Genomic DNA, 72,089 nt, shown 5'->3' with positions numbered 1-72,089 from the left:
GGAGAGGATGAGCAACATAACAGAATTCATTCTCCTGGGCCTGACCCAGAATCCAGGACTGCAGACACTCTTATCTGCTCTGTTTTTAATCGTCTACTTGATCACACTGGCAGGGAACCTGCTCATCTCAGTCACCGTCTTCACCAGCCCAGCCCTCGGCTCTCCCATGTACTATTTTCTGTCCTATTTGTCCATGATAGACAGCTTCTACTCTTCCTCCATAGCACCCAAGTTGGTCTTTGACTTGGTCTCTGGAAAGAACACCATATCCTTCAGTGGCTGCATGACTCAGGTCTTTGCTGAGCACTTCTTTGCTGGAGCTGAGATTGTCTTGTTGATTGTCATGGCCTACGACCGCTATGTGGCCATCTGTAAGCCCCTGCGCTACATGGCCATCATGAGTTGACCTGTGTGTGCTTCCCTGGTTGGAATGGCTGGGGCTTTAGGCTTTCTCCATGGAGGGATCCAGATTTGGTTCCTGGCTCAGTTGCCATTCTGTGGCCCCAATGTCATTGACCATTTCATGTGTGATTTAATGCCTCTCCTGGAGCTAGCCTGCAGGGACACGCACACTCTGGGGCCCCTGATTTCGGCCAACAGTGGGTCCCTGTGTTTACTGACTTTCTCAATGCTGGTGGCTTCCTACGCTGCCATCCTGCGCTCCCTGAGGACCCACAGCTCTGAAGGGCGCCGCAAGGCCCTGTCCACCTGTGCCTCTCATGTCACAGTTGTCGTCTTATTCTTTGTACCCTGTTCATTCCTCTACCTCAGACCCACGACCTCCTTCCCCACTGACAAAGCTGTGACTGTGTTTTGCACCATAGTGACTCCTATGCTGAACCCTTTAATCTACACCCTGAGAAATGCAGAAGTGAAAAATGTCATGAAGAATCTCTGGGTACAAATAATGAAAACTGGTGATGAATAAACCTTGTGTGGAATATTCAGGTTAAAAAAAAAATCACGAGTGATATTTCATAGAAATTGATCTCCTGTTTTAGTCTGGATCAGTTTTTTTTCAGGGGCTCATATATTGTAAGCCAGGGTTGGTATCCATTAAGGCATAGTTGACACAGTGCCTACAGCCCACAATAGTTTTAAGAGCCCCTGAAATGTTTTAATTTTAAAGCAGCAAGAAAAAATTAATATAATTTAAATTCAACTCGGATTATAGTCCTCTATATAACAATGCAGTCAGAAATATGATTTTTAATATTTTATGGAGGAAATAGCCCATGAGGATGAAAGTGCCACGGGCTCACAAAGGTCATAACGTTGCCCTGACTGTGGGTATGAAAGAGACCAACAGCAATATTGTTGAACGCTCACTATACCCAGCACGACAGCTAGAGTGAAGCTTTATTTTAAAAGAGGGAAAGCAACTGCACTTGAAAAAAATGTTAAACAGTAAAGGAAATCCTCCAAAAGTACATTTATCAAAGTATACTTTTTCTGATCACCCTAGGTTTGCAAGGTTTATAAATGTTCTCCCACTGCAGTAATTAAAAAAAACAACTTTTTACTTATTACTTTCCCAAGAAGAGAGGATTTGCACACAGAAGTAGTTTTCAAAAATTAAATTTCCATCATTCCCTGCAGTATACCATAGTTCACAAAGAGAATTGGAAAATGAATATTGGCGAGCATAAAAGAAACATCATTTATAAAGTCTGTACAGTTAAGGCAGAAAGTACCTGTACGTTAAAGTAGTTTTAGACTCCAACAAAAGAAAAGAAGACTCGGAAAATGAAGCGGCTCTTTTGGGAAATTACCAGTGATTTAAGAACAAGTGTGTGTCATAGAGGGTTTTGCTGGTGGCGGAGTGGTAAAGAATCCATCTACCAAGCCGGGAACGTGGATTCAGTTCTTGGTTTAGAAAGATCCCTTGGAGAAGGAAAGGCAACCCACTGCAGTACTCATGTCTGGGAAAGCCTACGGACAGAGGAGCCTGGCGGGCTACGGTCCATGGCGTCACAAAGAGTGGGACAGGACCAAGTGACCAAGAGCAAGAATGTGTGCCCCAGAACTTGGCAGCAATCACAAATCTGCGTTGCAGCAAAGAGTCCGTACCATAAATGGAGTGAAATTTCAAGAGATTTAGAAACAGGCAGTTGTTTTGAAATCAGAGATTAAGAGCTTTGGCTTAAAAAGTCTTGATTTCGCATCTTGTCTACAGCGTGAATGAGCTTTGTCAGTGTTAGCAAGTTGCTTCACCTCTCTGCTTTTTTGTTGTTGTTTTTTCATCTGTAAAAGGGAATTAACATTATGCACTTGCTTAAGTTGTGAGGATTAAATGACTGAATTGGGAAAGTGAGTCTGCTGAAAATCGAAAATAGCTCAGACGTTGTAGCCTTCAGAGATGCCACCAGAGCACAAGGGATGCTGGGAACAGTGGTTCCTGACGGAGGAGCCCAGAAACCACCACTGTTATTCACTCCCCACAACCGCAGGGAGACCAAACGTCCATCCCAGCCTCACTTCATTGCAAAATGCGGCATGTCAGCCCGTGAGCAGGTCTCTGAATGTGAGAGCTAGTCCTCACCGACTCCCTATTCTGGGATTAAAATGTCCTTAAATATCTGTACAGTGACAAGTGGGAGAGCCGGTGGAATCAGCTGTGAGATACTTGAGCAGCACTTATTTCAGAAGCTCTCACTGATGGTGGATCCTGTCCTGGTTCCATCCTCTGGAAGAAAGAGAAGGGACAGCTCAGTTCCAGAGACCAAAAGGCCGATCTCTGTACAGAGCTTGGGATTTCTGAGGGAGAGCTCAGAAACTTGTTTTCATGAGATTTCTCAACCAAGGATTTGAATATCAGGCAATGCTGGCTTTGCATTTCTCATATTCTTTGGACTTTATTATCAGGTTAGATCTCACTGTATATATAAAGGCTTTAAAAAATAGATATTTTATTTTGCCATAACCTCCTATGAGTGACCATTTTGTAAATATATGTAAGCAACTGTGTGTTTAAAAAAAATCACATATATCTTTTAAACATCTAGTCGTAGTCCCCAAGAAAGCTGGAGTAAAACAGGATGATGTAAAAGCAAAGATAATAGTGATGATAATGATAGCTGTTTACTGAGCCCTTTCTGTGAATAAAGTCTTCATCTGAGTACTCATTCATTTTATATGTTTTGGAGGAAACAGATTTGTGACCTTAATTTATGTCTTTCTTTAATTTGTCTCAAACTGTAGAACTTATTTCTGTCTTAAATATTTCTTCACCTGAACATAATGGTGAACCTATGCTAAGGATGGTGTGAATGTAAATAAATCAATGCTACTGTAAAGAATTATGACAGCTTTTCTTACTTGTGTTTTCACCCTGTGCAAAGTGGTTTATATTCGTTTTACTTAATTTTCACTACAGCCCAATAATTGAGTCATATTAATGTTCCCATTTCATAAATTAGGAAATGAAGTGTCAGAGAGGTTAATTATATGACTAGAGATCAGTAATCTAAAGTTGGACTGAACAAGAATTTAAATCTAAGCCTATGTGACCCACAGCCTTAGTGCTTTACCAAAACCATTTTGCACCCCTCTAACATAAACAGCCAATAAACTAAATCTCTCATGTTTCCCTTGAATCTTTAGAATTCTCTTCTTGAAACCTTTTGGCCTTCATATGTTAACCAATTGGAAAGTGGACTTTCTTTCACAGACCTGAAATGTATGAGTCTGAGAAGACCCAGCTAGTGACTGGGTGGTGATTCCAAAAATCTTTGATTCCCATGTAACAGGAAATTCCTTTGAAATTATTTTCTTCTCCATCTGCACTAGTTTGTACATAACGATTGGCTTATACTGTAGTACTTTCTGTTGTTAATTTTTTAAAATTAGCAAATGTATTTGATATGAATATGTATTCATCCTGCTGTTGTCCATTAAAATATATAAAAATAAATAAAATAATGCTCTGCCTGAGGTAGGGGAGTTCCAGAGAGATGGTGAGCTTTTTATTAAGTAGCTGGGCAATAGCCGTGTAGCCATGACCAGTGGGATAATAACGCCAGATACAGTTTGTTTTATTCCACAAGTATATTTTCAACAATTTGTTAGACTCCTATCACCTATTAGATACAATGCTCTTCATAGTCAATCTCCTTTCATAAGGTCATAAGGATGAGATTGCCCTGCTTTTTAAATTTTTAAATTAAAAATTTTAATCTTTTTAAATTAAAAATTAAATTTAATTAAAAAAATAAAATTTAAGAAATATTTGTTTCGGCAAAAGAGGAGAGTGAAAAATTTGGCTTAAAACTCAACATTCAGAAAGCTAAGATTATGGCATACGGTCCCATCCCTTCATGGCAAATAGATGGGGAAACAATGGAAACAGTGACAGACTTTATTTTTTTTGGGCTCTAAATTCACTGCAGATGGTGATTGCAGCCATGAAATTAAAAGACTCTTACTCCTTGGAAGAAAAACTATGACCAACCAAGACAGCATATTTAAAAGCAAAGATATTACTTTGCCAACAAAGGTCCATCTGGTCAAAGCTATGCTTCTTCCAGTAGTCGTGTATGGGTGTGAGAGTTGGACTGTAACGAAAGCTGAGTGTAGAAGTATTGATGCTTTTAAATTGTGGTTTTGGAGAAGACTTGTGAGAGTTTCTTGGACTGCAAGGAGATCCAACCAGTCAATCCTAAAGAAAATCAGTCCTGAATATTCATTGGAAGGACTGATGCTGAAGCTGAAGCTCCAATACTTTGGCCACTTGATGCAAAGAACTGATTCATTGAAAAGACCGTGATGCTGGGAAAGGTTGAAGGTAGGAGGAGAAGGGGACAACAGAGGATAAGATGGTTGGATGGCATCACCAACTTTATGAGCATGAGTTTGGGTAAGCTCCGGGAGTTGGTGATGGACAGGGAAGCCTGAAGTGCTGCGATCCATGGGGTCGCAAAGAGTTGTACACGACTGAGCGACTGAACCCAACTGAACTGGGCCTTGCTTCAGGCTCGTGGGCTTCTCTAGTCCTGGTCTGTGGGCACCAGAGCCCTAGGGCTCAGTAGCTGTGCTCTCAGGCTTCGTTGTGGTATCTTAGTTCCCTGAGCAGGGACTGAATCTGGGCCCCCTGCAGTAGGAACGTGGAGTCTTAGCTGCTGGACCCTAAGGGAGGTCCCTAAACTGCCCATTGTTGGGTGTGCAAACTGAGGATCAGAAATGTTTGTTTGCTTAAGATGCCTTGTAAACTAAACAAAGAAATAATTTAGCCCCAGAGAGTGACTTTTAGAATGGTAGAAGCTTAACCAAGTTTGTAGAAATAGCTGAAGGAATAAGTGGAAGAGAAGAAAAAGATGGTGATGATTCAAAGGATATTTATCAAATTGTTGATGGTGATTACGTCTAGGTAGTGGGCTTATAAGTGGATTTACACTCACTCACACATGCACACACACACACACACGTGTCTTATTTTCTAAATTCTAAAAGACATATGTGTTTAGGAGGAAAAAATATCTTACATGGTCTTGGAGATAACACTTCCTTTGTAAACAAGATCAGCAATAATTTATAAATCATCTAGAAAAGTTCTGGTGGTGTTTACTGATGTGTTTATTCCAACAGGTTGAAATTTTTCAAAAATGAGCAGTATTCATAAGATAATTGAGCCACTCTTAATCACGACTTGAACAACAAAATAATAGCCTTTTGGCTATTTGCTATTTTAACTGTAATAAGAATAAAAGTGCTTTTTGAATTTCAAAAGTATTCTTTTCTATAAAGCTTCCTGAGATTTAACTGTGGGAAGCTGGCTTGGCTACTTTTTAGTAACCCTCCCAATGATTTCATTTTTTGTAGTTAATTGGGAAATTAACTCAATTATATTTTTATAATCTAACAGCAAAAATGAATTGGTAAAGGCTCAAGATATGCTATACTTAGCTATTATTAACTATTAACTAATGTGGTAAAGTTAAGAAAGACAATTATTTTGCCTAAGAATTCTGCAACTGTTGTTTTTGTTATGCATAGAAGTTCAGGGTAAAGCAATAAATATTTCCTAATTATCTCTTGAACTTAATGGTTCTTGGAGACTGATTTTGAATACTTGTAGGAGGAAAATTATTTTTCCATACTAATTTCTAGTTTTTTGTTTTTTTTTTTAATGTAAAAAAATGATACTTGTGGCACAGTGAATTACAAGTTATTTGTCAAACAAGGTATAAGCTTATTGTAAATTATAGGAGTCCACACTTCTAAAGGGTGCAGCTTGGGATGGATATGGTCAGAGTTTCATTCCTCTCATTCCAGGAAAGGGATGAAATGAACATGGGTGCATGTTTTAAACTTCAGAACACTAGGATCCTTTAGAGTTTGAAACAGAAAGAGTCAGTAAATATATAAGAAAATGTCACTTTCCATCTCTGGTCGAAAAATAAACCATTCTGTTCTAAATGAAGTATGTATTTCAAACTTTAAATAGATACAGAAAAGTGAAAGAAAGCAGCCTCTTCATGGAAGGTTACAGAAGGTCGAAATAGAAATAGCAGCTAAATTTAGGGGGCCATATGTGCCATAAATTGAATTAAAAGCTTTACATAGATTGTCTAATTTAATTCTTATGATAATGCTTTGGACATGTTTATTTTATGTCTATTTTCAAGACAAGCACCAGAGGCTTATAAAGGTTTTGTCACTTGCTCTAGTTTGTGCCGTGAAGAAGTATGGGAAATGAGACTCAAACTCAGGTGGATCTGTCTCCAGAACCGAGATCTCACCCTCTGCTGTATTGTAGTAACTGTACTGCTGATGCTGTAAACGGTGATGAGAAGGAAGAGAAGCCAGACTTGTATGCACACAGACTACTACATATCGCTGGAGTGAAGGTATTTGCTTTAAGGGTTTTGCCTCTCATTTCTGTAATTCAATTGATTATCACACAAACTCCAATGATGTCAGCGTAGATTGCCATTTAAAGATCGGTAAGACGGATCAAAAATAACTGATTCTGAGTTTTGTTTCAGGCAGTTCAAAGCTAGATTTAATGAGTCAGTTAACCACATCAATAGATATGGTTTCTTAATTTCTAAAACAGGAATAATAATCATTCATGCCATATGCATTTCATATAGTTGTTTTATTATCAAATTAGGCAATTCATATGAAAGTCTAAGTAAATCATAAAGTCTGTTAAGATGAAAAGATGGATAAGATGGATTAAGATGTATATGGCAATGAGGAAAAGGTTTTGGTTTGTTCCTCTTTCCAAAATAAAGTCATTTTATTTCCTACTTTCCAACTTATTAGCTACATTTAAGATCTTACTCTATGAAGAACTTTGTCAAGGCATTCTTTACCTCTTCATTTCTGAGTGTAAATGAGTGGATTCAACATAGGAGTCAGGATACCATAAAACACTGCCATGGTTTTGTCTATAGACAAAGTAGGTGATGGACGCATGTAGGTAAACATACAGGGCACGAAGAACAAGGCAACAACCGTGAAGTGGGCCCCGCAGGTGGAGAGGGCTCTGCGCCTCCCCTCTGCACTGTGGGACCTCAAGGAGCGCAGGATGACGAGGTAGGAGGCAGCCAGCAGGAGGAAGTTCAGCAGGCAGATCACGCCGCTGTTGGCCACCACCAGCAGGCCGATGACAGAGGTGTCGGTGCAGGCAAGTTCCAGCAGGTGATACAAGTCACAGACAAAGTGATTGATGACATGAGGCCCGCAGAAGGGCAACTGCAGGACCAGCAGGAGCTGCACCAGGGAATGCAGGAAGCCCCCCAGCCAAGCCAGCCCCACCAGCAGGGCACAGAGATGCCGGGTCATGTAGTGCAGGGGCTTGCAGATGGCCACGTAGCGGTCATAGGCCATCACCGTGAGCAGGATGATCTCAGTCCCTCCAAAAACATGAGCTCCAAAGAGCTGAGCCATGCAGCCCTCATAGGAGATGGCTCTCCCCTCCTGCAAGAAGTCAGCTATGAGTCTAGGGGCCGTAGAAGAGGAATAACAGGTATCAGTAAAGGACAGGTTGGCCAGGAAAAAATACACAGGGGAAGCCAGGGTGGGCCTAAAGGTGATGCTGATCATGATGAGAATATTGCCACAAGCTGTGATCCCATATATGGTCAAAAAGGCCACAAAGAGAACTCTTTGTACTTCTGGGTTCTGTGAGAGTCCCAGCATGAAAAATTCTGACATTGTATGGTGTTTCCATAGAGTCCAAGGACACTGAGGATGCAAGTCCAGTATTGGCTATAAAGTCAAGAGAGAAACAAAATGTTACAAGATTTCCTTTGACCAAACCCAGTTCTCTTTACCCCTCTTAACCCTTTCTGTTCCAAAATTTGTGTACCAGTTCATCCTGTTAACTACAAAATGTAAGCATGTCTGTTAACTTTAGCATCACTGGGTAATAGATACCTAAGTTATTGTATGAAAATAATTATTTAATTATCTAGAATTCATTTTGTTAAGTGGAACATTTGGTGGACATCAATTTTCTAACTTGACCAGAGAACATCTCTTGACAGTTTTCAGTGGGGTTCCACATAGATACAAGGGCTCTCAAGAAACCCATGAATACTTAGGATCTTCTGAAATCTCTGCATGCATAGTTCATACCCTTTGAAGTAACTCTTTCTTCTCTGCAGTGAGGTTTGCTACATTTTCTGTTGTGCTTCCAATAGTAACAGAAATTGATGCAAAGCAAACTGAAGTAGGGTAGGGAGAAGCCCAAGTTCTCTGTTTCTCTGCTTGTTCATTTACTCCCACTTCTGCCTCTGCTGCGGGCAGTATCATGTATAAGTTAAATTACTCTTCCCCCTTGATTCACACATTATATGTATGTCTGGGCTTTACTTTCTCTGGACCTGGTGAAATCCTTCTAGTTAAAGGCTTCCAGTCCTTCTACAGTCTACAGGGATGAGTCAAAGTTAAAAAAAAGTGACCAGCAGTGAAAGATTCTATGATTATCCACCTATTCACTACATAAAGGAAGCTACAGGAGGAGGGAGAAGAGATACTCTGTCTTAACCAATGTCCTTGTAAATTATAATCTCATCTGACAAAATATTCCTACTCGTGCTTTATTCTCCTAATTATATTAAGGAAATGTCTGTGCTAGTCTAAGTTTTGATTAAACAACAACTGTCACTCATCCCACCCACCAACCATCTATTATTTTCCTGGAAACATAAATCTTCTTAAAGTAACTAAATCTCCCAACTTGCTGAGAATTTGATGCTCAGCATGATATGAATGAAAGGAGAATCATTGATTGTCAGAGGAAGAGACGCGCAAATCTAAGAATGCTGGAGAGAAGGTTCTTGTGTTGATCAGGAAGCTGCACACTCTCTTTCTAAGCTTGGTTACAAAGGCAAATACAGTTTCTGCGGGAAACACATCTGACTGCGACCTTTTCAGAGGAGGACATTGTGGCCAAGAGTGTATGGCCACCTGTGTAACAGTCTTTGCAGGCACTGTCCTAAGTGTCTTAAATATATAAGCTCATTTAATCCTCATAACATCCCCATACGACAGATTATGATTTTTCTCCTCATTTCTTCAGAGGAAGAAAGTGAGAGGCACATTTAGAAACTTACAGAAGCACACTCAGCTAATAAGTTGCAGAGTTAAGACTTGCACCCAGGCAGTTCTGCTACAGAACTGTGGGCTTCACCATAGTATCCTGACACGTAAACTCACTTAAGCTTGAAAATTTCCAGTACCATTTATTTTCCATGTAATCATGGACAATTTCTCAAAGCCTCAATGTTCTCATCTATAAAATGAAAATAAGAGTACTGCTACGCCCTGAGTCTGCAAAGATCGGCCAATGAAAACAGTGCATGTAAGTGTTTGTACAGAGCCTGGATATGATAACCACTCAAGCAATGGTATCGCTGAGGTCACCATCATCAATGCCATGGACAACAACTTACATTTACTGGATCTGAGAGCACAAGTATGTCATCAGGTGTTTTGTCTTCGTTTTTGTTCTTTTACATCCTAACATCGTGAAATGGTGGACCTGGGCGAGTTATTAAAGGGTCACCTAGACCAGCTCCAAGCATATCAGCGCAAATATCTCTGCTTCATGTGCTTAAACTCCTATATGAGATTAAAACTGCTTTTCTCATTTAGGCACATCTCAGACTGGGGAAGTACTGTTGATTGCAGGAATGCATCTGAGCTGAAAGTTTCTTAGACTAGCATTAGGAGAAAACCCCAAACGGCATCATTCATTCATAAGCAGCTGAGAATTTGTTCCATTATCCATTTCCCTTATTTCCTGAAAAACTCTATGGCATTTAAAACCACCCTTTCCAGTTGTCTCTGTTTTAAAGGTAGTGGATTTAAGGCTCAGAAAGATGCGGTGCAGACTGCCCAAAGCTGAACTGATGGTTCCTGGTGGAGGTGCAGCTGGAACCCAGGTCACTCGACACTCCAGGCTCTGTGCTTTCCAACATCATCACCCGCTTCCAATGTCTACATTCTCTATCATTGACAAGCCATGCTGTGGCTCACGTTAGGGAGAAAAGCCTTGAAATGAAATAGCTGGCTTGTCGTCCCTGCTTTCTACTAACAATGCTCATCAACATGGTCTCAGAAACTCTTTCTCTTGCCACTGAGAAGGGTGACTTATACGGTGGGTGTGATGACACGGTGATTATCACTGCTAGGTTTCTCTGAAGACTAATGCTCTCCCCGCAGCATCACTTGCCGAAACAGTTCTGGGGCTTGGTTTTGCCTCATTCACAGGTTAGAACGCAATGTGGTGCCGTTGTTAATTAGACCCTTTGAGTGCAGTTTTGGTCTCACAAGTAAGAGACTTTCACCTTACTTCCTAAAAGTGCCCAGTGTCCTTCTAGTGTCTAGAGAGAGTCCACAAGTTGTCAGGAGGAAAGGGGAGTTAGAATATTTCAGGAGCAGATATTGGAGGGTTAGTGTCTTTAGGAAAATTGCTGACTGGACAGCAAGGACAAAAGTTAATAGCATTTACTGATCATCTTCGAGTTCTAAGTGCAGGTCCTAGGCGCTTTCACATACAGTATCCTTGGTCGTTTACTCCCTAAGTTGTGTCTGATTCTTTGCGACCCCATGGACTGTAATCCACAGGCTCCTCTGTCCATGGAATTCTCCAGGCAGGAATACTGGAGTGGTTTGCCATTTCCTTCTCCAGGGGATTTTCCCAACCCAGGGATCGAACCCAGGTCTCCTGCATTGCATGTGACTCCTTACCACTGAGCCGCTGGGGAGGCCATATATTACACACAACAATGTTGAGTAAATGTCAATATTACTGCACTTACTGGGCTTTAACAAGAATTAAAGAGCAAAAGAAAAGCTCTTTGCACAGATTAAACACTCAAATAAGAAAAACCGCCATAATTAATTTTTTTACACTAGCATTGATTTTTTGATGTTTACCCCATCCTAAGGGTAGGGTCACCATTATGTTCAAATAAAGAAATATTTTAGACAGAGGTTTTCTCAGCTTGAGGCTTAAAGAAAGTCATAAATTAAGGTCAGAAATCTGTTGCCTCCCAAACACATAGAATGAGTGCTCAGGTCAAGACTTTATTCACAGAAAGGTCTCAGTAAATAGCTGTTGTCATCAGCGTTACCAGTATCATCGTCACCCTCATCACCTTTTTTTCTACATCATCCTGTGACTTTCCATGTTTCTTGGGAACTACAACTAGGTGTTTAAAAGATAACTTTGAGTTTTTAAATACACAGTTGCTTATATATATATTGTTTTCAAAATAATCACTCATTATGGCAAAATATCTATTCTTTAAAGCCTTTATAACTGCAGCGAGAGCTAAGCTGGTAATAAAAGCTTAAGAACATTAGAAATGCAATGCTGGCATCACCTTATGTTCAAATTCCTGGTTGGGAACTCTCCTGAAAACAAGTTTCTGAAGTCCTCCATAAATCACAAACTCTGTGCAGAGATTGATCTCTTGGTCTCTCCAACTGAGCTCTCCCTTTTTCTCTTTCTTCCAGAGGATGGAAACAGGATAAAAGGATTCATTACCAGTGAGAGCTTCTGAAATAAGTGCTGCTCATGCTTCCCTGGTAGCTCAGCTGATAAAGAATCTGCCAGCAATGCAGGAGACCCTGGTTTGATTCCTGGGTTGGAAAGACCCACTGGAGAATGGATAGGCTCTCCACTCTGGTATTCTTGGGCTTCCCTGGTGGTATAAAGAAGCCACCTGAAATGTGGGACACAGTAAACTCTTGTATACTACAGGGAATGAAGAAATGTAATTTTCAAAAAGTACTTTTGTGTGCAAATGTTATCTTTGTGGGATTGTGATAAGTAAAAATTTCTTTTTATTGCTGTGTTTATTTTATTTATAAACCTCTCAAACCTGGAAAGATCAGAAAAAGTGTATAAATGTACTTTTTGAAAATTTATTTCCTACTGTTCTGTCTCTTTTTCATGCATAGTTGTTTTCCCTCTTTTAAAATAAAGCTTCACTCTAGCCATGTTGCTGGGTATAACGAGTGTTCAAGAATATTGCTGTTGATCTGTCTCATACCCACAGTCAGGGCAACATTATGACTTTTGTGAACCCTGGTACTTTTATCCTCTTGGGTCTTCTCCTCCATCAAAATGTTAAAAATTATCTTTCCTGACTGCATTGCTATATAGATGACTATAATCTAAGCTGCATTTGGATTATATTAATTTCTTTCTTTCTGTTGTAAAAGAAATGAAAACACTTCATGGCCTCCTAAGACTAGCGTGGGCTCTTGGCACTCTCTCTACTATGGCTTCTGAATATCAACCCTGGCTTTCAATGCGTGAGCCCCCAGAGAAGACTGATCCAGACATGAGAATCTTCCCAGTTCAGTCAATTAAGAAGGGGAGAAAATCTCTGTAAAACATCACTAGATTTTTATTTTTTTGCCTAAATACGCCACACAAGGTTTATTCATCACCACTTTTCATTATTTGTCCCCAGAGCTTCTTCATGACATTTTTCACTTCTGCATTTCTCAGGGTGTAGATTAAAGGGTTCAGCATAGGAGTCACTATGGTGCAAAACACAGTCACAGCTTTGTCAATGGGGAAGGCGGTCGTGGGTCTGAGGTAGAGGAATGAACAGGGTACAAAGAATAAGACGACAACTGTGACATGAGAGGCACAGGTGGACAGGGCCTTGCGGCGCCCTTCAGAGCTGTGGGTCCTCAGGGAGCGCAGGATGACAGCCTAGGAAGCCACCAGCATTGAGAAAGTCAGCAAACACAGTGACCCACTGTTGGCAGAAATCAGGGGCCCCAGAGTTTGCGTGTCCATGCAGGCTAGCTCCAGGAGAGGTATTAAATCACACACGAAATGGTCAATGACATTGGGGCCACAGAATGGCAACTGAGCCAGGAACCAAATCTGGACCCCTCCGTGGAGAAAGCCTAAAGCCCCAGCCATTCCAACCAGGGAAGCACACACAGGTCGACTCATGGTGGTCATGTAGCGCAGGGGCTTACAGATGGCTACATAGCGGTCGTAGGCCATGACAATCAACAAGGCAATCTCGGCTCCAGCAAAGAAGTGCTCAGCAAAGACCTGAGTCATACAGCCACTGAAGGAATGGTGTCCTTTCCAGAGACCAAGTCAAAGACCAACTTGGGTGCTATGGAGGAAGAGTAGAAGCCGTCTATCATGGACAAATAGGACAGAAAATAGTACATGGGAGAACCGAGGGCTGGGCTGAAGATGGTGACTGAGATGAGCAGGTTCCCTGCCAGTGTGATCAAGTAGAGGATTAAAAACACAGCAGATAAGAGTGTCTGCAGCCCTGGGTTCCGGGCCAGGCCCAGGAGAATGAATTCTGTTACGTTGCTCATCCTCTCCATCAGTTCATCTTGAGTTGTTATTAGCACATGTTTGATCTGGAAAGATCACAATATTTCTGAGTGGTGATATTTTAAATTCGATAGAAAATATTTCATCGTCTCTGTAGCCCAGGTCCCTGGGACTGGTGGAGCTACTCCTTTCACTTACCTCTGATGTTTTACAGCTATAGCTGGAGAGAAGAATGGGAGGAGTTTGAGTCTGTCCTGATTCATATAATTTAAATATATCATGACAATACCTTACAAATACCACAATAAAATCAAGATTTTTTTTTAATGAGTGTTGACATGCAGTTAACTTCTAAATTTTCTTTTTAGCTCTGAATGTCTCACAGATAGCTTTCTTTTACTCTGGGGGACAAATTTCATTGACAATTCTTTGTAAAGTTATATTAATGCTTGTCTATTAGAATGAATATTCATAGGTATATGGACACAATATTTTAAAAGTTAACTTTGTATCTGACATGAAAAGTACCAATCAAACCTTACTCTATACCAGCTGTGTTCTGTGACCCGTTATACCTTTTTTTCAAAGTAATGCACATGCACACACAGAGGCAGAGCTGCAGATGGAGTTTTTGTCCCTTAAAATGCAAAGAAGCTATCTTTATAACAGCTCTTTGAGCAGCGTTCACTCAACAGCCCCGGATGTTGTGTCTGGCTCATTAAGATAGTTACGCTCACTCTTTCCACATCTTTGAATGCGAACATGTAAGTGGTGCAAAGTTCCCTGAAAAGTTCTCAATATTTCTGAAATGAACTTTCTGTGCAATTGTTCTTTCATCGCACATAGAATAATGCTCTGGGTTAGCTATATTACCCTACTCACATTTTGCTATGAAATGATATGTCAAGAAGTTTTCTTGAGTTTCCTATTGACCAGACAAAAATGTTAGGACCACCTGAAGTAATACAATTTCCCCTTTTGGAATAAGTTTTATCAATTAAGATGAACTTGAAATTTTCATTACTAATGTAAAAATATTGAATATATATAAGAATGCATTCTTTCTCTTGGGGAGTGAGCCTGTATATAAGTTTACAAGATAGACTACACATTGTTGAAACCAAGATCATAAGTTATTTTATTCATTATCTTTCTTTTTCTCTTCTTTCCCTAATCCTTGCCAAAAACATAACCACATATTTTTTCCTCAAAAATTTCTGGGCACAGAAGTCAGCATCATGATCTCTCAGGTTTCAATAAGGATGAGGTAAGACAGTTTAGAGTTTTCAGGAAAGCTTATGCCTGAGCTTTTTTTCTCTCTCCATGACTCCAACCATGGTGACTATGGCCAATCATTCTTCAAGATTTAGCTCACAAATCCCGATTTCAGTGTGGTGACACGGAAGTCATGAAAAGAGGGGAGAATTTTTAATAATTGCAGAGATCTTCAGGATCAATCTACTTAGTGAGACTTGAATATTAATCCCAAGCTTGTAAAAGTGGCTTTAGTGGTTCTCAGCATCATCTTGCCTGGGAACACTCCAGACAGTATTTCCTATTGACATTTTCACATCATTGTGTCCAAATTCATTTTTAGAGAGAATGGCTAAGTTTCAATTTACAGAATCTAACTACAAATATTATTTCAGTGAAATGAAATTGGCTAAGTTAACCTTCTTAAATTTTGGGGAAAAGAATTAGTTACCACTAACTTGGATCATTTGGTTGTGGATTCCTCAGTTTCTAGATTAAACCCAGACATTGCTTTCTTCCCACCAGGCATTTGCCCCACAGCTGCAGATAGGCTGTAAACTAAGGAGGAGGACAGTGGAATTCTTCTGTCTCTAGACAACTCTCCCGTTTTCTGGATTTACTCAGAAAACAAGCTGCTTTAGTTGGGAAACTTTGATAGCTTTTGGATTTAATTTTAACTCACTTTCTGGGCTTATTATGAGATAAATGCATCTTCAAAACATATTATTCAAATGTATACATCAAATTATTCAAATTTGATTCTTCAAAGAAAGAAAAAGCTTGTATATGAAATTGTAGAATGTGTGTGAAAGGGAAAGTATTAGTCGCTTAGCTGTGACCCCACGGACTGTAGCCCGCCAGGCTCCTCTATCCGTGGAGTTCTCCAGACAAGGATACTGGAGTGGGTTGCCATTTCCTCCTCCAGGGGGTCTTCCTGACCGGTGGATCGAGCTCCTTTATTCCTGATTTAAGCCCTTCTTCTAGCTCATACTGACCTTGGGAGCAGGGTCTCCCAAACAGACCTTCACCTTGTTGATGCACGGCTCTGGGGCTGTTATTTACTTCAAGGTTCTTGTTTGTAATTCTTTCTTCACTGACTCTAGAGAAATGTTTAAATAGACTTTCAAAACAGCTCAGGGTTTGACCTTGACCTCCCCAGTCCTCAGAGGATTAGTAATTGTCTCTGTTGGAATCTTTGCTAAAGCATCAGCCAAGGACTTTTTTTTTGCTCCTGTTTGACTCCCACAAACAACATTAGAGACCAGCTTTAGAAATGCTGTTGAGCTTTGGTTAAAAATATACTTCTGGCTATGGGCTTCCCTGGTCGCTCAGGTGGTGAAGAATCTGCCTGTAATGCAGGAGACGTTGCTGATCCCTGGGTTGGGAAGGTCCCCCCGGAGAAGGGAATGGCTATCCACTCCAGTGTTCTTGCCTGGAGAATCCCATGGACAGAGGAGACGTGTGGGCGACAGTCTAGGAGGTTACAGAGTCAGACATGACTGACTCACACACACTTCTGGCTGTAGTTTAGGATGAAACTTAGGTAAGGTAAGTGCAAAGCTTGGTATTAGGATTTTGTTGCTCATTTTGACGTTGGTGACCTTGCCAAAGGATATATGGGGTGATTTTAGGCATAGGTCAGAGTTCAGAGGATGGATTTCTCTCTGAAAACATGAGTGTTTGGTACGATAAGGTTGCTCTCAGAGTAGAAATGCCAGTCTGGGCCAGATTACCCTCGGACATCGTGACATGTTTATTAGTGACCGACCGAGGAGACTTAAATAGCAGGTTCCCAGCTCCCAATTAAAAGAAATCAGGGCAGTGGGGCAGACTGAGAGTGAGGGTGGCCGCTAACAGGAGCAGCATTGTTAACTGCTGAGAACAGGACTGAAAGCATTGCTTCTCTCTCTGTTCTGAACTCCAGGAATGCATCAGTTTGGTTTAAAGTTAAAGGCAGGTGAGAAAGAAAGATGATTCTGTACAGAGTTCCAGCCAGCTCTTCATCACTTCGAAGCTGAGGGAGAGAAGACTGTATGGAGCATCCTTTTGAGTAATTTAAAAGTCATGAACATTTAAACTATCTCTGGGATGAGTACCTAGGTGACAGCGTCTCATGGTGTGTTATAGAGCTTGTGGCTCTGCCACACACAGAGAGAAGAACCACAGGAATGTATAGTGATTTTACTGCACTCTATGCTTTCTTGGAGGAGCCTTGGAAAAAAGTCACGCTCAGCCAAGCACATGTGTATAAAGACACCCAGAGGGAAAGAATACAAACACTACAGAAAGGATGTTGTTTTATTTTTAATTTTTTAATTTCTATTTTTTTCACATTTATTTTTATTAGTTGGAGGCTAATTACTTTACAATAATGTAGTGGTTTTTGCCACACATTGACATGAATCAGCCATGGATTTGCATGTCTCACCTACCTTTAACTTTAAACCAAACTGATGCATTCCTGGAGTTCAGAACAGAGAGAGAAGCAATGCTTTCAGTTCTCTTCTCAACAGTTAACGATGCTGCTTCTGTCAGCGGCCACCCTCACTCAGTCTGTCCCACTCCCCTGATTTTTTTTTTAATTGTCATAAAACACATATAAGATGAAATTTACCATTTTAAATACACACTTGAGTGGGATTAAATACCTCCACGTTGTTGTGCAAACACCTCACCAATCATCTTCATAATGTTTCACCTTCTCAGACTGAAACTCCATGTTCATTAAATGGTTATTTATCATTCCTCCCTCCCCTCACGTCCTAGGCATCACTATATAACTTTTTTTCATGAGGGTCTGCTACTGCTGCTAAGTCACTTCAGTCGTGTCCGACTCTGTGGGAGCCCATAGATGGCAGCCCACCAGGCTCCCCCATCCCTGGGATTCTCCAGGCAAGAACACTGGAGTGGGTTGCCATCTCCTTCTCCAATGCATGAAAGTGAAAAGTGAAAGTGAAGTCGCTCAGTCTCGAATGACTTTTAGCGACCCCATGGACTGCAGCCTACCAGGCTCCTCCATCCATGGGATTTTCCAGGCAAGAGTACTGGAGTGGGGTGCCATTGCCTTCTCCCATGAGGGTCTAGGTGTCAATATATCATAATCTGGGAGAATAGAGGTTTGCTTCTATGATGGGGAATCTTGAGGACATAAGGATTATGTTTATGTGCAGAAGTGACTGAGAAAATCACACTCAGCCAAACTTCTTTGTAGAATACCCCTGTACGAAAATGAAGAAAAACCCTGTAAGTAGGAGAGCTTTGCTTCTGTTTCCTCTTTTTCAGACTCTGATGAGGAGTTGATTGCAACCTTACCACCAATCATCTGGAGTGATGTAATTCACCGGGCACTTTGAGTTCAGGATGTTTCTCTACCTAAGGAGTGGATCAGGAGTAGGAATGGTTATGCTCCCTACCCACAGAACAGTGCCCTATTGAGAGGCTGTCTTTGAGGAAAATGTCAGAGTCCTTGGGAATTTAGAGAAACGCTTATTCACATAAGTAGAACATGGATTCCATCAGCTTGACTGGTTGGTTGGGGCTTTGTCCTGAGAGGAGGATGCCAGCAGACACAGGATGACTGACCCATAGTGGGACCTTCCTAGCAATGACCCATAGTAATTACAATTCTGACTGATCATTGATTTCGAGAAGACAAGAAGGAAACTGCTTTTGTAATCATCCCTATTTTTTTTTCTTCTGGGACACAATCTCTTAGATTTATCAAGACCCAGAGACACTCTGAGAGATAGTGAGGGACAGGGAGGCCAGGCGTACTTCAAGGCAGTCCAGGGGGTCTCAAAGAGGGGGCGTGACTTCATGACTGAACAACAACGACACGTGAGTGTGATCTGATAGCTGATAGAACAGTGAAATCATGCAAAAAGATTGCGAATTCAGTAGGAAGAGCTGGTCTCCTAATTTATAGAAGGAAGGATGTATTGGAAAGGGAAATAAGCTAACAATGAGAATTTGGAGGGAGAGGGAAGAGTAGGGATGAGGTTAGGAATAACTGAGGAGGGACTTAAGTGATCACATAGATTGGAGCCAAAGGTACTGTTTCCTTGTTTTGACCCCAGATTGCGTGTGAATGGGGGTTCAGTTAGAGCATAAAGATTAATGACCAAAGGTCAAAATTTTGATAGTTAGCAAACTAAGATTTCTAAGAGGAGAGAAGGCAGTTGCATGCAGAACATACATAGCTACATTGAAATGAAATAGGAACCCTTGCATATCTATTAATAGCTTGCAATAGAGGGCAAAAAGGTGATATGGATACAATTATTGATGAGGAGGCTTGAGATTAACAGAAAGACTCTGTTTTGGTCCCGGTTTTTCCTGAGAAGCAGAGAGCATAGTATCCTCCTGAGATACATGGAAATTTTGTGGGGATAAAGTTTATAGGAGATCAGTGAAAATTTAGAACCTATGCTAAAAAGAATGTGTGGGAAGAAGGAACTGTTTGGAAAAGCCAGAACATTTGCTCAAGAAGTTTTGAAGACGTAATTTCAAGAAGTTGAAATTTTTGTTGTCACTCCTAGTTAATAATGGGCTCCCCAGGTGGCTGGGTGGTAGAGAATCTGCCTGCCAACGCAGGAGCTGCAGGAGACTCAGGTTAGATCCCTGGGTAGGGAAGATCCCCTGGAAGAAGAAATGGCCATCCACTTGAGTATTTTTGCCCAGAAAATCCCACTGACAGAGGAGCCTGGAGGGCTACCGTCAGCCCATGGGGTCACATATAGTCAGACATGACTGACCGACTGAGCAGCAATACCTAGTTAATAATTTTCTTCAAGATTGCCTTATATCTCAGGTGGAGGGAAAGACATGATTGTGTATGAACTTGTGGTTTAGATACTTCAGTTACTGTAGTGCATTTAGTTCAGTTCAGTTCAGTCGCTCAGTCGTGTCCAACTCTTTGCGATCCCATGAACCGCAGCACGCCAGACCTCCCTGTCCATCACCAATTCCCGGAGTTTACTCAAACCCATGTCCATCGAGTCGGTGATGCCATCCAACCATCTCATCCTCTGTCGTCCCCTTCTCCTCCTGCCCCCAATCCCTCCCAGCATCAGGGTCTTTTCCAATGAGTCAAATCTTCTCATGAGATGGCCAAAGTATTGGAGTTTCAGCTTCAACATCAGTCCTTCCAAAGAACACCCAGGACTGATCTCCTTTAGGATGGACTGGTTGGATCTCCTTGTAGTCCAAAGGACTCTCAAGAGTCTTCTCCAAGACCACAGTTCAAAAGCATCAATTCTTCGGTGCTCAGCTTTCTTTATAGTCCAACTCTCACATCCATACATGACCACTGAAGCAAAAATGCTCTATTTGGACTTGTTTTTGTAAAGATTGTCATTTATTCATTCTGTGTTTTGAGAACGAAGATAACTGCAAAAGTGATGGAAACCTTTTCTCTCCTTGATATTTATAAGTCTTTTAAAAGATGAAATGAGTCAAGGTAACTAGTCAGGAAGGATCGTTTTGCTGTGGCAACAAATGAATCCTGAATTCTCAGTGGCTTATCACTTCAACTCTCATGTTGTGTTCAGGTCAAATTCACTGAGAGATAGTTGCTCCTCTAGGACAGTCCTCTTCCAGATAGCTACGGGTCGACACAGCTTGCTTCACTGGGTGGCCCTGCCATCTCAGTGTGTGTCTTCCAGGCTTGCTGTAGCAGGGAAAAAGAAATGGAAATAGTCCTGGTGAGGAACATACTGACTTCTCAATGTTTAAGCCTAACTGTGACACATATTACTTCCTGTTTAAAAACAAAGGGGGTGGAAAATATGGTAGTAACATATGGATTCTTAGTGATCAGCAAATGGATTGGTAACACTTGAAAAGAAAACAATCTCCCATTTCAGGGGTTTCCCAGATGGTGCCGTGGTAAAGAGTCCACCTGCCAACGCAGGAGACAGAGAAATGTGGGTTCAATCACTAGGTCAGGAATATCCCCTGGGGAAGGGAATGGCAACCTACTCCAGTATTCTAGACTGGAAAATCTCGTGGACAGAGGAGTCTGACGGACTGCAGTCCATGGAGTCACAGAGTCAGACATGACTGAGTGTCTCCCATTTAGAATAAATTACTTACTAAACCATTGAAGATTAATGTATATGCAATGAACACCTTAGTTATGCCTGTGGAGTCATTTGGGTTAATTCAAGTCCTTCTGAAGGGAGACGTAACTTTGATGGATTTGCAAAACTTGAGTCCTGGCCCCAATTTGGATATCTTTCTTTTATGGGGTTATTTCCTTTAAACTTACACTGTGTCTATATCTCAAATTATTTTCCATCTCATTGGTTTATAATTGGTCTAAAATTTTCCATTCAAATTTGAATGTGCATGCTTTCTGACTTGATTACTTACCTATCACCACTTAATTTTTGTTTGTATAGGATACTTTTCTATCCATTAGCTAAAGCACAAATCAGTTCACCCAAAATTATTTGGATATCTTTTACAAAAACAGTGCTCCACAAAACTCTGGCTGGGAAATTGTGTGCAAGATAGCTGTACAGCTGTGCCTGGAAGAATTTTATATCCCTTCTTGGCTTTAGACATAGATAATAATTCATTTTGATAAGAGCCCAGATTACACTGTAAAGGGTGCCCCTGGAATTGTGCAGCACTTGGTACTAATTTTGGAATGAGTCCTGTCTTTATGTCACTCTCATTTCTCAAAACTCATTCATTTCTCATTGGTCATCATCTCTCACAATAACAACTCTACCTTGACTACAGTACTAAAACTATTCATTTGAAAAAAAATATGTGGTTGTTAGGACTTATTGTTTATTTAAATATTGTGGTTGTTAAAACTTATTTTAATTATTTGGCCTATTGGTTATGTACTGTACATCTGAAGCTTTACAGAGAATCATTCTACTGAAAACAGTAACTCAAAGTTTTTCCAGCCTCTGTGATTCTTTAAGGTGATTAACAATGCCCCTTTGAGGGCTTCCCTGGTGGTCCAGTGAAGAATCCACCTGTCATTGCAGGGGATACGGTTCAGTCTCTGATCTGGGAAGATCCCACATGCTGAGAAGCAACTAAACTTGTGAGCCACAACTGCAGAAGCCCACCACCATGACTGCTGAAGCCCTGACACCTAGAGCCCATGCTCTGAAATTAGAGAAGCAGCTGTGGTGAGAAGCCCGAGCACCTCAGCTAGAGAGACGCCCTTGCTCACTGCTACCAGAGAAAGCCCGCGTGCTGCAAAGACGACTCAGTATAGCAAAAAAAAAAAAAACAAACAAACAAACAAAAAAAAACCCTGAAAAAATAAAATTAAAAAGTAATTTTTAAAAAACAACATCCCTTGATTAGTGGTAATTTATAGAAGCAAAGAAGTTTCTAATTGAAGAGCTTTAGTCATCATTTAATCAAATCTTGATATTTTATGAAAGATGAACCATTAAAGATTCAGAAAGCAAGGGGGTGAATAATATACTTAAAGTCACATATTTTAACTTCAAAATCATTTTCCTTTCTATTAGTCACTCTTGTCCTTAAGATATGAATAGATTTTATCTTCTCTACTCACAAAAATTATTACCCAAGGTTACTCTTTGGCTCCAGAGCATCTTCATGGCATTTTCACCTCTGAGTTTCTGAGGGTGTAGATTAAAGGTTTAACATGGGTGTTACCATGGTATAAAGCACAGCCGGCGCTTTATCAATAGGGAAGGTGATCGTGGGCCGAAGGTACATAAACATACAGGCTACAAAGAACAGGACCCCTACGGCAACATGGGAAGCGCAAGTGGAGGGAGCTTTCTGCTGTTCTGCAGTGCTGCGTGCTCTTAGGAGCAAAGGATGAGAACATAGGAGGTGATAAGAAAAGAAAAGATGAGCATCCACATCAGCACCCTGTTGGCAGCAGCAAAAAGACCAAAGGCGTGAGTGGCCGTGCAGGAGAGTTCAGCAGAGGGAAAAGGTCGCAGATGAAATGGTCAGTGACGCTGGGGCCACAGAAGGACAACCAGACTCTGAAAATAATCTGAAGCAGAGCGTGAAGAAATCCTCCGGCCCAGGCCGTGGCCACCAGGAGGCCACGCACTTGCCTGTTCACTGTGATGGTGTACTGCACGGGCTTGCAGATGGCCACGTGGCGGTCACAGGCCCTCACCACGAGCAAGAGGATCTCAACTCCTCCAAAGAAGTGCTCTGCAAAGAGCCGAGTCATACACCCGCTGAAGGAGATGGCTTTCTTTTGAGCAAGTAAGTCAAGTATCATTTTGGGGGCCATGGTAGAAGAGCAGCAGCAGTCTACGAAGGACAAGAAAGACAGGAAAAAATACATGGGGGAACCTGAGGCTCTGCTAGTGGCGACTGTCACAGTGAGAAAGCAGAGGAGGGTAAACAGAGCAAACAGGGGCTTCTGTACCTCTGGGCTCCGTGTCAGGCCAAGCAGGAGGAATTCTGTCACATTGTTCATTTGCCCCCGGAATCCAGTCTGGCGTTCAGATAACTGATTTCCCTGAGAATAGCACAGGGATCGCAATTGTGAGGATCAATTTAGACCAATCGCAGTAAGTTTTCTCAGAATTATTTTCTGTAAGAAAAACATTAGGCAGATAAACCCAAGACTAAAGTTGGGCCATATTATTATTGGCCACAAAATGAACACGTAACTGTCTTCTCTCTCTCTCACACACCCCCACACACTCACACACACATGCACATACACATTCGTGTACAAAAATGCAGTTTTATCACTGTTGACATTCCAGTCATCTTCCTACAAGTGTACATTGATGGGTATTCCCCCAAGAATGCTCATGTATTTTCTCCTGTAGGAAAAGAGGAATAAGAAGAGGACCCTTACGAAGGAGCAGAGGCTTGAGTTCCTGAGAATTTTCCCCCTGTGTCCCTTCTCTAGTCACTTGTGCTGATGGGGTGCTGCAGAATTTATTATTCTTACTTTTAACTTGTTTCAGGGTGAATATACAACATCAGGTAAACTCAACTCAAAATTAGGGATGATGTAATTACACCTCAGAAAAAACTGAACGGAATGAATGCTTAAGGCCCCAGTAAGGTATAGCTTCTTTACTTAAGGTATACTTCTTAACAAAGTATCACTGAGGGCGTCCCTGGTGGCTCAGGTGGTAAAGAATTCACCTGCAATGCAGGAGACCCTGGCTCAATCCCTTGCTAGGGAAGATCCCCTGGAGAAAGAAATGGCAACACACTCCAGTATTCCTGCCTGGAGAATCCCATGGATAGAGGAACCTGGGTGGGCTACAGTCCATGGGGGTCACAAAGAGTCGGACATGACTGAGCAACTTCACTTTTTGCACTTTCACTTTTGAGGTATAACTGGCAGTTATATTTGTGAATTTATATTACATTCAAATAAAACTTTCTAAGAATACCACCACACAAGAAGAAAAAAAATATTTTGAAGAGGATAAAATAGCATGATGTAATGCAATATCTTCAAAATCACTGCAGATGGTGATTGCAGCCATGAAATTAAAAGACGCTTACTCCTTGGAAGGAAAGTTATGACCAACCTACATAGCATATAAAAAAGCAGAGACATTACTTTTCCAACAAAGATCCATTTAGTTAAGGCTATGGTTTTTCCAGTGGTCATGTGTGGATGTGAGAGTTGGACTGTGAAGAAAACTGAGTGCCAAAGAATTGATGCTTTTGAACTCTGGTGTTGGAGAAGACTTTTGAGAGTCCCTTGGACTGCAAGGAGGTCCAACCAGTCCATCCTAAAGGAGATCAGTCCTGGGTGTTCATTGGAAGGACTGATGCTGAAGCTGAAACTCCAGTACTTTGGCCACCTGATGCGAAGAGTTGATTCATTTGAAAAGACCCTGATGCTGGAAGGGATTGGGGGCAGGAGGAGAAGGGGATGACAGAGGATGAGATGGCTGGATGGCATCACCGACTCGATCGGCATGGGTTTGGGTAAACTCCGGGAATTGGTGATGGACAGGGAGGCCTGGCGTGCTGCGATTCATGGGGTCGCAAAGAGTCGGACACGACTGAGCGACTGAACTGAACTGAACTGAATTGAACTTTACCTGAAACTGCTTTTTATTACTGAAGGACGTACATTATTGAAATCTAAAATACCCTGAATTATGTCAGATGATCATTCTAGTATGTCGGGAAATGAACAGAAAAGTTAGTTTATCAAGTAGGAAATCAAATTTAAGAATGTGTGGAGGCATGAGTCAAGTGCTCGGGCCTGTTGGGCTGGGAAGATCCAGGGGAATCGGGTGGAGAGGGAGGTGGGATGGGAGACCGGGATGGGGAATTCGTGTAACTCTATGGCTGATTCACATCAATGTATGACAAAACCCACTGAAAAAAAAATAAATTAAAAAAAAAAAAAAAAAAAAAGAATGTGTGAATGCGGCAATCATTGCATGTCTGAACAATGGCTGCTTTGCCTTCAAGCCCTATATTAGATCCTCCTGAAGAATATGTAAGCCTCATGGCTGAAGGAGTCCCTCGCTATGATCAGTTATTGGAGGATGCCTAAAATCAGTATTATTTACAAATGGTGGCTCAAGAGTGAAAAGTCATCTCTCAATCTGGAAAGCAGCAGCATAGAAACCAATTCACTGAAGAGGAAAATGTAAATCTACTCAATGAATATAATTAAGAGTGGTACTCCTTGTGTTTCAGGAAGGGGGACCCCTTCCAGGTCCCGAAATTGGACTCTTGTCTAACACTCGGAAATGAATTGTCCAAGGAGACACATGTGCTGATAAAGCAAGAGATTGTATTGGGAAAGGGCACTCGGGTGGACAGCAGGAGGGTGAGGGAACCCAGGAGAACTGCTCTGCGCGTGGCTCGCAGTCTTGGGTTTTATGGTGATGGGATTAGTTTCCGGGCGGTCTTTGGCCAATCATTCTAACTCAGAGTCTTTCCTGGTGGTGCAGGCATCGCTCAGCCAAGATGGATGCTAGCGAGAGGGATTCTGGGAAGTGGACCGACACGTGGTGTCTCCTTTCGAGCTTTCCTGAACTCTTCCGGTTGGTGGTGGCTTATTTGTTCCGTATCCCTTGTCAGGATCTCCTGTCATAAAACAACTCACGCAGATGGTCACTACGGTGCCTGGCCAGGGTGGGCGGTTTCAGTCAGTGTGCTTCCCCTGACACTTGTGGAATGAGAAGTGGATTAATGGTAGTGACATCAGATGGACTGTACTGATTCTTACTAAGTATCCAATGGATTCGTAATAGAGTCTGCAAAATGGGCCTTAGATAACTGGAAGATAGGGGGAACCCTGCATTATATCAAATGGGGGGATCTGAGAGAAAATTAATTCAAATAATAGAAACATAATTGTTGCTAAAAAGGGAGCCAATAAATAAATCATAATGTACCTGTTTTTTAGGTTAATACAGGTATAACTGGTAGGATTAATTTGATTTCAATGAAATCTGTGACAATACTGATATTGATGGTCAAACATGTTAGGAAATTGAATTTAAAATCTCTCCATGAGATTCATCCGATGAAAACTCATTTGTTAGAGGAGGAACTAGAGTTAGTTAACAATCAATGAATTGTTATATAATCAATATATTGATACCTTTAATAAAGTTTAAATTATAGTGGTGGCAGGAGATAAAACAGTTATGAAACTCGTGCATCCTTATGAACAAGGGTGTGGCGAAATATTTGGTTAACTGAAATGCTTCTTTTAAAAACACCTGCACCTCATTTGATGATACCATGTATTAGCAGTTTGGCAGGCATCCATCTGTTTTTTTCTGTTCTATAAATGATATATGCAGGAGATGAATAATTATGAGTGATTTTAATTTAATGGCTTGACCAGGAGTCAGAGGATAGAATCTGTGGATTTCTGGGGCATGGTTTTCTGAAAAGTCTCAGAAATTTAATATAGCATTGGATATATTGAATACTATATTTAATATAGTATTGGAGGTCTTATCCAATATAATGTGCTAAGTTGCTTCAGTCGTGTCCTACTCCTTGCAACCCTATGGACTGTGGGTCACCAGGCTCCTCTTTCCATGGGATTCTCCAGGCAGGAATACTGAAGTGACTTGCCATGCCCTCCTCCAGGAGATCTTCTTGACCCAGGGATCAAACCTGCGTCTCTTAGATCTCCTGCATTGGAAGATGGGTTCTTTACCACTAGCACCATCTGGGAAGCCCATCCAATATAATACAACAGGAAAATAAAATGAAAGGCATAAAGATGGGAAAATAAAATATAAGACCATCATTATTCACAGATATCATAATTTTACATATAGACTCAAGGGCTCAGCTGAGCAGAAGAGAGAATTGAGTTGTCAGATGATAGAGGAGTGAATAAATTAATAATCCACAAATGAAGCAGCAGCCTTATCATTTGCTGACATAGTATAAGTGACAGGTTGAAACTTAAGTTAGTTAGTATCAACTTCCCCCTGTTCCTTTATCCCTCAAGAAACACTGTGCAGTGCATGGTTGCTGCTGAATGATAAGACTCCGGGATTCTTGGTCTCCGGAGGAGATGAATTCAATCCGGGGCCAGAGACGAGGCTGGATCTCTCAGAGCTTTTGTGTAATAAAGTTTTATTAAAGCATAAAGGAGATAGAGGAAGCTTCTGACACAGGCATCAGAAGGGGGCAGAAAGAGTGCCCCGCTGCTAGTCTTCGACTGGATGTTACTTGGTCACTAGCAGTCTGTTAATGAAAAGAAAGGATGTCTTAAAACTCAGAATGGCACCAGGTAATTCATCCCAGGCCATAAAACGATTAACTTGAATCTTGTAGAAGGGCAGATTACCACACAAATAGTTTTGCTTACATAGATTAGGGGAACAATATCTGAGTATAACATACCGGTTTGTCAAGTGGGTTGAGCCATTTGGCGGAACCAACATGAAGACAGTCTGGGATACATTAGCAGAGCTTAAGACAAATATTTCCATAAGAAAAAATGTATTGGTTAACTCAAGGTTTGAGAATAGTTAGCTTCAGGTGAAACCAGGTGTCATGGCAACACAGTATTTTAAGAGGAACCTCCTTCTAAATTTGTATAGAGAAGGAAAAAAATATCGGTAGTTTGTTTCCTCCTGCCGCTTAAGAGAGATAAAAATGTCTGACACTTGCAGCCTATTTCCTCCGTTTGGAGACCCCTGCCTTCCTGCCTGTTACCCTCTCAGTAGTCAAGAGTTAGGTGGATTAGCACAGATATGGGAGTCATCTCATTGTTGAGGGAGCCCTGAATTACCAGTAATTTTATAAAATAGAAATGGTTTAGCACTCCAGTTAATAGGCAGAGATTGGCAGAATGGACAAAATCATGACTCATATATATTCTATCTACAATGTTCATAATTCCAAGACACAGATAAGTAGAAAGTGAAAATGGCAAGAAATATATATTATGGAAATAGTAGCAAAAAGAGAGGTGAAAGAACAGACAATGCAAATATAGGACAAAATAAACTTTAGGCCAAAAATTGTTGCTATAGATCAAGAAAGACATTTTATAATGGTTAAATAGTCAGTTACTCAAGATATAATAATCATGAACCTATATGTATCTCAACCTCCTCTGGTGACCTCAGTCAGTGAGTAAATTTTCTTAGGGATATTCCACCTGGATGAAACCCCACGGTTCCATCATTTAGAGTCCTTCGTGCCTCAGCTCTTGATACCCAAGGGCTTGCATGAAGAGTACTTTATCACATAGTTTTCCAGACCAAGAAAGCAGGCTGTCAAAGTGCAGGGGAAGAACCAATCAGGTGAAAATGTGTTGTTCATGGATGAATTCCCCCAGATACCTGCTTCTGGGCAAAACCTTAAAAAAAAAACAGAGATAATTAATTCCTGGGAGGATAACGCCTTAGATAGAAAGGCTGGTTCTTTGCTGTTCTCAGTATCCTCTCTAAACACTAAGATTCATGGAGAAGATGTTTCCTCATCTTAAGAGAAGACTAAGAAGGGCGCATTGGTAACAGAAGTATTTGCGTCTCTTCTTCTTTGTCCATCGACTAGGTTCTGAAGGTCAGAAGGTTCCTCTTAGTACCTAAGACTTTGGGTTTCAAATTCAACATAGCGTTTTCTTTTCTTTTGACTCGATTTTCCAAGGCATTGGAGCATGCTGAATCCATTTAAATAAATTTGTGTCATCTTGACAGAAATGCTTCCTGTAGAATTGTCCAGGCAGTGGGGACTTGAGAAACACACATGATTTGATATTACAAGTAATGGTTATTTCATATTTCTAAATACCTTGGGCATTCTTCTTAACCACAGGGAAGCCACAGTAAGTGAACTAGAATTGCTGTTTTTTTATAGAGTTTTTAATACTCCTGTTTTTTTCCAAGGGATTTTTACAGTGAAAATCATTAAAGATTTATTCTCTGATATTTTATGGGGGGTTACTTTTAGATACCCTGGGATCTTTAGCAGAAATATTTGTTCTTCCTGTATATGGATTTATCTATGATTTATCCAGAATAGGGTTACAATCTGTGGATTCTGAAGACAGTTTTTAAGTCTGCATGGGACTGAGGGGAAGGTCAGCATTTACATCATGTTTTTTGAAGGAATTTGTCAGCTCATATTGAATTCCAAATTGAGAATGTATAAATTTATAGCATTTACAAGGGAAAACGTACCCTTTGCTGTGGTTGGGAATACACATTAAACCCCAAGTTCTGAGGCACTTTTTATTCTGATTATTTTCAAACTTTCTTGGATCTTCTAACTAGCAAGATCTTATTTCTGCTGAAGTGGATGTGGTCCCTGCAATATAACTGAGATTTTGCATCCCTGACCTAAGACTTAGACCTTTCTCTTAGAGAGTCAAGGCACATATTGCTGAAGATAAGAGATGAAAGTTAATTTTCTTGGTCAGCTTAAGGTGATTTTTCTTTCCCCTTTGTATACACTAGACTTAAGTCATCTTATGGGAGGTAAGGTGTGGCGGGGTAATAAAATCACTGTGTTGGGCATTAAAAGACTTGGATTCTTACTGACCACTAATCAGCCATGTTCCCTCTCTGGGCCTCAGCTTCCTTATTTGAAAAGAGCATACGAGTTGATAAAATGCAAGGACCTGGAAGAATTTTCTTTTAAACTTTTTATTTGTATTGGAGTATAGCCAATTAACAATTCTGTGATAGCTTCAGGTGACTCAGCCGTACATATACACGTGTCCATTCTCCCCCAACTCCCCTCCCCTCCCGGGTGCCACATAACATTGAGCAGAGTTCCATGTGCTATACACTTCCAAGCATTGATCCATTTTAAATCCAGCAGTGTGTACACGTCCACCCCAAACGCTCTAACTATCCTTTGGTGCTGGAAGAATTTTAGGGCACAAAATTTCTGAACTTGTTAAATAGATCCTGAACTCATTAACATCTGACTATACATCACACAGCTTGCCAAAATAACTGCCATAGATTACACATGGTCATAGGTGGTGGCTTTGTCCGAACTCTGACATTGCTGATTCCAAGAAGTAAACTAGACCTATACTGGAGACCTAAATACCAAAGAGCTAGAGGCAGACATCCTGATTTTTTAATACAGACTGCTCTATTTTATTTTTCTATCATGACTCGGGCAAGTTGTTTACCTTCTAACCACATTTCCTTATCTTTAAAGTAGGTAATAGTTTACCAACCTCACAGGATTGTTGTGAAGTTGTTGTAAATGGAATAGTGAATGTAAAACTTAGTATAGTGTGAACACAGCAAAAACCCAACAACATTTAATGATTATTATAAGAATCATATGGTGAAAATTAATTTCTGCATTCTATTAAGAATGAGAAAACAGCAGATTTATAGTAAAAGTTTGTATTTCATAATGTGTGGGCATATGGAATTTAAACAAGTAATAAAGGTTTCTCCTCTTGGAAGGAAGTTTGTCTAAGTTCTTGCCTATCAACTGCAGTATGAATGCCCTTATGAGAGAAAAGAATTATTCTGTGAGATGAACACTTTATTTCTCATTTCTCCAAAAATATGTATTATAGAGGATTTGAATGTTAATAGGCATAGCTAAGGTACAGAACTACAGGTACACAGCGAAGGTACAAAGGAAGAAAATGATCATGTGTTTGAGTCTGTCTGTTAACAGAGGATATTGAAGACATTGATAAGAGAACTATTTTTAACTTATGTCCTGATTACTTGACGGTTTGCAAGAAGCTGAAACAATAAGTGAAATAATAAAAATGAATGAATCACATTTGAGATTTTCTATGTGATTTTGATCATGAAATCCAATCTTTGCTATAGGCCTTCAGGAAATTATAAAAATGTATTATTAGGTTCTTGGTTCTCCCAAGGGCCGTCTTCTCCAGGGAAGAAATGGCAGTTAGAAGCAACTTGTTCCTCAGGTGTTCTTTTTCATGGAAGGATTCTCTGATGCCCTGTCCTATCCAGAAGGGAGACCACTATCCTGGGGCTTGGAACTCTAAAGCTAGCTTCTCAATGAAGAGTTGATGGGATCATTTGTAAGAGGTTTCCTTTCCACATACCTCAATATTCAACTTGACCATGTGTAACTGGGAGAACTCATTTTACTCTTCACTGCTTTTTTTGCTTTAATAATATATAAAGAGAATAATGGAGTCTGAGATACAGGAAAAAGTGAACATTAATAATGTCATTATTGATGTCCTATAAAACTTAGTTTTATATACTACCTTAAAGTTTAATTGAATAATATGTGTATTCCTCATCAAGTAAGTTGAAATAGACTTTGTAGTAAACTGATCGGTTTGGTTATTCAGAGGACTTATTGGCTACAAGTATAAATGGTATAAGTTAAATGCAGAGGACAATAATCTTTGCATGGTAGAGTAAAGATGGGATTTAGGGTAGTTATGAGACCCATGGGGCAGTCAGGGCAGCCTCACGCCTCACAGTAATTTTCTCAAAGCAGTGAGCACCCAATCCTGCCCCTACTCTATGTCTAGCTGGTGAATTGATAACAATTTTGAGTATATTAGAGCAGTTACTTTAATTATATTCAGATATTTCTTGGGATCCCATGATGTGTCAAAATACAATTCCCTATGTCTGTTTTCTCATGCATATTCCAGTCAATTTAAAACCACATAGTTTCAGCTTTAGAACTCTAAGACAAAACATGAAGGTTATATTTAATTTCTAATCATAGAATTAGTTATGTAAGCTGTAGAAATTTGGAAAATATTGAAAAACATGGGAAATAAAATATAAACCATAATCTCACATTCAGGAGCAAATGTCCTCAATGTATTAAATTATTTATCTTACCAATCTTCTATGCATATGTTTAAACATAGATTAGAAAAGTTTATAACATTTTCTAAGTGAAATTGTTGAATTTGAACTTTATTTTTAAAAGGTGCATATAAAATCTGTAATCTTTAAATGCTAATTCAATAAATATATTCACCAAATTTCCCCCTATTTTTACATAATTTGTAAAAATAGACTATTTTGTGATTTTTCAATTCATGTTATTTTGTGCATAAACTTTTAGATTATCCTCCAAAATTGTTTCTACTAATGTCCAAATTATTCCAATAAATTGATGTTCCATTAAAGTATTTCAGACACTATGGCCAAGGAAATTGAATTTCTTTCTTTTGGTTACTCTATGTCTTATAGAAATAATTTGAGATTAGAATAAAAAAAGACTAGGTCAACTAAAATAACTTTTAAGACACTATTCCTATAGCATTTTGGGAAAAGCAAGACTCATCTGTGACATCATCAGAGTACTGTTAAAAGGCAGAGTTTCGGTATATTTCACTTTTTTCATGGTTCTTTTTTCTTTTCTTTTTAAGGCAAAGCATTCTTTCCCGAAATTTTTATTACCTGCACCACATAGATGGATCATGAAAGGAATGTGACTGTGTTCATTCTAGTAGGTCTTACACAGGACCCCCAAATGCAAAAAGTAGTGTTTGTGGGGTTTTTGGTCTTGTACATGGTAACCCTCTCAGGCAACCTGCTCGTTGTGGTCACCATCACCACCAGCCAGGCTCTGAACTCCCCCATGTACTTCTTCCTGACCCACCTTTCCTTGATAGACACAATTTACTCTTCTTCTTCGGCTCCTAAGTTGATTGTGGACTCCCTTCGTGAGCTCAAGACAATCTCCTTTCATGGCTCTATGGCTCAGGTCTATGCAGAACACGTTTTTGGTGCTGCTGAGATCATCCTGCTGACGGAGATGGCCTATGACCGCCACGTGGCCATCTGCAGGCCTCTGCGCTACACGGCCATCGTGAGCCGCAGGCTGTGCCTGCTCCTGCTGGGGGTGGCCTGGACCGGAGGGTTTCTCCACGCAAGCGTTCAGACCCTCTTTACAGCCCGGCTGCCCTTCTGTGGCCCCAATGTCATAGACCACTTCATGTGTGACCTGTACCCTTTGTTGCAGCTTGTCTGCGTGGACACCCACATCCTTGGCCTCTTTGTTGCTGCCAACAGTGGGTTCATCTGCCTGTTAAGCCTCCTTCTCCTGTTGGTCTCCTATGTGGTCATCTTGCACTCCCTGAAGAACTCTAGCCTGGAGAGGAGACGCAGAGCCCTTTCTACATGTGGCTCTCACATCACGGTGGTTGTGTTATTCTTCGTGCCCTGCATGTTTGTGTATCTTCGCCCAGTCGCCACTCTGCCCGTTGATAAAGCTGTTGCTGTCTTTTACACTATGGTGGCCCCTATGTTAAATCCTTTAATCTATACCCTCAGAAATGCTGAGGTTAAACGTGCTATGAAGAAACTCTGGAAGAAAAAAGTGACTTCAGGTAATAGTTAAACAGAATCATTAAACGTTATGGATAGAAGTAATAGAGGTACTCTAGTCCAAGCCTCTTGATGATATATTGAATCTAACAAGGGAATGAATAACACTTGCTGATTGCCACTTAAGCACAAGAACTAAAGCTTGGGTTGGAATCCAGACTTACTGTGTCCCATCTCACTCTCCTTATCACAACTTAATGTGCCTTAATCAATAAATACTTATCTATTCACAGGAAATCTGGAAATACCTTCAGAAGCTAATAAGTAAAAGTCAAGAGTTTGAATTGGTCTTATTACGTAGCATGGAGATGTGTTGGTTACTACTGATTATTAAAACATGCCTAATGATACTCCTTTACTTTGGACTCTGGCCTCAATATAGAATTTTTTTGTGTGAATTTTCTTGTTCATTAAATCTTGACTGTACAGTAAAAGAAATACTATTTATGATATGCTTATAAGACTAGCATTGTATTACGTATTTTCCATATTGTATTAGGTGGGATCCAGTCAGAGAACAGAACAGAGTAATGTGAACTGAAAAAGTTCACATGCAATCAATAATTATGTCAGGGCTCTAACTATGAAAAGGGTAATGAGCTCTCCAAAAAAAGCCCTTTGACTGAGAAATGAGCATCCAAAGAAGGAATTAATTTAGAATGTGGACTTCCTTCCCAGGCCAGGATTTCAGTCTTTTGGAGGGAGTGTAGATTTTGCCCATGGATGAAGTGATGGCATGTTTGACCAAACTTCAAGTTAGTGGTAGAACTGAGATACATTCTGATACATACTCTTTATCCACATACTTTTTACTCATTAAACGCAACTCTAGTGTGTCTTTCCAGGCAGTTTGGACAGAAATGAGGTAATGAAACTGGTGATATTTATTAAAAAAAGCTTCACATGGTTTCCCACTGAACCTGATCCGATGGACCCAGATATGATCATTCGTTCATCAGCTGTGGCAGTGATCTCTACTCACATTGCACTTCATTGCTTATGCCACTTTTACTTTTTTCCCTTGAAGTTCTGGTTCTTATATCACAAGACAGTTTTAATTCTCATTAAAACAGTTAAAATACTGTTCTTTTATCAGTTCTAATTCTCTCTTCCTTTGCATCCATGTACCCATGTTGCTCAGACCAACTTGCTGCCACCACAAACTCATTCCCATATGTTTTTGTGTTTTTCTGTTGCTAATCACTGCTGTCAGCAGTTGCGGTTATGCCAAACTACACTCACATTTATAATTTTTATGAACAGTTTTGATTTGTGAAAATAATAATTGAAAACATTGGTGTCTTTATGTTAAGGTACAAACAACATATTATAATAATTACATCATATAATTTGGCCTTTAATTTTTAAAATAAAAGCTTTTTCATATGTGAGGAAACCTATATAACACTTTATCATATTCATATTTAAAAATTAAACTGGGCACACACATTTCTACAGATCCTCATAGTTCTTTTTTAAAATTAGTTTTAATCAGAGTATAGTTGCTCTACAACGTTGCATTAGTTTCTTGATGTACAGCAAGGTGAATCAGTCATGCACATATGCATGTCCCTTCTTGTTAGGATTTCCTGTCCATTTAGGTCACCACTGAATAGAGTTCTCTGTGCTATACTGCGGGTTCTTATTGTTTATTTGTTTCATGCGTAGTAGAGTGTGTATGTCAGTCCCAATCTCCCAGCTCTTTCCACTCCCCCTTCCCCACTTGGTAACTGTGTTTGTTCTCTATTATGTGTGACTATTTTTGCTTTGCAAATAAGTTCATCTGTATCATTTTTTAGATTCCACATGTAAGTGATAATATTCAATGTTTGTTTTTCTCTTTCTGACTTACTTCACTCTGTATGATAGTCTCTAGGTCCGTCCACACATCCGTGAATGGCACGGTTTCATTTCTTAGGGCTGATTATATTCCATTGTGTATATGTACCGCATATTCTTTATCCATCCTCTGTTGATGGGCATTTAGGTTGCTTCTATGCCCTGGCTATTGTAAACAGTGCTGTAATGAACATTGGGGTGCGTTCGTCCCTTTAAATTGTGGATTTCTCTGGATATATTCCTAGGAGTTGAATCACTGAATCATATGGTAGTTCTATTTTTAGTTTTTTAAGGAACCTCCATACTGTTTTTCATAGTGGCTGTACAAATTTCTATTCCCTACACATTTCATGGTATCTTGTCCTTCCACTATTTTCTAATTTATAACACCTTGTTGTAATTTTTTACTTCCTCTTGGGAGTTTTTCAATGGATCTTAAGCTTTTTGAAGGCAGATCCAGGTTTCTGTCTGTCTAGCTCTCTTTTTTTAACCACTGCACCCCCAGCAACTATCAACATGACTAATACATTCTGTGTGCTCCAAATATTTGTTAGCTAGTGAATTAAGACAAAAAAGTATAAAAGGAGTGCGTTTATCTTAAAATTGCTTTATATGTAGACAGAACCATGTATTTTTAAAAACAGCTTTTAATAATGAAATGTTACTGAAAAGTAAATAGGTTAATTGAAGAATATCGCTTAAAGAGCTCATATTAATAAGATAAAAAAATTCTTGCTGAGAGCAGGGAGGATATTAAGGTAAAACATTCGCTCATATGCCGAGAGGTGTAGTTTAAATTTCTTTCTCATCCTCAGTTTAAACAGCAATAAAAGCAAATTGTAGTTCCCTCTGAGGTCAAGCCAGACTTTTCCTTGAAGTTCAATCAACTTAAAGGAGAAAGGAATTCCCTAGCCTCTAGTACTACTTCTTTCATTTTAGTGACTTTAATTGTTCTCCTTTATATGTTCACCCACACATTCAGTATTTACCATGCATATGATATTGTGCTATCTTGTAGAAACTATTGCTATATAGCAGGCATGTACTTTACAGTACTTTACAGAGGGTGACTGTCTATGGGAAAAACAGAAATGCTTTTCTGACATCAGAATGTCCTTTTATCTGAGTCTTTACTCTTTCTGATGTGTGACCGGCAGAGCCTGGGTTATATGAGCAATGCCAAAGGGTGCCGAAGGCTGCAAGGGAATTTGGAAATGGTGTAATATTCATTATCCCCCCCTCGGAGGGAGACAGGGCCAGTGCGTTTATAGCATTAAATAGTTACATACTATAATATTGCAGGTACCATGTGACTATCAATGGTGATATATAAAAACAAGCACAGTTATTAATGAAAAATTATTAGATTTTTAGTGATAATGATCCAATATATACACTGTTAATCACAGGTTCTGGCTCAGTAAATGGTTAGTAGTACAATTATCTGTAAACATTCTGACATCATTGCCTGGAACTTCATTGAAGTTCAGTGCCTGACCTGGGAAATTAGTCAATCTTGGTTACTGGCCTTCCAATACATTTGCTTTGATGCTTTTCTCTTTAGGACACTTTTTGATCCTTTCCTTTTTCTGCTTCCCAGGTGGTGCCAGTGATAAAGAATCTGCCTGCCAAAAAAAAAAAAAAAAAAAGAATCTGCCTGCCAATGCAGGAGAATCAAGAGACACAGTTTCAATCCCCTGGTCGGGAAGATTCCCCTGGAGTAGGAATGGCAACCCACTCCACTATTCTTGCTTGGGAATCACAGGGACAGAGAGGGACCTACAGTCCATGGGGTCACAAAGAATTGGACAGGATTGAGCATGGGTGTATGCACACATATCTTTCTGCATATCTTCTTGGTTTATTATAGAGATTATTTGTTACTGTTCAGTCACCTATTTGTGTCTGACTCTTTGTGATGCCATGGACTGCAGCATGCCAGGCCTCCCTGTCCCTCAACATCTCCTGGAGTTTGCCCAAGTTTATGTTTATTGCATCAATGATGCCATCCAGCCACCACATCCTCTGATGCCCTCTTCTCCTTCTGCCCTCAATCTTTCCCATCATCAGGAACTTTTCCAATGAGTTGTCTGGAGTTTCAGCTTCAGCATCAGTCCTTCCAGTGAATATTCAGAGTTGATCTCCCTTAAGATTGACTGGTTTGATCTCCTTGCTGTCCAAGGGAGTTTTAGGAACCTGGAGTCTTCTCCAGAACCACGGTTTGTGCCATCTTTATGGTCCAGATCTCACAATCGTACGTGACCACTGGGAAGACCATAGCCTTGACTATATGGACTTTTCTTGGCAGAGTAATGTCTCTGCTTTTTAATATGCTGTCTGGGTTGGTCATAGCTTTTCTTCCAAGAAGCAAGTATCTTTTAATTTCATGGCTGGAGTCACCAACTGCAGTGATTTTGGAGCCCAAGAAAATAAAGTCTGTCACTGTGTCCACTGTTTCCCCGTCTATTTGCCATGATGTGATGGGACCAGATGCCATGATCTTCGTTTTCTGAATGTTGAGTTTTAAGCCAACTTTTCCACTCTCCTCTTTCACTTTCATCAAGAGGACCTTCACTTTCTGCCTTAAGGGTGGTGTCCTCTGCATATCTGAGGTTATTGATATTTCTCCTGGCAATCTTGAGTCTAGCTTACGCTTCCTCCAGCCCAGCATTTTGCATGAGGTACTCTGCATATAAGTTAAATAAGCAGGGTGACAATATACAGCCTTGACCTACTCCTTTCCCAATTTGGAACCAGTCTATTGTTCCATGTCCAGTTCTAACTGTTGCTTCTCAACCTGCATACCTATTTCTCAGAAATCAGGTAAGGCGGTCTGTCTGGTATTCACATCTTGATGATTATTACATGTCACGCAAATACTTTGTGGAATATAACTACATATATAATAAATAAAATTCCTGTCTAATGATATTTTTGAATCATCACTTTTTATGATTATTTTTCAACCTAAGATGGTGTCATGAGCAGTACTAGATATTCTGAAACCTTACAAGAAAATTGGAAAAGATTGTGCAATCTTCATTCAATGGTTACAGAAGTTCAATGACGCATTGCTTTTATAGCTATGTAATAACTATATACTACAATGTGACAGTCAACATACAACTGTCAACAATAATATATAGAGTTACTAGTGAAAGTTAATGGAATTTTTATTTATAGTAATGAAACAGTATATTCAATCTGTCAAGCATGCAAAATAAGTGAAAGTCCTAGCTGTTCATTTGTGCCCAACTCTTTGCGACCCCATGGACTGCAGCTCACCAGACTCCTTTGTCCATGGGATTTTCCAAGCAAGGAGACTGGAGTGGGTAGCCATTTCCTTCTCCAGGGGATCTTCCAGGCCTAGGTATTGAACTCACGTCTTCTGTACTGCAGGCAGATTCTTTACTGACTGAGCTACCAGGAAGCCCAACTCCTGGCTTAATAAACGGTGAAGTGAAAGTGAAAGTCACTCAGTGGTGTCCCACTCTTTGAGACCTCATGGACTATATAGTCCATGGAATTCTCCAGGCCAGAATACTGGAGTGGATAGCCATTCCCTTCTCCAGGGGATCTTCCCAACCCAGGGATTGATCTCCCACATTGCAGGTGGATTCTTTACCAACTGAGCAACTATTAATTATATTACTTTTCCACCATAATTGCAGGAGAGTGTACCAGAGCATTTAAGATTATGGTCTGGAGAATCAATCATATTCTGATTACTGACTCTTTCAATATGTCTGTTTTAATATCCTCCCCATTCTGAATATTTCCTCACTTACAAAATTGGGATGATAGCAGTGCCTGCTTCTTAGGATTCCTGTAAAGATTACTGCTCAAAACCAAACTACTTAGCATTTTCAAAATCTTATCAGAAGGAAAGTCTACAAATTCACATTCATGGTTGCTGTTGTAAAATTTAACATCAATTTGGTAGAATCTTCTATGTATGAAAGAAATAGTACTGGGTTATGTTTTTCTCCTTTTGTGTAGCTATTTCTGTTCCATTCAATGAGAAATGCTATAATTTTCTGTAGTTAATTTCTTTATCCCTTGAGTAGTTCTTACTGAGCTCATCCAAAATGTCATTTTGACATTTGCCTGGTGGGCTACATACAGTCCATGGCATTGCAGAGTCAGACACAACTGAGTGACTAACACTAATCAATGTTGAGTTCTAGGTACATTTATCTGTCTGCTGAAATAACTTTCCTACTGCACAATTGCCTAATGGCATTTTTCATCTGGGCATTTCTCAAGGTATAGATTAAGGGATTTAACATGGGAGTTATCATAGTGTAGAATACAGCAACTGCTTTATCAATAGGTAAAGTAGCTGCGGGTCTCATGTACACAAATGTGCAGGGCACAAAAAATAAGACAACCACTGTGATGTGGGAAACACAGGTGGAGAAGGCTTTGCGTCTTGCCTCCAAACTGTAGGTCTTTAGGGAGTAAAGGATGGCCACATAGGAGACCAGCAGGAGAAGGAAGTTTAACAGACAGATTAAACCACTGTTGGCAGCAACAAAGAGCCCTAGAGTGTGGGTATCAGTGCAGACAAGACTGAGCAAAGGGTTCAGGTCACACATAAAGTGATCTATGACATTAGGGCCACAGAAGGGTAAGTGGAAAATAAAGAGGACCTGAATGAATACATGAAGAAAGCCTCCCACCCAAGCGGCTCCCGCTAGCAGCCCACACACCCGCCAGTTCATGATGGTTGTATAGTGCAAGGGCTTGCAGATGGCCACATAGCGGTCATAAGCCATCACGGTGAGCAGGATTATCTCAGCAGCTCCAAAGAGATGTTCCCCAAAGATTTGGGTCATGCAACCATTAAATAGGATAGTCTTCTTTTCATAGAGTGAATCGGCAATCAGTTTGGGGGTACTTACAGAGGAATAGCAGACATCAACAAAGGAGAGATGGGCCAGGAAAAAGTACATGGGAGACCTCAGTGATGAACTGGCATTGATGATGACCATGATGAGCACATTCCCTACCACAGTGGTGAGGTAGATGACCAGAAACACAACAAATACAATTTTCTGCATCTTTGGATTCTCTGTGAGCCCTAGTAGAACAAACTCTGTCACGTTCCTGTTCTCCATGTGTATCATATAATGTTTCATTTCATTACCTGAAAGAAACCTGTAATTTTCAATCATGCAACTTTGAATATATTATACTCCATTCCAATAAGTGATAAGTGCCCAGGATATAATGAGTGTGGATTCTTTTGAGTTTATTTGACAAATAAAATGTTCTAAGTTTTTAAGATTACTCCTGTTGCCGCCTAGAGAAATTTCTGTTAAGAGTATAGACACAAGGAACTTTAGTAACCACATATGCAGGAGACCTTTATCTTCTGAGATCTCAAGTTACAACTAAACTGAAGTAGTAGATTTCCCAAATAATGGTATATATGTTTGAAAGGAGTTATAAAATGGACATAAAACCCATGAATATAAAGTTTGGAAGTTTCTTTTTACTCCCTAAGAAATGGGGAATTTTGGAAGGTTGTTAATATGTGTAGAGGGATGAAAGGAATTTGATCAAGAGGGAATCTTGCATGTTATTCTAGTAAAGATCTTTAAGTGTCTTAGATGAAGCTGGCTGAGGTTCACTAAAGGGATGTAAGATGGAGACAGAAACCACAGAAGCTTCTTATGAGTTGGAAAAGGAGTAACAGGAAGGTGGTGATGGGAATATAAAAAATGAATATAAGAGCTAATTAAAAGTATTTATAATGCATGTTGACTAAATCTAATCACTTAGCATTAATGTAAGCCTTATAAGTTAGTCACTCAGTCATGTCCAACTCTTTGCAAACCCATGGACTGTAGCCTGCCAGGCTCCTCTGTCCTTGAAATTCTCTAGGCAAGAATACTGGAGTGGGTTGCAATTTCCTTCTCCAGGGGAATCATCCCAAACGAAATATCGAACCCAGGTCTCCTACACTGCAGGCAGATTCTTTACCACTGAGCCACCAGGAGACCCCATGAATGATTGGCTACCTTAGTAGGTTAGAGGTAAAGAATCTCCCTGCTAATGCAGGAGACAATGCTGTCTTCAATCTCTGGTTTGGGAAGATCTCCTGGGGAAGGGAATGGCAACCCCCTCTCATATTCTTACCTGTAAAATCACCTGGACAGAGGAAACTGGCAGGCTCCAGTCCATGGGGCTGCAAAGCGTCAGGTAGGATTTAGTGACTAAACAGCCACAGGAATGGATGAGCGCTGTGTGCACGCTGTTTCATTCCCTCGCTTCCTTTTCTCAGCAATGCAGCCCATGCAGTTGCCGGCGTATCATCCCCTCTGCAGGTGAGGAAGCAGTGCCGGAGACTAAGGGTAGCAGCTGTAGTAGCAACGCTTGCACTAAAGCTGCACGCTTTCTGTGACTTTAAGTGCTCATGTAGACACGTGACCCTCAGCCCAAACCTAAACGGTCCTCAGTGCTGCCACTTTTATACTGATCTTATACATTAGGAAAGAGAAGCATAGAGAAATTTAGGATTTTGTCCACCACCAAGCGGTTAATAATGGGCAGGGCCAACATTAAATCTCAGGTTAATCTTATTTATTAATTTTCCCTTCAAAATTTTAACCTATACCCAGCATTGTTAAGTTAGGATAGACAATGTTGAACTAGTAATCTCATTTTGATAATAATTCAAATTACTTTAATACTACTTCAGAAGCTAGTTTATACAGAACAATTTCATCTGCTCTCTCACACACACAGACACACAGACACACACACACACACACACACACGATGACGTCTTTGAAATCTCAAGTAGTAAGTAAAATGTGATATTGCATTCATTGAATGGTCCTTCCATCTTGACTTTTCCCTCAGGCCTATCTCTCCATTCTCTTATACCACTCCAAAGACTGCTGGGACATCAGATTTCTCTGCAAAATGTTAAAAAATAAATACTGCTTGAGTATCAGAAAGACCTGATTCAAGTCCTGGTTCTTCTGAATGCAATCTCTTTCATCGAAGGTACATTTCTTTGTCACCTCATATCCTTGTTTTCTCAGCTAGAAATTTATAATAATGATATCCACCTCATAGATCATTGTGATAATTGAAGGAATATGTATGAACACATCCACCACGGTACCATGGATGCAAAAAAGAGCTTTTGGTTACTTCTGTGACTGTGTATGTCCCTGTGGGATAGAAGAGCTAACAGTTGGAGCAGAAATGCAGAGAACTGTTTAACTGTGCAATGAGCTCCAGAAGAATCATCACCAATTTTACTCTCAAAGATGCAATGGAGATTCATCTTACTCTTAGCAGTTTTTTTCATGAGAGCTTCCATATTTGTGTTTGATGAAACCACTAATGATTTATGTCACTGATATTTGTAATTTCCTCTTTTATATATGTGAAATGTATTTACATTTTGTTTTAATCCTCATCAATAGTTTTGCTTACTAAAAGAGAAGTCTCATGACAAAGCCTAGTTCATGGTGTCAGAGAACTGGGTGCCTACAATTTGTTAAACCTCTATGAGCCTCAAAATATCCAACTTTCAAATTAAGTTAATAAAATCACAAATTACCTTTTGAAGAATTGGAATGAAGATGAAATGTTCTATGACTATATCTGGAAAGTGCTGACAAATAATGAGTGCTATGCATGGGAAGTAATAACCTATAATAAATATTGGTACTATTGAGAAACTTACCTCAGCTCTCTTAGATGATTTTAGTGATATTTGAGGTGTCCAGAAAAAAATCCTATATTCAAATTGACCAATTCTTACTTTCAGTATGAAAAATGTCTCACTTGAGCAGAGTTTATTCACATAATTAACTGAAATGAGCAATTGTTAAGAAACTGTATGCCTTCAATATGTGTACTCTTTTGGGAATATTGATTATACCTCAATAAATCTGTTAAAAAAAAAGAAAGAAAGCGTTAGAAATAAAAATCTTTCCACCTAGCTTAAAGCCTCAAAATTTCTCCAAGAAGACCTGTTGAAATCTGTTCTCTTGTTTGAATTTAGAACAGGTTCACTAGAAACACTTTGGAGAAGCGATCTTAAATAAATCTCTCTGGTCCCACAGGGCAAGGGGCAGAGAGTGTGGAGGAAGCATATTCAAACGGTTCACTGTGCTCATGATGAATCTTGCTTTGGAGAAGTGAACTACAAGACCGGTCATTTTCACCTTGTCCTTTATTGCTGTTTACAGAGATTCCCACAAGGTTCAGGGATCTTGTCCTGCGGTTGTTGCTTTCTCTCCGAGGAATTGCCTCCTTTAATGAAAAGGCTTTGCCTTAGAAGCAGGTATTCAGGAGTGACATATCAGAGATCCACCCATTCTGTAGCAAACAACTAAATTCTCTACAACTGAAACTAAGTTTATGGGGGTCCTTTTGCCTGAACCTGGACTGTTAAGAAAAATGAGCGTCATGTAACAACAAAGGGGCACAATCCCAATGTGTGGACCTGTGAAGTAATTTCCCCATTGAATCAAGTCATGGAAGAGTTCCTATTTTGTTATGAATGTTAAACCCTTATTGGAAACCACAGCTGATTACTTGAGAGCCAGATCAGTGAGGGCACAAAATTAATGAGAACCATTTGAAGTTCTTGGCTCTGAAACTGTTTTTCTCTCTGCCTCATTTATTGAAATATCACCAGTTCAGTTCAGCTCAGTCGCTCAGTCGTGTCCGAATCTTTGCGACCCCATGAACCACAGCACGCCAGGCCTCCCTGTCCATCACCAACTCCCGGAGTCCATCCAAACTCACGTCCATTGAGCCGGTGATGCCATTCAACCATCTCATCCTGTCATCCCCTTCTCCTCCTGCCCTCAATCTTTCCCAGCATCAGGGTCTTTTCAAATAAGTTAACTCTTCGCATAAGGTGGCCAAAGTATTGGAGTTTCAGCTTCAACATCAGTCCTTCCAATGAACACCCAGGACTAATCTCCCCTAGGATGGACTGGTTGGATCTCCTTGCAGCCCAAGGGAATCTCAAGAGTCTTCCCCAACACCACAGTTGAGCATCAATTCTTTGGTGCTCAGTTTTCTTTATAGTCCAACTCTCACATCCATACGTGACTACTGGAAAAACCATAGCATTGACTAGACAGACCTTTGTTGGCAAAGTAATGTCTCTGCTTTGTAATATGCTGTTTAGGTTGGTCATAACTTTCCTTCCAAGGAGTAAGTGTCTTTTAATTTCATGACTGCAATCACCATCTGCCATGATTTTGGAGACCCCCAAAATAAAGTCAGCCACTGTTTCCACAGTTTCCCCATCTATTTGCCATGAAGTGATGGAACCAGATGCCATGATCTTAGTTTCCTGAATGTTGAGCTTTAAGCCAACCTTTTCACTCTCCTCTTTCAATTTCATCAAGAGGCTCTTTAGTTCTTCTTCACTTTCTTCCATAATGGTGGTGTCATCTGCATATCTGAGGTTAGTGATATTTCTCCCGGCAATCTTGATTCCAACTTGTGCTTCCTCCAGCCCAGTGTTTCTCATGATGTACTCTGCATATAAGTTAAATAAGCAGGGTGATAATATACAGCCTTGACACACTCATTTTCCTATTTGGAACCAGTCTGTTGTTCAGTGTCCAGTTCTAACTGTTGCTTCCTGACCTGCATACAGGTTTCTCAAGAGGCAGGTCAGGTGGTCAGGTATTCCGATCTCTTTCAGAATTTTCCAGTTTATTGTGTGTATCATGGAGAAATAAAATTGTGTGTGTGAAGATATATAATGAGAGTTTGATATAACTATTCAAAGTGTAGTGCTGGAGAAGACTCTTAAGAGTCCCTCGGTCAGCAAGGAGATCAAAACTGTCAGTTCTAAAGGAAATCAACCCTAAATATTCATTGGAAGGACTGATTTGAAGCTGAAGCTCCAATACTTTGGCCAACTGATATGAAGAGCCTACTTATTGGAAAAGACCCTGATGCTGGGAAAGATTGTGGGCAGGGCGAGACGGGGGCGAGAGAGGATGAGATGGTTGGATAGCATCATCAATTTAATGGACATGAGTTTGAGCAAACTTCAGGAGATAGTGAAGGGCAGAGAAGCTTGGGGTGCTGCAGTCCATGGGGTTGCAAAGAGTTGGACAGGACTTAGCAACTGAACAGCAACAACAATATACCTTGTCACAACAATATAATTACTACAATCAGCTATTTTACATATTCATGACTTACATTGTTACTAACTTTTCTTTTTTTTTCCTTCCATTGGTGTTTGGGGATAACACCTAACATCCACTCACCTAGGAAATTTCAAGTGTACAATGCAGTATTGTAACTATAATCACATTGCTGTAAAAGAGATTTCCAGATATTCTTCTTCTTCGTCTTGTATAACTGAAACTTTGTTCCCCCAATCAGTGCCTCCCTATTTCTTGCTCCCCAATCTTTGGCAATCACTATCCTACTTTCTGGTTCTATAAGTTTGACGTTTTAGATTCCATATATATGTAAGGTCCTGCATTATTTCTCTTCTCCCTCTTGCTCATTTTACTTTGCATAACATTCCCTAGGTTTATTCATGTCATAGATTGCTTTTCCTTTTCATAAAGGCTACATGATATTTTATGATATTCTAAATTTATATCACACTACCTATTCAGCCATCAATGGGTGCATAAATTGCTTCCATATCCTGGTTAATGGGAATAATCTGCAATGAACATGAGTGCAGATATCTCTTTGAGATATTGTAATTGATTTGAATTCCTTTGAATATACACCCAGAAATAGGATTGATGGATTAAAAGTAGCTCTATTTTTATTTTTTAGAGGAATCTTCCTGCTGTTTTCCATAATGGTTATGCCAAAGTATTTCCCACCAAGAGTACAAAAGTGTTCCCTTTCTCCATATCCCTACCACTGCTTTTTATATTTTATCATTTTGATAATTATCATACTTAAAAATGTGAAGTGATAACTTATTGTGGTTTGAAATTGCATTTTCTTGATTATTAGTGATGTTGAACATGTTTTTATACAACTGGTGATCATTTGAATGTCTTCTTTTTAGAAATGTCTATTCAGGTCCTTTGCCCATTTTGTTTAAAATTTGCTTTACTTCTAGTTTATTGATATGTAATTGATGTATAGAACTGTGTAAGTTTAAGATGTAGATAATAATTATTTGATTTACACACACCATGAAATGATTACCTCAATAAGTTTAGTGAACATTCATCATCTGATGCAGATAAAAATTAAAGAAATAATTTTGTGTGTGTGTGATGAACTCTTAGGATTTATTCCCTTAAAAACTTTTATATATCACATACAGCAGTGTTAATTATATTTATCATGTTGTATATCATATTCCTAGTACTTATTTATCTTATAACTGGAAGTTTGTATTCACTTTTGACTTCTCTTCATTTTTTCCCCCTTCTCCTACCGTCTCTGGTAACCACAAATGTATTCTTTTCCTCAGTGAGTTTGTAAGTCTATAGTTTGTTTTTGAAGTATAGTTGACTTACAACATTATGTTATTTTCTGTTACAAAACATAGTGACTTTTTCTATACATTTCAAAATGATCACTAAAAGTCTAATTATGATATGTATCATAAAGCTATTACTTAGTTATTGATTATATTTTCCACACTGTACTTTTTATCACCATGATTCATTTATTCTTTCAGCTGGAAGTTATTCCTCTTAATTTTCTTCAACTATTTCTTTCCTCTCCCCATTCCTTCTCCTTTGGTATATAACTGCTATTTCTCTGTTACTGTTTATGTTTTGCTCTGTTTGATTATTGGTTTTGTTTTTTAGATTCAGCATATACATGAAATCATACAGTATATGTCTCTGACATTTCACTCAGCATAATACACTCTAGGTCCATTCATGTTGTCACAAATGACAAGATTTAATTCTTTATTTTTTTATAGCCAAGTAATATTCCACTGATTCTACATAACACATCTTCTTTATCCATTCATCTATTTATGGGTACTTGGAATCATTCTATATCTTGGCTCTTATGAATAATTCTGCCATGAACATAGAGTGCTTATGTCTTTTTTAATTGAATATGAATATGTCTTCTTTGGAAAAATGTCTATTCAGGTACTCTCCTCATTTTGTAAAAACTGGAATGTTTGTTTTCTTGATGTATGAGTTGTATGAGGTTTTTTTGTATATTGTGGATATTAACCTCTTATCAAATATATTGTTTACAAATATATTCTCTCACTTAGTAGACCTTTTGGTTTGTTGATCGTTTCGTTCACTGTGCAAAAGGTTTTCACTTTAATGTATCCTCAACTGTTTATCTTTCCTTTTGTTTCTTTTGCCAAAGGAAACATATCCAAAAATTATTGCTAAGATAGATGCCAAAAACTGTACAGTCTATATTTTCTTCTAGGAGTTTTATCATTTCAGGTCTTATATTCAAGTATTTAGTCCATTTTGAATTTATTTTTGTGCCTGGTGTGAGAGAGTTATTAATTTGACCCATCTTGTAGCTTTCCAATTTTTCCAAGTGTTTGTTGAAGAGACTGTCCTTTACCCTTGCCTCCTTTGTCATGGATTAACTGATCATATAACTGTAGATCCTTTTTGGACTCTCTATTTTGCTTCATTGATCACTGTGTCTGTTTTTGTTTAAGCCACACTGTTTGATTACTACAGGTGTGCAGTGTAATCTGAAATCAGTGAGTGTGCTACTTCCACTTTGCTCTTTCTCAAGACTGTTCTGACTACTCAGGGTATTTATATTTTCATATAAATTTTAGAACTATTTGTTCTAATTTTTTGAAAAATAACATTGGTATTTTGGCAGAGATTTCATCGAACATGTAAATTGCCTGGGATTTTAATATTAATCCTTCCAGTTCATGAACATGATGTATATTTACATATATTTGTGCAGTCTTCAGTTTCTTTCATCTGTCTATTGCAGCTTACCAAGTCCATATCGTTTACCTTCTTAATTAGATTTATTCCTCAGTATTTTATTCTTTGTCATGTGATTGTTAATTGGATTGTTCTCTTCATTTCTATTTCTGACGGGTTCTTGCTGGTGTGTTGAAGAAATACAACAGATTTCTGTATATACGTTTTGTATTCTGAAACTTTACTAAATTCTCTGATGAGCTCTAGTCGCTTTTCAAAGATTTTCTATGTATATTGTTATATCAGCTGCAGTAACAGTTTTACTTCTTCCTTTCTAATTTGAATTTCTTTATTTCTTTTCTCTGATCACTATGGGTAGAATTTCCAACAAATAATAAATGTGGCAAGAGTAAACATATTTGTCTCTTTTCCTTATCTTAGAGGAAATACTTTCTGTGGATAACATTATATACTGAGTATAATGTTAACTGTGGGATTATCATGTTGAGTTCAGTTCAGTTCAGTTACTCAGTCGTGTCCGACTCTTTGCGACCCCAATAAGTGCAGCACGCCAGGCCTCCCTGTCCATCACCAACTCCCGGAGTCCACCCAAACTCATGCCCATCAAGTCGGTGATGCCATCCAACCATCTCATCATCTGTCATCCCCTTCTTTTCCTGCCCCCAATGTTTCCCAGCATCAGGGTCTTTTCCAATGAGTCAGCTCTTCGCATCAGGTGACCAAAGGATTGGAGTTTCAGCTTCAACATCAGTCCGTCCAATGAACACCCAGGACTGATCTCCTTTAGGATGGACTGGTTGGATCTCCTTGCAGTCCAAGGGACTCTCAAGAATCTTCTCCAACACTACAGTTCAAAAGCATCAATTCTTCGGCACTCAACTTTCTTCACAGTCCGACTCTCACATCCGTACATGACTACTGGAAAAGCCATAGCCTTGACTGACAGACATTTGTTGGCAAAGTAATGTCTCTGCTTTTTAATATGTTATCTAGGTTGGTCATAACTTTCCTTCCAAGGAGTAAGCGTCTTTTAATTTCACAACTGCAATAACCATCTGCCGTGGTTTTGGAGCCCCCAAAATATAGTCAGCCACTATTTCCACGGTTTCCCCATCTATTTGCCATGAAGTGATGGGACCAGATGCCATGATCTTAGTTTTCTGAATGTCGAGCTTCAAGCCAACCTTTTCACTTTTTTCTCCTCTTTCACTTTCATCAAGAGGCTCTTTAGTTCTTCTTCACTTTCTGCCATAAGGATGGGGTCATCTGCATATCTGAGGTTATTGATATTTCTCCCGGTAATCTTGATTCCAGCTTGTGCTTCATCCAACCCAGCGTTTCTCATGATGTACTCTGCATATAAGTTAAATAAGCAGGGTGACAATATATAGCCTTGATGTATTCCTTTTCCTATTTGGAACCAATCTGTTGTTCCATGTCCAGTTCTAACTGTTGCTTCCTGACCTGCATACAGATTTCTGAAGAGGCAGGTCAGGTGGTCTGATATTCCCATCTCCTTCAGAATTTTCCACAGTTTACTGTGATCCACAGAGTCAAAGGCTTTGTTATAGTCAATAAAGCAGAAATAGATGTTTTTCTAGAACTCTCTTGCTTTTTCGGTGATCTGGCAGATATTAGCAATTTGATCTCTGGTTCCTCTGCCTTTTCTAAAACCAGCTTGAACATTTGCAAGTTCATGTTTCATATATTGCTGAAGCCTGGTTTGGAGAATTTTGAGCATTACTTTACTAGCATGTGAGATGAGTGCAATTGTGCGGTAGTTTGAGCTTTCTTTGGCATTGCCTTCCTTTGGGATTGGAATGAAAACTGACCTTTTCCAGTCCTGTGGCCACTGCTGAGTTTTCCAAATTTGCTGGCATATTGAGTGCAACACTTTCACAGCATCATCTTTCAGGATTTGAAATAGCTCGACTGAAAAATCAAACAAACACACAAACAAACAACAACAACAAAAAGAAATAGCTCGACTGGAATGAATTCTGGAATTCCAGCTTTGTTCATAATGATGCTTCCTAAGACCCACTTGACTTCACAGTCCAGGATGTCTGGCTCTAGGTGAGTGATCACACCATTGTGATTATCTGAGTCATGAAGATCTTTTTTGTATAGTTCTTCTGTGTATTCTTGCCACTTCTTCTTAGTATCTTCTGCTTCTGTTATGTCCACACCATTTCTGTCCTTTATTGAGTCCATCTTTGCATGAAATGTTCCCTTGGTATTTCTAATTTTCTTGAAGAGATCTCTAGTCTTTCCCATTCTATTGTTTTCCTCTACTTCTTTGCATCGGTTGCTGAGGAAGGCTTTCTTTTTTTTTTTTTTTTTTTAATTTTATTTTATTAGTTGGAGGCCAATTACTTCACAACATTTCAGTGGGTTTTGTCATACATTGACACGAATCAGCCATAGAGTTACACGTATTCCCCATCCCGATCCCCCCTCCCACCTCCCTCTCCACCCGACTCCTCTGGGTCCTCCCAGTGCACCAGGCCCGAGCACTCGTCTCATGCATCTCACCTGGGCTAGTGATCTGTTTCACCATAGTAATATACATGCTGTTCTTTCAAAACATCCCACCCTCACCTTCTCCCACAGAGTTCAAAAGTCTGTTCTGTACTTCTGTGTCTCTTTTTCTGTTTTGCATATAGGGTTATCATTACCATCTTTCTAAATTCCATATATATGTGTTAGTATGCTGTAATGTTCTTTATCTTTCTGGCTTACTTCACCCTGTATAATGGGCTCCAGTTTCATCCATCTCATTAGAACTGATTCAAATGAATTCTTTTTAACGGCTGAGTAATGAGGAAGGCTTTCTTATCTCTCCTTGCTATTCTTTGGAACTCTGCATTCAGATGGGTATATCTTTCCTTTTCTCTGCTTTTCACTTGTCTTCTTTTCACGGCTCTTCATAAGGCCTCCTCAGACAACCATTTTGCCTTTTTGCATTTCTTTTTCTTGGGGATGATCTTTTTTTTTAAAAAAAAATTATTTATTTTACCTTACAATGTTGTATTGGTTTTGCCATACATTGACTTGAATCTGCCATGGGTGTACATGTGTTCCCCATCCTGAACCCCCCTCCCAACTCCCGCCCCATCCCATCCCTCTGGGTCACCCCAGTGCACCAGCCCCCAGCATCCTGTATCATGCATCAAATCTGGACTGGTGATTCATTTCACATATGATAATTATGATCCTGATCCCTGTCTCCTGTACAATGTCATGAACATCTGTCCAAAGTTCATCAGGCACTCTGTCTTTCAGGTCTAGTGCCTTAAGTCTATTTCTCACTTCAACTCTATAGTCATAAGGGATTTGATTTAGGTCATACCTTCATGGTCTAGTGGTTTTCCCCACTTTCTTCAATTTAAGTCTGAATGTGGCAATAAGGAGTTCATTATCTGAGCTACAGTCATTTCCTGGTCTTATTTTTGCTGACTTTATAGATCTTCTCCATCTTTGGCTGTAAAGAATATAATCAATCTGATTTTGGTGTTGACCATCTGGTGATGTCCATGTGTAGAGTGTTCTCTTGTGTTGTTGAAAGAGGGTGTTTGCTATGACCAGTGCATTCTCTTGGCAAAACTCTATTAGCTTTTGCCCTGCTTCATTCTGTACTCCAAGACCAAATTTGTCTATTACTCCAGGTGTTTCTTGACTTCCTACTTTTGCATTCCAGTTCCCTATAATGAAAGGACATCTTTTTTGGGTGTTAATTCTAAAAGGTCTTGTAGGTCTTCATAGAACCGTTCAACTTCAGCTTCTTCAATATTAGTGGTCAAGGTATTGGATTACCATGATATTGAATGATTTGCTTTGGAAACGAACAGAGATCATTCTGTCGTTTTTGAGATTGCATCCAAGTACTGCATTTTGGACTCTTGTTGACTATGATGGCTACTCCATTTCTTCTAAGGGATTCCTGCCCACAGTAGTAGATATAATGGTCATCTGAGTTAAAGTCACCTGTTCCAGTCCATCTTAGTTCGCAGATTCCTTGAATGTCGACGCTCACTCTTGCCATCTCCTGTTTGACCACTTCCAATTTGCCTTGATTCATGGACCTAGCATTCCAGGTTCCTATGCAACATTGCTCTTTACAGCATCGGATCTTGCTTCTATCACCAGTCACATCCACAACTGGGTGTTGTTTTTGCTTTGGTTCTGTCCCTTCGTTCTTTCTGGAGTTATTTCTCCACTGATCTCCACTGGAGTTATTTCTCCACTGATCTCCAGTGCCAGATTGGGCACCTACCCACCTGGGGAGTTCGTCTTTCAGTATCCTATCATTTTGCCTTCTCATACTGCTCATGGAATTTTCACGGCAAGAATACTGAAGTGGTTTGCCATTCCCTTCTCCAGTGGACCACACTCTGTCAGACCTCTCCACCATGACCCGTCTGTCCTGGGTGGCCCGACACGGCATGGCTTAGTTTCATTGAGTTAGACATGCTGTGGTTCATGTGATCAGATTGGTTAGTTGTCTGTGATTGTGGTTACAGTCTGTCTGCCCTCTGATGCCCTCTCTCAGCACCCACTGTCTTACTTGGGTTTCTCTTGCCTTGGACGTGGTGTATTTCTTCATGGCTGCTCCAGAAAAGTGCAGCCTCTGCTCTTTCCCTTGGATTATCATGAATGGCCTTTATTACATTGAGATTTGTTTCCTCTATTCCACATTCTGAAGAATTTTTGTCACAAATGGGTGAAGAGCTTCGTCAAAAGCTTTCTTTGCCTATATTAAGGTGATTAAGTGATTTTTATCCCTCAATTTTTTAGCCTGGTATATCACATTGATTGCTTTATTGATACTGAACTATCCTTTATCTCTGGGATAAATCCTATTTGATCATGGTGTATGATCCTTTCAACTTACATTGAATTTAGTTGCTAATATTTTGTTGAAGAATTTTGCATCTAGGTTTATTAGTATATTGGCCTGTAATTTTCTCTCTTTTTGTGATATTTTTGTCTGGTTTTGGGTGATGCAGGCCTCATAGAGTGGGTTCAGAACCATCCCTTTCCCTGTAAATTTTTTGAAGTAGTTTCAGAAAGACAGGTGCTAAGTCTTCACTAAATGTTTGGTAGAACTTACCTGTGAAGTAATCTGGTCCTGGACTTTTTTATTTTTAATTGAAAGTGTGTGTTAGTTGCTCAGTCGTGTCTGACACTTTGTGACCCTATGAACTGTAACCTTCCAGGTTCCTCTGTCCGTGGAATTCTCCAGGCAAGAATACTGGAGTGGGTTGCCATTTTCTCTTCCAGGGGATCTTCCCAACCCAGTAGTTGAACCCTGGTCTCCTGCATTGCAGGTGGACTCTTTACCACCTGAGCCACCATAACTTTAATTTTTTTACAAAATTATTTAATTTAATTACTGGTAATTGATATGTTCATATTCCCTGTTTTTTCCTAGTTCAGTCTTGCTGGATTGTGCATTGCTAGGAATTTGTCCATTTCTTCTAAGTTGCTTATTTTATTGGCATAAAATTGTTTGCAGTAATCTCTTATGATCCTTTTTGCTTTCTGTGGGATTATTTGTAACTTGTCTTTTTTCAATTTTTGTTTTTATTGATCTGGGCCTTGATGAGTCTGGCTAAAGTTTTGTCAATTTTGCTTATCTTTTCAATGAACCAGGTCTTAGTTTTCATTATTATTGTTTTTATTATTTTTAGCCTCTTTTCCCATGTATTTCTATTCTGATCATTATGATTTCTTTCCTTCTAATAACTTTGGGACTTGTTTATTTTCTATTTCTTTTAGGTGAATAGTTAGATTGTTAGTTGAGATTTCCCCTGTTTCTTGAAGCAGGCTTCTACTGCTCTAAGCTTCCCTCTTAGAACTGCTTCTGCTGCATCCTATAGACTCCTGGAGGAGGGCGTGGCACCCTGCTCCAGTCTTCTTGCCTGGAGAATCCCCATGAACAGAGGAGCCTGGTGGACTACAGTCCGCAGAGTCACCCAGAGTGGGACACAACTGAAGCAAGCAACTAGCACACGTAGATTCTAGGTCATTTTGGTTTTTTGTTTGTTTTTGTTTTAATTGGTCTTCACCCATTTTAAAATTTCTTCTTTCTTTCAGTGACTCATTGGTTGTTTAGTTTTGTATTGTTTAGCCTCCACTTGCTTTTTCAGTTTTTTTTTTTTTCCCTATTGTTGATTTCTAGTTTTGTCGTGTTATGGCCAAAAAGTAAATTTCTTGATATGGTTATACTATTATTACTATTTCCCCCAGTTCTCCATCTTCTGCCTGGCCATAATATTTAAATATAATAGCTGTATCAAGTGACAACATGTGACTTAAACCCTCTCCTCTAGGCTGCAGAGTATTTATTAACTATATGTGTTGCACTGTCCTGAGGATAATGCGTGTGAGGAAAATTTGAAAAGAAATCTTTTTGCCTAGGCAGACTTCTTTTATTGAATGACCAGTGGAATTCCCAAAAGTCTAAAATAGTCAGTGAGAAGGCATATGATTATATGTTTCTATATTTCTACACCGGAAGTGTTGGTACTAGAATATTAAACTCATTTGTTCCCCAACTCTAGATATCACACTTACTGAAAATATAGCAAGTCCCAAGGTTCCTGTAGATAGCGTATGTCCCGATGTGTTTATAGTACAGCTGAGAGCTTGACTCAGAACCTCACCCTCATCTGGTGACCTTAGCTAGTGAGGAGATGCTCTCAGGGATATGCAACCTCGATAAAACCCCATGGAATTGTTCACATAGTGTTTACTATCCTCTGTGTCTCAGTTCATGATACCCTAAGGCTTACACGAGGATTGCTTTCTCACACAAATTTCCAACCAGGAATGGAAACTGTTATTACATTAGTTGAAAGTTCATGAAGAAGAACCAACCAGGTGAAGATGTACTATGTGTAGACAAATTCTCCCAAATATTTGTTTCTAAGGCAAAATCTTAAAAAAAAAAAAAAAAAAAACAACCACAGAGATAATTAATTCCTAGGAGGGCAAAGCCTTAGATATTAATAGAAAAATCAATCTTTTAACATTGTCTGTATCCTCTTTAAATACTAAGATTCAAGAAGAAGCTGTTTTCTTATTCTAAGAGCAGAATAAGAGGAGCTTATTAAGAATTGAAAAATTTCTATTTCTCATTGTGGAATCATGAATCTAAGTGCTGAAGATCAGAAGATTCTCCTTAGTACCTAAGAAGTTTGGGTTTCAAATTTAGCACAGCATTTTATTTTCCTTTGATGTGAATTTCCAAGACAGTGGAGCTTTGAAAATGTTTGCTGAATCCGTTTGAATAAATCTGTGCCGTCTTGACATTCTCTACTTCCTGTAGAATCGTCCAGTCAGTGGGAAGACTTGAGAAACATCCATTACATGACATGATACTTGAGCAGCTACAAATAATGATTATTTCTTATTCCTGAGTACACTGATCATTCTTCTTAAGGACAGAGGCCACCATAGTAAGTTAACTAGCACTGTTGATTTTTAATCTGGTTTTTACATTTCCATTTTCTTCTAAGGGGTTTAGAATTAAAATAATTAAAGTTTTCCTTCCTGATATTGATGGTTTTAGATGTTTTAGGATATTTTCCAGAAATATTTGTTTTTCTCACTGTTTATGAGTTTAACTATATTAATAAGAAATAGGTTTATGATTTATGGATTCCCATGGAGAATCAATGGGAGAGAGAAGGACAGCACTTGGAGTTTGTTTTTTTTGCAGAAAAACTCAGTTCAAAAACCAAAGAGAAAATGAATTAAAATATGACATTAAAAATGTACCCTCTGCTGTGAATCAGTCAGTTCAGCCATTCAGGCATGACTGACTCTTCAGGCCTCCCTGTCCATCACCAACTCCCAGAGTTTACTTAAACTCATGTCCATTGAGTCAGTGATGCCATCCAACCATCTCATCCTCTGTCGTCCCCTTCTCCTCCTGCCTTCAATCTTTCCCAGCATCAGGGTCTTTTCAAATGAGTCAGCTCTTTGCTTCAGGTGGCCTGCTGTGATTGTGAGTCTTTATTAAACTCCAAGCTCAAAGGCTATTTTATTCTAATCCTATTCAAACTTTGGTGGATCTTGTTAGATCTTATTTTTGCTTCAGTGTACGTGGTCCCAGTAGCATGACTGAATTTCTGTTCCCCTGAACTGGACTTCCCTGGTGGCTCAGTGGTAAAGAGTCCATTTGCTAAAGAAAGAGATGCAAGAGATGCAGATTTGATCCTTGGGTTGGGAAGAGCCTCTGGAGTAGGAAATGGCAGCCCACTCCAGTGTTCTTGTCTGGAAAATTCCATGGACAAAGGAGCCTGGCGGGCTGCAGTCCATGGGGTCGCAAAGACTTGGACATGACTGAACACACACACACACACACACACACACACACACATGACCTTAGACTTTCGTCTTTTTCTTAGAGAGTCAAAACAGGTATTGCTAAATACGAGAGATGAAAGCTAATTCTCTTTGTCACTGTATGGTGATTTTTTTTCCTTGTATACCATCACTTTAAGGTGTCTGAACAGAGTAAGATGTGTTGCTGTGAAAAAAAAAAAAATTACTGTTTTGGGCATTAGAAGATTTGGATTCTTGTGTTCTACAGATCAGTTAGCTGTGTTTCTTTCTGGGTCTCAGTTTCCTCATCTTTAAAGAGGATCAGGACATTTGGTCCCATCACTTCATGGCAAATAGATGGGGAAGCAATGGAAATAGTGACACATTTTATTTTCTTGAGCTCCAAAATCACTGCAGATTGTGACTATAGCCATGAAATTAAAAGATGCTTGCTCCTTGGAAGAAAAGCTATGACCAAACTAGACAGCATATTCAAAAGCAGAGACATTACTTTGCCAACAAAGGTCCATCTAGTCTAAGTAATGGTTTTTCCTGTAGTCATGTATGGATGTTAGAATTGGAACATAAAGAAAGTTGAGTGCTTTTGATGCATTTGAACTGTGGTGTTGGAGAAGATGCTTGAGAGTCCCTTGGACAGCAAGACAGTCCAACCAGTCAATCCTCAAGGAAATCAGTCCTGAATGTTCATTGGCAGAATTGATGCTGAAGCTGAAACTCCAATACTTTGGCCTACTGATGCAAAGAACTGACTCATGTGAAAAGACCTTGATGCTGGGAAAGATTGAGGGCAGGAGGAGAAAGGGATGACAGAGGATGAGATGGTTGGATGGAATCACTGACTCGATGGACAAGAATTTGAGCAAGCTCCGGATTTGGTGATGGACAGGGAGGCCTGGCGTGCTGTAGTCCATGTGGTTCTCAAAGAGTCGGATATGACTGAGCAACTGAACTGAACTGAACTGATGAGATTATAAAGTGCAAAGTACTGGGAGTTTTTTTGTGTACACAATTCTAGGTCTTTTCCAATCGACTCTGGATCCCATTAACATCTTTCACTGTATTTCATAGGTTAGCAAAAGAACGGCCATGGATTTCATGTGGTCACCGGTGGTCATGTCTAAACTTTGACATTGCTGATTCCCAGAAGTAAGCTGGATTCCTCCTGGAGAGGCACTCAGTGGTAAAGAGCTAGAGACAGGTGTCCTGGATTTGAATATAGTCTTCTCTATTAAGTTTTCCATCATCATTACTTTGGCAAGTCATTCATCTTCTTGTAACCACAGTTTCTTCTTTACAATACAGACAACAGTACACCAACCTCACAAGGATCATTTGAAAGACCACGTACATGTAAAGTATTTAGCATAATGCCTAGTACGTTGTGAAACTCAACAAATCTGATATTTATTATAGAAGTGCCATGGTGTCAAAAATAAATCTCTGCATTCTATAAAGATTGAGAAAAACAGACTTATAGGAAAAGTGCATTTCCCAATATTTGAGTATACTGAATGTAATCAAGTAACAAAGATTTCCCTGCTTAAGAAGTAGTGTGTCTCCTGAAGTTCTTACCTCTCAATTGCAGTCTGGGTGCCATTTTATGGAAGGTCAAGATTATTTTGCTATATTATAACTTTGGGCCATTTCTCATTTTTCCAAAATTATGAGTATTAGAGAATATGAGTGGAAATAGGAACAGAATTGGTCTTTGGACTAAGACAAAAAACCCAAAAACCTGAATATTATCCTGTGTTTGGGTCTATCAATGAAGAGAGGACATCAAAAATGTCCCCTGAGCTGTTTCATTTGTGAGTTGGTTATTGTGTTGTGTGGGATAAAAGGAGCTGATATAAATTGTAAAAGAGATCTGTTTTAAAACTAACTGCTTCAAAGTTTGCAAGAAACTGAAGTAATAAGTGAAATAATGAGGATGAATGGGTTAAGTTTGGGATTTTCTGTCTGATTTTGATCATGAAATGCAACCTTTGGTACAGACCATTTGGAAAGTATAAAAATATATCAGTTGGTTCTTGGTTCTCCCAGGTGCCATCTTCTCTAGAGAAGAGTTGGCAATTAGAAGTGCACACAGAATTTCTTCTCAAGTGTTCTTGTCCCTGGAAGGATTCTCTGATGCCCTGGGCTATCCAGAAGGGAGCCCACTATGGGGGCTTGGAACTCTAAAGATAGCTTCTCAACAAAGAGTTTGTGAGATTATCTGGAAGAGTCCCTGGTGCAGAGAATCTGGGGCTTCCCTGGTGGCTCAGATGGTAAGGCATCTGCCTGAGATGCAGGAGTCCTGGGTTCAATCCCTGGGTCTGGAAAATCCCAGGGAGAAGGGAATGGCAACCCACTCCAGGACTCTTGCCTGGAAAATTCCATGGACAGAGGAGCCTGGTAGGCTATAGTCCATGGGACCACAAAGAGTTGGACAAGACTGAGCAACTTCACTGGAAGAGTTACCTTGCCCACTTGTAACATAGGTAATTCGTTTTATCCTTCACTGCCTATTTGCTTTTAAAGTACATAAACATAAAGAGAATAATGAAATCTTAGTTATTGTAAAATGCAAAGATTAATAATTACAATACTTAGTTGTATGTGTGCATGCTAAGTCATTTCAGTTATGTCTGACCCTTTGCGACCCTATGGACTGTAGCCTCCCAGGTTCTTATGTCCATGGGATTCTCCAGACAAGCATCCAGGAGTGGGTTGCCATGCCCTTCTCCAGGGGATCTTCCCAACCCAGGGATCAAACACACATCTCTTATGTCTTCTGTATTGGCACACAGGTTCTTTACCACTAGTGCCATCTGGGAAGCCCACTTAGTTATATATATTACCTTAAACTTGACTTGACTAATACATGGATTCCTCATCAAGGAAAAGGAAATAGACTTTGCATTACAGTGATCTGGTTGATGACTGAGACTAGGCTTATTACTTGTTAGCATTAATGGCATATGTTAAAACTGGTGATCAATAATTTTTAGATGGTAGACTAAAGACAGCATCTAGGATGACTAAAAGTGGTCCATGGGGCAGCTGGGGCAGACTCACCCCCTGCCCTGATCCTCTAAATCTGTTAGAGTCAGCGAGGCCCTCATTCTGTGTTCATTTCATGAACTGATAGCAGTAACTTTATGAGCACATTAAAGTGATCTCCTCAAATATTAATATATTCAGATCATATATTTTTGGGGTCCCACAATATACCAGTACACAACTTCCTATATTTCTTTTCCCATACATATACCATTCAATTAAAAAATTCATATGGCTAACAAAGACATGAAAAGATGTTCAACATCACTCATTATCAGAGAAATGCAAATCAAAACCACAATGAGGTACCATTACATGCCAGTCAGGATGGCTGCTATCCAAAAGTCTACAAGCAATAAATGCTGGAGAGGGTGTGGAGAAAAGGGAACCCTCTTACACTGTTGGTGGGAATGCAAACAGTGTGAAGATTTCTTAAAAAACTGGAAATAGAACTACCATATGACCCAGCAATCCCACTTCTGGGCATACATACTGAGGAATCCAGATCTGAAAGAGACACATGCACCCCAATGTTCATCGCAGCACTGTTTATAATAGCCAGGACATGGAAGCAGCCTAGATGCCCATCAGCAGATGAATGGATAAGGAAACTGTGGTACATATACACCATGGAATATTACTCAGCCATTACAAAGAATTCATTTGAATCGGTTCTAATGAGATGGATGAAACTGGAGCCCATTATACAGAGTGAAGTAAGCCAGAAAGATAAAGAACATTACAGCATACTAACACATATATATGGAATTTAGAAAGATGGTAATGATAACCCTATATGCAAAACAGAAAAAGAGACACAGAAGTACAGAACAGACTTTTGAACTCTGTTCAAAACCTTCTCTGGGAGAAGGTGAGGGTGGGATGTTTCGAAAGAACAGCATGTATATTATCTGCGGTGAAACAGACCACCAGCCCAGGTGGGTTGCATGAGACAAGTGCTCGGGCCTGGTGGGCTGGGAGGACCCAGAGGAGTTGGGTGGAGAGGGAGGTGGGAGGGGGAATTGGGATGGGGAATACGTGTAACTCTATGGCTGATTCATGTCAATGTATGACAAAACCCACTGAAATGTTGTGAAGTAATTAGCCTCCAACTAATAAAAAAAATTTAAAAAAAAAAAATAAAAGGTAGGCTTTCCAGGAAAAAAAAAATTCATTGTTTCAACCTAAGGCCTCCAAGAAAAAAACATGTAAGTTATATGTATTTTCTGATTAAAATTAGTAATGTAAGCTCCAGAATTTTGGAAAATACTAAAAAATGTAAAAAAAAATCTAAGAGAGTCAACTAAGAGAAATTTTGGTGCATGGGTTCCTAGACAGTTTGGGGAAAAGAAGGAATCATTTGTGATATTGTCAGAGTACTGTTAAAAGGTAGCATTTTGCAGTAATTCATTCTTTTATATTCCCTTTTCCTTTTTTTCTTTCTTAAAAGTAAAGTGTTCCTTGCCAGTGTTTACATTACCCGCACCACATAGATGCAGAATGAAAGGAATGTGACTGTGTTCATTCTAGTAGGTCTTACACAGGACCCCCAAATGCAAAAGGTAGTGTTTGTGGTGTTCTTGGTCTTGTACATGGTAACCCTCTCAGGCAACCTGCTCGTTGTGGTCACCATCACCACCAGCCAGGCTCTGAACTCCCCCATGTACTTCTTCCTGACCCACCTTTCCTTGATAGACACAATTTACTCTTCTTCTTTGGCTCCTAAGTTGATTGTGGACTCCCTTCATGAGCTCAAGACAATCTCCTTTCATGGCTGTATGGCTCAGGTCTATGCAGAACACGTTTTTGGTGCTGCTGAGATCATCCTGCTGACGGAGATGGCCTATGACCGCCACGTGGCCATCTGCAGGCCTCTGCGCTACACGGCCATCGTGAGCCGCAGGCTGTGCCTCCTCCTGCTGGGGTGGCCTGGACCGGAGGGTTTCTCCACGCAAGCGTTCAGACCCTCTTTACAGCCCGGCTGCCCTTCTGTGGCCCCAGTGTCATAGACCACTTCATGTGTGACCTGTACCCTTTGTTGCAGCTTGTCTGCGTGGACACCCACATCCTTGGCCTCTTTGTTGCTGCCAACAGTGGGTTCATCTGCCTGTTAAGCCTCCTTCTCCTGTTGGTCTCCTATGTGGTCATCTTGCGCTCCCTGAGGACTCACAGTTTGGAGGGGAGACGCAGAGCCCTTTCTACATGTGGCTCTCACATCACGGTGGTTGTGTTATTCTTCTGTGCCCTGCGTGTTTGTGTATCTTCGCCCAGCCACCACTCTGCCCATTGATAAATCTGCTGCTGTCTTTTACACTATGGTGGCCCCTATGTTAAATCCTTTAATCTATACCCTCAGAAATGCTGAGATTAAACGTGCTATGAAGAAACTCTGGAAGAAAAAAGTGATTTCATGTATTCCTCATCCCTATCCCCTCTCCCACCTCCCACTCCACACGACCCCTCTGGGTCTTCTCAGTAAATCCATGGCTGATTCATGTCAATGTATGGCAAAAACCACTACAATATTGTAAAGTAATTAGCCTCCAACTAATAAAAATAAATAGAAAGAAAAAAGAAAAAAGTGACTTCAGGTAATAGTTAAACAGAATCATTAAACATTACGGATAGAAGTAATAGAAGTACTCTAGTCCAAGCCTCTTGATGATATATTGAATCTAACAAGGGAATGAATAACACTTGCTGATTGCCACTTAAGCACAAGAACAAAAGCTTGGGTTGGAATCCAGACTTACTGTCTCCCATCTCACTCTCCTTATCACAACTTAATGAGCCTTAATCAATAAATACTTATCTATTAACAGGAAATCTGGAAATACCTTCAGAAGCTAATAAGTAAAAATTAAGAGTTTGAATTGGTCTTATTACGTAGCATGGAGATGTGTTGGTTACTACTGATTATTAAAGCATGCCTAATGATACTCCTTTACTTTGGACTCTGGCCTCAATATAGAATTTTTTGTGTGAATTTTCTTGTTCATTAAATCTTGGTTGTACAGTAAAAGAAATACTAATTATGACAGGCTTATAAGACTAGCATTGTATTACGTATTTTCCATATTGTATTAGGTGGGGTCCAGTCAGGGAACAGAACAGAGTGATTTTAACTGAAAAAGTTCACATGCAATCAGTAATTATGTCAGGGTTCTAACTAAAAAGGGTAATGAGCTCTCCAAAAAAAGCAGAAATGAGCACCCAAAGAAGGAATTCATTTAGAATGTGGACTTCCTTCCCAGGCCGGGATTTCAATCTTTTGGACAGAGTGTAGATTTTGCCCATGGATGAGGGATGGCATGTTTGACCAAACTTCAAGTTAGTGGTAGAGCTGAGATACCTACTGAGTTATTACTTTGTCCACATACTTTTTACTCATTAAACGCAACTGTAGTGTGTCTTTCCAGGCAGTTTGGACAGAAATGAGGTAATGAAACTGGTGATATTTATTAAAAGAAAACTTCACATGGTTTCCCATTGAGCCTGATCCGATGGTCCCAGAGATGATCATTCGTTCATCAGCTGTAACAGTGATCTCTACTCACATTGCACTTCATTGCTTGTGCCACTTTTACTTTTTTCTCTTGAAGTTCTGGTACGTATATCACAAGACAATTTTAATTATCCTTAAAGCAGTTAAAATACTGTTCTTTTATCAGTTCTAATTCTCTCTTCTTTTGCATCCATGTACCCGTGTTGCTCAGACCAGCCTGCTGCCACCACAAACTCATTCCCATATGTTTTCGTGCTGTGTTCTGTTGCTAATCACTGCTGTCAGCAGTTGCAATTATGCCAAACTACACTCACATTTATAATTTTTATGAACAGTTAGATTTGTGAAAATAATAATTGAAAACATTGGTATCTTTATGTTAAGGTACCAACAACATATTATATAATAATTACATCATAAAATTTGGCCTCTAATTTTTAAAATAAAAGCTTTTTCGTATGTGAGGAAACCTATATAACACTTTATTTTATTCATATTTAAAAATTAAACTGGGCACACACATTTCTACAGATCCTCACAGTTCTTTATTAAAATTAGCTTTAATCAGAGTATAGTTGCTCTACAATGTTGCGTTAGTTTCTTGGTGTACAGCAAAGTGAGTCAGTCATGCACATACGCATGTCCCCTCCTGTTTGGATTTCCTGTCCATTTAGGTCACCACTGAATAGAGTTCTCTGTGCTATACTGCGGGTTCTTATTGTTTGTTTGTTTCATGCATAGTAGAGTGTGTATGTCAGTCCCAATCTCCCAGCTCTTTCCACTCCCCCTTCTCCACTTGGTAACGGTGTTTGTTCTCTATTATGTGTGACTCTATTTTTGCTTTGCAAATAAGTTCATCTGTACCGTTTTTTAGATTACACATGTAAGTGATATTATTCAATGTTTGTTTTACTCTTTCTGACTTACTTCACTCTGTGTGAGAGTCTCTAGGTCCGTCCACATCTCCGTGAATGGCACGGTTTCATTTCTTAGGGCTGATTATATTCCATTGTGTATATGTACCACATATTCTTTATCCAGTCTCTGTTGATGGGCATTTAGGTTGCTTCTATGTCCTGGCTATTGTAAACAGTGCTGTAATGAACATTGGGGTGCATTCGTCCCTTCAAATTGTGGTTTTCTCTGGATATAGTCCTAGGAGTTGGATCACTGAATCATATCAGTTTTTTAAGGAACCTTGTACTGTTTTTGATAGTGACTGTACAAATTCCTATTCCCTACACATTTCATGGTGTCTTGTCCTTCCACTATTTTATAATTTATAACACCTTGTTGTAATTTTTTACTTCCTCTTGGGAATTTTTCAATGGAACTTAAGCTTTTTGAAGACAGAATTCAGGTCTCTCTCTGTCTCTCTCTCTCTTTTTTTTTTTTTTTTTTTTTACCATTGCAACCCCAGCAATTATGAACATCTGATATAGTGTGCTAAAAATGCTGTTAGTGAATTAAGACAAAAAAGAGTATAAGGAGTGCATTTATCTTGAAATTGCTTTGTATGTAGACAGAACCATGCATTTTTAAAAACAGCTTTTAACAATGAAATGTGACTGAAAAGTAAATAGATTAACTGAAGAATATAGCTTAAAGAGCTCATATTAATAAGATAGAAAATCTTGCTGAGAGCAGGGAGAATATTAAGATAAACTATTAGCTCATATGCTGAGAAATGTAGTTTAAATTTCTTTCTCATCCTCAGTTTAAACAGGAATAAAAGCAAATTGTAGTTCCCTCTGAGGTCAAGCCAGACTTTTCCTTGAAGTTCAACCAACTTAAAGGAGAAAGGAATTCCCTCGCCTCTAGCACTGCTTCTTTCATTTTAGTGACGTTAATTGTTCTCCTTTATATGTTCACCCACACATTCAGTATTTACCATGCATATGATACTGTGCTATCTCGTAGAAACTATTGCTATATAGCAGGCATGTACTTTACAGGACTTTACAGAGGGTGACTGTCTATGGGAAAAACAGAAATGCTTTTCTGACATCAGAATGTCCTTTTATCTGAGTCTTTACTCTTTCTGATGTGTGACCGGCAGAGCCTGGGTTATATGAGCAATGCCAAAGGATGCCGAAGGCTGCAAGGGAATTTGGAAATGGTGTAACATTCATTATCCACCCCTCGGAGGGAGACAGGGCCAGTGCGTTTATAGCATTAAATAGTTACATACTATAATATTGCAGGTACCATGTGACTATCAATGGTGATATATAAAAACAACCATAGTTATTAATGAAAAATTATTAGATTTTTAATGATAATGATCCAACGCATACTCTGTTAAGCAGAGGTTCTGGCTCAGTAAATGGTTAGCAGTATAATTATCTAAACATTCTGTCATCATTGCCTGGAAGTTCATTGAAGTTCAGTGCCTGACCTGGGAAATTAGTCAGTCTTGGTTACTGGCTTTCCAATACATCTGCTTTGATGCTTTTCTCTTTAGGACAGTTTTTGATCCTTTCCTTTTTCTGCTTCCCAGGTGGTGCCAGTGATAAAGAATCTGCCTGCCAATGCAGGAGAGTCAAGAGACAGAGTTTCAATCCCCCAGTTGGGAAGATTCCCCTGGAGTAGGAATGGCAACCCACTCCACTCTTCTTGTCTGGGAATCACAAGGACAGAGAGGGGCCTACAGTCCATGGGGTCACAAAGAATTGTACAGGATTGAGCATGCGTGTATGCACACATATCTCTATGCATACCTTCTTGGGTTATTTTAGAAATTATTTGTTATTGTTCAGTCACCCAGTTATGTCCGACTCTTTGCGAAGCCATGGACTGCAGCACGCCATGCCTCCCTGTCCCTCATCATCTCCCAGAGTTTGCCCAAGTTCATGTTTATTGCATCAGTGATGCCATCCAGCCATCTCATCCTCTGATGCTCTCTTCTCCTTCTGCCCTCAATCTTTCCCAGCACCAGGAACTTTTCCAATGAGTTGTCTGGAACTTCAGCTTCAGCATCAGTCCTTCCAGTGAATATTCAGGGTTGATCTCCCTTAAGATTGTCCAGTTTGATCTCCCTGCTGTCCAAGGGACACACAATTTGAAGATGTTCTGCCTTCTTTATGGTCCAGCTGTCAGAACAGTACGTGACCACTGGGAAGACCATAGCCTTGACTATCCAGAGCTTTGTTGGCAAATCATTGCCTTCCTGCCAAGAAGCATGATTTCATGGTTGCAGTCACCATCTGCAGTGATTTTGGAGCCCACTAAGAGGAAATCTGTTACTATTTCCACCTTTTCCCCTTATACTTGCCATGCAGTAATGGGGCCGGATGCTGTCATCTTAGTTTTTCTAATATTTAGTTTTAAGCTGGCTCTTTCACTTTCTTTCTTCATCAAGGGGCTATTTATCTCTTCCTCATCAAGAGGCTATTTAGCTTCTCTTTGCTTTCTGTCACTAGAGTGGTATCATCTGTATATCTGAGGTTGTGATGAATTATAGAAATTATTACTTGATGGCAATAAATTCCATTATTTCTTTAATTTGTTATTAGAAGAAAAACCTGTGAATTCATGTAACTGGTTGAAGCTAGTAAAACTAAACCCAAATCTGGTAGAATTTCATGCATATGGAAAGAGCAGTTATGGGTCATTTTTCTCTTTTCTTGCACTCATTTCTGATCTACCCAACGCAGAATTTGTGATTTGTAGCAGTTAATTTTTTTCTTTATCCCATAAGTATTCCTTGCTGAGATCATCCATGATGTCCTTCTGACCATTACCTCTATTGAATCAATGTTGTGTTCCAAGCACATTTATTTATCACCTAAAATTTCTTTCCTACTACACAATTTCCTAATGGCATTTTTCATCTGGGCATTTCTCAAAGTATAGATTAAGGGATTTAACATGGGTGTGATGATAGTGTAGAATAAAGCAACTGCTTTATCAATTGCTAAAGTAGCGGCAGGTCTCATGTACACAAATACACAAGGCACAAAGAATAAGATGACCACTGTGATGTGGGAGACACAGGTGGACAGAGCCTTGCGCCTCGCCTCTAAGCTATGTGTCCTTAAGGAACACAAGGTGACCACGTAGGAGACCATCAAAAGGAGGAAGTTTAATAGGCAGATGAAGCCACTGTTGGCAGCGACAAAGAGCCCTAGAGTGTGGGTATCAGTGCAGGCAACATTGAGCAAAGGGTTCAGGTCACACATAAAGTGGTCTATAACGTTAGGGCCACAGAAGGGCAAGCGGAAGATGAAGAGGATCTGTATGGTTGCGTGAAGAAAGCCTCCCACCCACACCACTCCCACTAGAAGTCCACACACTTGCCGATTCATGATGGTTGTATAGTGCAAGGGCTTGCAGATGGCCACGAAACGATCATAGGCCATCACAGTAAGAAGGATGCCCTCAGCTCCTCCAAAGAAATGTTCCCCAAAGATTTGGGTCATGCATCCATTGAATAGGATAGTTTTACTTTCATGGAGTGAATCTACGATCAACTTGGGAGTATTGACGGAAGAATAAGAGGCATCAATAAAGGAGAGATAAGATAGGAAAAAGTACATGGGGGATTCCAGTAACGAACTGGTAGTAATGGTGACCACGATGAGCATATTTCCTACCACAGTGATGATATAGATGACCAAAAAAGCAGCAAATATGACTTTCTGCATCTTTGGATTCGGTGTGAGCCCCAGTAGAACAAACTCTGTCACATTGTTCCTGTTCTCCATGTGTTTCCTGTGATGGGTAATTGCATTACCTGAAAAGAAAATATATTTTATTAATGCACCCTTGGGTTTATGAAACTTCTCATTCTAATATATAATAATTTTAGAAAATTCTATCAAGTATTGAATTCTTTTGATTCGTGTGTGTGTGCTTGTATTGAAAAGATGGTGAGTTCTTCATGAATAATCTCATTGCCTCCCAGGTGAAGTCCTTATTAAGATTGTAGAAATGAATAAATTTTGTAAACATATAGGCAGGAGACCTGCTGTGTACACTTTCTCATTCCAGGTTACTAAGAGTTTGACACAGTACATCACATACATAATAGCAATAAATCCTGAAAAGGAGGTAGAAGTTTGGTGTAAAGTCTATAAGTGAAAAGCTATAAAATTTTCATTTTAGTCTTTTGGAAATGGGGAATCATGAAAACTGAGACTATGGGTGAATTGGTGAACAGGAATATGAAGTGGAATCTTGGATGTTATTCTAGTAAAGATCTTTGTTTGTCTTGGATGAAATGGCCTGCAGTTAAGTAAGGGGGTGGAAGGCAGACACAAGAACCCAAGTTGTATTAATAGACTGCTGATAATGATTGCATAAGGAGCAGCAGAACACTGGTGATGGGAATCTAAGGAATGGATACCAGAGGAACTTAGAAGTAGTCGTAATGCATGCTTCCTAAGTCCAGTGACTTTACAACAGCTAATAATGCATACTTTAAAATAATTGATTTCTGTATGCCCAAGATAGTAGCCATTGTTTTGTACGTATCCCTTTTCATGTGATAACAACCTGTGTGGTTGGTAAAATATCACCCACTTTGCAGCTGAGGATGCAATCTCAGAAACTAGTGTTAGTAGTTGTAATAACAAGGATAATATTAACTAAAACCTATCCAACACTTGGTGCGTGCTAAATGATTTTGCAAACGTTTACTATTTTAACCCTTAGTGCAAACTTAAAGGTGGTTACTGCTATCATTCTATACCTATTTTTATACATTAGGAAATAAAAGCATAAAAAGTTAAGGATTCTTCTTAGGACCAAGTGTTAATAAAGGGGAGGACCAAGGTTAGATCAGATTACACTTGTTAATTTTTTTCTCTCTCCAAATTCTTAACCCATGCTCTGTTTCACTATGTTAAAATAAACAATGTTGAACTAGTAATCTTTTTTCTGAGATGACTGTAATGATTATAATCACATTAGTACTACTAATACACTAATATTTCAGAGGCAGGTTTGTATGGAGCAGTTTAATCAGTTCACACACACACACACACACACACACACACACACACACACACACACCATAATAACATACTGGGACCCCCAAATGTTAAGAGAAATGTGGTGCTTCTTTCATTGAACAGCCCTTTTATCTTGGCCTCTCTCAGCCCCAAATATTTCCTCCTTTATCTCCTTACAAAATATGAACTCACAGACACTTCTGAAAAATATCTAAAGTGATTATCCCAGTGGTTGAGTGTTTTTGTTTGAGAATTAGAAAAACCAGATTAGTTTCTGGTCCTTCTCTCTTCCCTTCCCTAACCTGGGTACATTACCTTAACACGTTATATTCTGTTTCTTCATCTGTGACCTGAGAATGAGATCCAGCTCACAGGCTGTTATAGGAATTATTTGAGGTGACATATATGACATCCTCATTATGGTGTTTGGAATACACATAGCTCTTCTATTAATTTTATCGCTGTGTGCACAACTAGGAGATAGAAAGTACTGACAGCTTGAGTAATAATATGACGTAACTATGCAGTGATCTCAGGAAGAATCATTACCAATTTTACCCTCAAGGAATCCCCCCAAACTCATATTATTCATAATAGTTGATCCCTGGAGAGGTTCTCTATGCTTGTGCTGGAACTAACAGCTGATGATTAATGTCATTTAATATTCATGAATGTCTTCCATGTGTGTAAAAGGTAGTCTAATTTGTTCTCATTTATGATTAGTCTTTCTTATTAAAGGAGATATCTAAGGCAAAAAGTTTGGTGCCTAGTATTAGGGAGCTGGGTCCTACAATTTGCTTGATTTCTATGAGTCTCAAATTTTTCAACCATCAAGTTAGATTAAGGATAACTATAAACCATCTCTTCAATAATTGGGATAAGGATGAAATACTTTATTACTGTATCTGAAAAGTGCTGAGAAATAATGAGTACAATACATGGTAAGTAACAATCTTTAATAAGCAGCAGCACTGTTTAAAAACTTACCTTAGTTTCTGAGATGGTCTTAATGACGTTTTGGGGTGTTTAGAAACAATCTTATTTCCAGACTGATTGCTTCTTGTAATAAGTAATTCTCAGTATAAAATATCTGTAACATCTGAGATGTCATAAATAGGGAGATCTTATTCAGGTAATTCACTATTAAATGAACAACTGTATACATTGAACGTGTTCAATTTTTTTTGTATGTCAGGTATACATCAATCAAATTGTTAAAAAAGGAAGCGATCTTATAAGACTAAATCTTTACATCTATCCTTAAACTTCAAAATTTCTTCACATAAATCCTGTTAAAATATGTTTTCTAGTTTTGACTTTAGAGTGGGTTCTCTTGAAATGCTATGGAGGAGTGACCTTAAATGAAGGACTCTGGTTCTTCAGGGCGAGGCAGAGTGCAGAGGTCAAATGGTAGTCTATCCATGATGAAGCTTGCAGTAGAGTGGTGAATGACAACAGAAACAATTTTTGCCTTCTCCCTGCTACATGTATTTAAAGAGGTTTCCATAAGGTTCAGGGAGCTTGTCTCATAGCTGCTGTTTTCTTTCCCAGGAATTAACTATCTCTTTTGAGGAAAAGGCTTTGTCTTACAAGCCAGTTTTCTGGTGAGACATGTTTGAGAATTATGCATTCTTGAATGGGGAAATTATTTCCTACACTTGGAACCTAAGCATGTGGGAATCCCCTTTCCCTATCTGGACTGTTAGAAAAATTAAATGTGATGTGAATATCAAGGTGGTAAATCTCCAGTATGTGGAAATGTGATGTAGTTTCCCCATTGACTTGTATCACAAAAAGAGCTTGTATTTTCCTATCGATATTAAAACTTTTCAGGAAAACCTCTATTGAAAGCTTGAAAGGTAGATCAGCAAGGGCATAAAATTAATGGTGGGCATTTATCTATTTCTGGGTCAGAAACTCAGATCACAATTACCTCTGGGATTCATGAGTGGTCATTATGAAGTACTAGGAAGCATTAAAAATGTGGCGAAATATCTGAAACATAAGAAATTACCCAGCAAGGGAAGGGGGCATGGGATGAATTGGGAGGTTGGGATTGACATTACTGGTGTGTGTGCGTGTGTGTGTACGCACCCCATTATATCCAACTCTTTGCAGCATCATAAACGGCAGCCTGCCAGTCCCCTCTGTCCATGGAATTTTCCAGGCAAGAATAATGGTGTGGGGTGCCATTTCCTACTCCAGGGGATCTTCCCAGCCCAAGGATCAAATCTGTGTTTTGCACCTCCTGCATTGGGAGGCAGGTCCTTTACCACTAGGCCCACATAACTAGCATGAAACCCGCTATACAGCTTGGGGGGCCCTATTCCGTGCTCTGTGATGACCCCAATAGGGAAGAAACCCGAAAAGAGGGGTGTATGTATGCGTATATCTGGTTCACTTTGTTGTAAAAACAGTACAGCGCAGGAAAGCAGCTATTTGTTGTTATCCAGCTGCCAGGAAGTGTCTGACTCTTTGCGACCCCATGGACTGCAGCATGCCAGCCCTCCCATCTCTCAGAAAATAAGACATCATTTTCAGAAAATAATGTAATAATAAATAATAAATGTATTTATTAATAAATACATAATAAATTTATTTTCAAAAAATAAATAAGAAAATAAGACGGTGTTTCTGTATCCCCATTATTTGGTAGTGTTGCTTTCTTTTTAGCCCTTATATGAGGACATGTAGACACCAGTTAGTATAGTTTTAATT

At 39.6% G+C, this 72,089-nt stretch overlaps 4 protein-coding genes and 4 pseudogenes across 4 annotated transcripts; 3 read left to right on the top strand and 5 right to left on the bottom strand.

The window, feature by feature from the left end:
• LOC136173981 (olfactory receptor 4C45-like) overlaps positions 1–928 on the top strand; it is a 930-nt pseudogene extending 2 nt beyond the window's left edge.
• A 6,392-nt stretch (positions 929–7,320) lies between these two features.
• Positions 7,321–8,160, bottom strand: LOC136173976 (olfactory receptor 4C3-like). Its single transcript, XM_065943737.1, has one exon. The coding sequence runs from the start codon at positions 8,158–8,160 to the stop codon at positions 7,321–7,323; it is 840 nt and encodes a 279-aa protein (XP_065799809.1).
• A 4,744-nt stretch (positions 8,161–12,904) lies between these two features.
• LOC136176081 (olfactory receptor 4C45-like) lies at positions 12,905–13,830 on the bottom strand (annotated as a pseudogene).
• Positions 13,831–22,575: 8,745 nt separating this feature from the next.
• Positions 22,576–23,557, bottom strand: LOC136175462 (olfactory receptor 4C5-like; annotated as a pseudogene).
• A 9,318-nt stretch (positions 23,558–32,875) lies between these two features.
• LOC136175461 (olfactory receptor 4C12-like) lies at positions 32,876–33,805 on the top strand. The gene has a single exon (XM_065945749.1). It carries the CDS (start codon positions 32,876–32,878, stop codon positions 33,803–33,805), a length of 930 nt encoding a protein of 309 aa, XP_065801821.1.
• A 6,019-nt stretch (positions 33,806–39,824) lies between these two features.
• On the bottom strand, positions 39,825–40,751 carry LOC136175127 (olfactory receptor 4C46-like). The gene has a single exon (XM_065945437.1). The coding sequence runs from the start codon at positions 40,749–40,751 to the stop codon at positions 39,825–39,827; it is 927 nt and encodes a 308-aa protein (XP_065801509.1).
• A 20,654-nt stretch (positions 40,752–61,405) lies between these two features.
• LOC136175460 (olfactory receptor 4C12-like) lies at positions 61,406–64,106 on the top strand (annotated as a pseudogene).
• Positions 64,107–67,193: 3,087 nt separating this feature from the next.
• Positions 67,194–68,123, bottom strand: LOC136174618 (olfactory receptor 4C46). Its single transcript, XM_065944790.1, has one exon. The coding sequence runs from the start codon at positions 68,121–68,123 to the stop codon at positions 67,194–67,196; it is 930 nt and encodes a 309-aa protein (XP_065800862.1).
• Between the last annotated feature and the right edge of the window lie 3,966 nt (positions 68,124–72,089).

Source organism: Muntiacus reevesi, chromosome 9, assembly GCF_963930625.1.
Source record: "Muntiacus reevesi chromosome 9, mMunRee1.1, whole genome shotgun sequence".
Taxonomy (NCBI): Eukaryota; Metazoa; Chordata; class Mammalia; order Artiodactyla; family Cervidae; genus Muntiacus; species Muntiacus reevesi.
This window is presented reverse-complemented; position numbering and strand designations above follow the sequence as displayed.

Coding starts and splice junctions, on each gene's coding strand:
- LOC136173976 (XM_065943737.1), bottom strand. CDS start 8,160: ATGTCAGAATTTTTCATGCTGGGACTCTCACAGAACCCAGAAGTACAA.
- LOC136175461 (XM_065945749.1), top strand. CDS start 32,876: ATGGATCATGAAAGGAATGTGACTGTGTTCATTCTAGTAGGTCTTACA.
- LOC136175127 (XM_065945437.1), bottom strand. CDS start 40,751: ATGGAGAACAGGAACGTGACAGAGTTTGTTCTACTAGGGCTCACAGAG.
- LOC136174618 (XM_065944790.1), bottom strand. CDS start 68,123: ATGGAGAACAGGAACAATGTGACAGAGTTTGTTCTACTGGGGCTCACA.